Here is a 72089-nt window from a genome sequence, read left to right as displayed (position 1 = left end):
CGGTTGAACCCCTTGACCCCTGACCCCTACCTTTCTCTGGGTCGATGTCCGATCCGGGTCTGAAAACCTTGGATTAAACAATGATTTACAAGGTGTTTATATAAATAATATTGTGTCTTATTTTAAAAAATACCATAAAATATAGCTAACGCAGACTACATCAATATTACTCACATATAATCTTGTAAAAATAAATTAAATAAAATTAGGATTTAAATTTATAAAAACAAAAAGGGTTTTTGATAATTCAATTCTCACTTTTTTGGTCTCTTTTAAATAACTTATCTTTTTTTAAAAAGATAGAATTAAAATAATCACAATGAATAATTCAATTCTCACTTGAATTCCAAATTATAACTCACTTATTCCACTGGAATTAAACCCAAATATTAAAACTTAACAAAAATAACAAAACCATATGGTAATTTTTTTTTTTACCTCAATAACCGTATTATATATGCAAAAATATATTTTAATGTGGGATCAATTCAACACTTCCTTCCCAAAAAAGTGCGCCAAGCTTGAAGCAAACCGTTCTTTCTTACTCTCTATATAAACATCTTCTTTCCATACATACTTCGCCAGGTTTCTCCAAAACCCTAGAAATCTCCGGCCATGGCGCCGTCATCGCCATCCTCCTCCTCCTCCTCCTCTAGCGATTGCGATGAGTCTCTTGCCGATGATCTCAATGACCTACGCCAAGCCCTCACCCTCACCGGTGCCGACGCCAACGCTTTCTCCGGTGCACCCTTGGTTTCCGATTCCGACTCTGATTCGGCTGATGAGGATATCGATCTCCTCCGTAATCTCCAGTCTCGCTTCTCATCCGCCCCCGCTGGGGATTCTTCTTCCCCTTTGAGCGACACTCTGGACTCGGAGGACGAGTCCGATGAGGATCTTGCTACCCTGCGCGCCATCCAGCGCCGGTTCTCCCAGTACGAGGCTTCTCAAGACCGGGAGGAAGGCAAGGAGGCTTCTTGGGATTCCCCCAGGTTGGATCTTCACTCTCGGTTTCCCAAGTCTTGTGAGTGTTTCGTGGAGGCGTTGAAGAAGAATCGGGCGTGCCAGAGGTTTATTAGGGAGAAGCTGATCGAGATTGAGGCCAAGATTGAGGAAAATAAGAACTTGAAAGAGAGGGTTAAGTGTTTGATGGAGTTTCAGATGGATTTGAGGAGGAAGACCGGGCACATTTTTGGGCAGCAGAAGGATGCTCGTGCCAGGTTGGTCTCCATGAGGATGACCGCTTCGATGTCAAAGAAGGTATGCATAATAACGCATGGAACTTTCTTTTTGTTTGGCCTATTTTTTTGGTTGAAAGAAGCTAGTTTGAACTAACTTGTTTATTCATAGTGAATTCGATTATTTAGCTATGCTTATTCTTGTATGTTCTTGTACGAGTATGTAGGCAGGTGTATCTTAACATGCATCTCTTGTGTAACCTGCCAAATAGTTTAATCTGCTCCTAGTGGCTATCTACTAAAATGCATATGATCAACAACTCAGTAGAATGCATTCTGGGTGTTGAAGTATGTGAAATATGTTAATATGTGGTGAAATTTTTTATGATTCTTTTTTCCTGTGCAATAAGAAATTCTCCTGTATGGTTGAAGAAACTAGGGGATTCAATTGCAAAGAGACAATCTTGGTTAATCATTTAGGGAAATTTAAGAAACATAGGAAGTGCATTTGGACCAAACTAATGCTGTTATTGACTTCATTAGATGATCTTCCTTGTGGAAAACTATTGATATAATTGTTGATATGTTTTCTTTGGAAAATTTTAAGTTCCTGGTTGACCTTAGTCTTTGCATTTGGGTTCTAGATCAAATAATCATCCACCTTTTATACATTTTAATGACATTTTTAACAAATTTCTTGAAGGCTTGACTATTTAATTTCAAGTTCTCTGCCTCACCAAGTTGTACCTTTTCTTCATCAAAATGAGATCTCTTATATTTAAGGAAAAGCAAGCTTTAAATGCAGTATTTAATTAATTACTCCTAAAACTCATGAGCCCCACCTTAGGTTTCAAAATTTTTAATCATTCATAAACATGATAATTTTTAAAACTTAATTAGAGTAACCATCTGAAGTTTTTGTAGTGACAGAAACACACAGATGTTTTGCTCTTGATTTTTCATGCTGCTACTATAAATTGTTCCATAATGCTTAACTTGTGGGGTATTGCTCTTATTATTTATTAATGTGATTCCACTGCCTTCATCATCACATCTTTATTAAACTTTGGAGATGCCTAAATATGAGTTTGCCTTTCCTGTTTAAAATGTCATTCTTACACTTGAATAGCTAATATGGTCCAATTGAGAGCATCTGGCAAAATAATATATTGCTTTGGATTGCATTGACTAGCTCATTGTTTCTGTTCATCGCAGAAAAATAGTAGAAAGATTCCTGTCCTTTGCCTTGGACCACCTGAAAACTCCAGTGTTTCTGATTATAAGCTGATACTAAGGAGATTTCCGTTCTCTACCAATAGACAAGCATGGTCAAACGAAGAGAGGGAAAAACTTGCAAAGGGAATAAGGCAACAATATCAAGAGCTGATGGTTTTGAGTTCAATGTCCTTGGACAGGTATTGCTTATTGTGAACCTACCAATCTTTTTCCTTTTTCTCAGGGATTTGCTAGGCATAGCTTAATGACCTGAAGGTTGCAAATAGCTCTGTGATTAAAAAAATTAAACTAGTCAGCTATTTATTTTATTTTCTAAATTGCACTATCCTAACTTTTTGTGCAGTGACTTTGATGGCTCTGCATACTCAAAGTTAATGTTTGCATTGTCAAGTAAAAATCTTGAAGTCACACCTGAAAAAATTAGATCTTTTCTACCTTCAGTAATTTGGGATCGGTTGGCTTCTATGTATCTCACAGGTCGTTCTGGTGCAGAATGTGAAGCTAGGTACTTCTCATTTTTTAACTACTATAAATTATTGTGTTTAGCAAGCCTTTCTTAATTCTCAAATAATTTTCGGTCTCGGACAGGGACAGCTTTTGTGTTATTTTTAATTATTTTGTCTATCATTCATTTTATGCTAGCATAGCACTTAATCATTATGAATGATGTATCATTTTTTTATTGATGCTGCAAGCTTGCAATGGTTATAGTTCATGTGGGCACTTAGATTTGTTTGCAGTCTTTTTCTTTCTTTCTTTTTTTTTTTAAGAAAAAAAGTTTTTGCAAGAATTAGATTATATTTCTTGCTTAATTTCAAACATCATTTAGTTTCTGATGGAAAATTTTATAGTTCTTTTGTGTGTATGTGTGTGTCTGTGTCTACATATTTCCTGGCATCTCTTTAGCAAAATGGCTAACTTGAGACATTATTTTGACCTGGTACTTTATGCAACAATGTCTCAAATTGTCTGCTATGCCACAATCTCGCATTATTATGAGATTTAACACAGCCTTAGCTCTACATACTAAACTGTTTGCCAGGCCTAAAGGTACAATTACATGTTGCATTAGTGCATGATCGATCTACGGCTGTAAAACAGGTTGCTGGAAATAGTCCAAGCACTTGAAATGATTTTTAATTGTAGTTTCATTCACATGGACATTTGTAGTGTACATTTTTAATTTATAGATATAATTTGTGTGTCATTATGAACATGCCATTTCATTTCATAATTTTTCCTTTTCCCTCATTTTCTTTCTTCATGTTCCTAATGATATTGTATGCGAGCAATTTTCTGCTTTTATCTATTCTTTCAGATGGTTGAATCATGAAGATCCATTGATCAATCACAATCCTTGGACAATATTGGAAGACAAGAAGCTTTTATTCATTGTGCAAGAAAGAGGGCTTTACAATTGGATTGACATTGCGATAACATTGGGAACACATAGAACACCTTTCCAGTGCTTGGCACGCTACCAGCGAAGTCTTAACCCGCATATATTGAAAAAGGATTGGACTGAAGAAGAAGATGCTATGCTTCGTGCGGCTGTAGAAAATCTTGGTGACAACAATTGGCAAATGGTATCTTCTAGTTTGGAAGGCCGTACAGGTCCTCAATGTTCAAACAGGTTGGTCCTGTACCATATCTATTATTTATTGCCCAAACACTATCACTGCAAGCATTGATACAAAAAAAAATTACCTGCATGGCTGCATGATTGGTCATATTTATTTTCGATGCAATTTTTATTCTAGAAATTGCATGTGACATTGAATTTGAAGGTGTTAGTATGCCCAGCTTATTGACAGCCCTAATTGTGATGGATTTTAATACCTTACCACGAATAGAGTTCTTTAATCATCTGTTTCTCTAAACTTGTATAATTCAGTATGACATTTCACAATAAGATCTTTAAGCTTCTGAGTGAAATTTTTTACTTGGTATATTATCCAAATTGCATGTGCATGTTTATTGATTTGGTGCATATCTGATGGGGAAGCAACTTATATATTCTTGGGGAATTTGCATTCGTGAAACATTGAATTCATCAACAAATAAACTCTTGTTAAAATATTTTATATTGCAATAATATCAAGCATTTTAACTCTTTTGTTGATGGGTTTGCCTGTCTGTCATGCAAAATGAAGTGAGAAGTATAAATTGATAAGCAGTCTTGTGAGGGATAGTTGACAAGAGAAGTATTAACTTAGTCTTGAGTCTGTCAATAAGCCAATTTGTTTCTGCTTCTTTAGGTTTGCTGCATATCATTGTATCCATGTGTTCAACTCCGATTTATTTTATAGCAACATAAGTGTTGCTCAGATTGCATATATGAAACCTTTAGCATGAATCAGAAATTCTTTTCTCCACTTATCCCTTTCCAATACCATCCAATCTCTTATATAACTTATGCCCATTGTTTCGTTTGACCTATATTCAGGTCCATTAGCTGTTCTTTTGCATTTGAGGCCAGTGCCTTATTGGCTTCTTTAACTGCCTAACCCCTCTATATTACTCCATATGTACTTTTAAAAGGTTCTTTTTTATCTTACAATTATTCATTTATTTTTAGCTCCTTTGGATAAACTCAATTTCATAACCACGTTTATTGTAGGTGGAGAAAATCAATTCTTCCAGACCGAAGGGTGGGAAGGTGGTCTATAGATGAAGACAAGCGGTTGAAGGTAGCAGTAATGCTTTTTGGGGCCAAAAACTGGAATAAAATAGCTCGTTTTGCCCCTGGACGGACACAAGTTCAATGCAGGGAAAGGTATAACTATTACAACTAGAGCTCACCAAGTGAACCACATAGTAATTTTATTTTATATTTTATTGCTTTTCATTGCAGATGGCTCAATTGTTTGGATCCATCCCTTAACCTGGAAGCTTGGATTGCAGAAGAGGATACCAAGTTGTTGGATGCAATAAATACGTATGGATATTGTTGGTCCAAGGTTGCAACTTGTGTGCCTCCGCGTACTGACAGTCAGTGCAGGAGGTAAGAAAACCAAACTCCCAGTCAAATCATTTATTCATATACACTTAAACTACCATGGTTTATATTTTATGTCATTTAATTTCTAGTTTGTATTAACTTCTAAATTTATTTTTTCTTGAATATCTAGGAGATGGAAGATTTTGCTACCACATGAAGTGCCATTACTACAAGCAGCTCGTCAAATTAAGCGGACTGCCCTTGTATCCAATTTTGTTGATCGTGAAAGTGAGCGACCTTCAATTGGGCCTAACGATTTCTGTCCAAGTGCAAATCCACCTATAGCTGAAAAAGAGAAGAGTGGAAGAACCAGGATGAAAAGACCAAGGTATGCTTGACATTTGTAGGTTTTTATTACCTTCACTTGAGTTAAATTGTCCATGGATTTATTTACCTGATAAAAATGACTCATTTAATTGAGCAGAGAGAAAACAAAGTCAAAGAAGCAACTTGAGGCTAATCGGTGAGCTGCTTGCCTTCACATATATCACTTTCCTTCTTGTGCCTGATGATGCAAAATCACATTAATATCCGTTTCTATTAAGCTTTCTGTGCAATGTATACTCCTATGAAAGATTTCTATTTTCTTGACTAATCTCTTTTCTGTACTACTGCCACAGCAATAATTTGTCCAAAAAGCGAAGACCAAAATCCAGAGAACCTGATCAAAATGTAATAGCAGATGGTACGATAAATTCTTCTGAGGACAATGCCCTTGCCATCTTACCTCTTATTCCTCTTTCAAAAGCTTTAAATACAGATGAAATGAGGGACATCAAAAGGCCAAGGAATAAAGCACCAAGGTATCATCCATTAGATGGCTCAATCTATTCTTTTCAATGAACTTGCTTGCCTTAAACATCGATTATTCAATTTTTATGCAGTATGTTTAACATCTTTTCATCATTTGTTTGATGCTTTATTGTAGTGATGGTTTGCCCAAGAAATTAAGAGCGAAATCTGGATCCCATCATGAAAATTTTGTTGCAGTTGATAATATTGCTGACAATGTTCTGACTGACTTCTCTCATGTGCATGTCAAAGATCCAAACACGGCAGAAAGTAGGCTCAGCGGGATAACAAGGAAAAAGTCATCAAGGTATCATTCGACAAATTCCTGAATTTATGCCATTCAATGAAGTTATACTTGCAATGTAAGATCCATCACTCTTTTTTTGTAAGGAGTGTATGTTCTAGAAATGCTTTTTAAGTTCATTATGTGTTCATCTGCTTCGCAAGGTCCAATATCTGCTATGTGTGCAAGATAATTAATCTAACATCCTGTTAAAATTGGATTTTTTCAGTCAAAATGCAAAAATGAGGTGTGAGCTATATCATGTTAAAACTGGTTTTTGCTGTAACCTTTTCCCTGGTATGAATTCAACATTTTTTTTTTTTTGGTGAATATGTATTTTGCAATATGAGCTTTAAAGTTTTAAGTAAAGCTCCTGATGTTTGTTATTTGCAGGAAGGGTTGTCCCTCATATGAAATTATGTGCATTATATCATTCTAGTTTTCATTGTTTTCTCTATTGTATATTTGACTTTTCATTCTCCAATAACTAGGGATACCCAACCTAAGAAAGCTAGGACTAAACCAGAAAGATCATTGGTTGGGGGTTCATCAGCAGGTGATGCAATAATATCTTCTGAAACTGTTGCTGCCGACCCATCTGCAGTTTTTAGAGTCACTTCTAATGGTGCTGCATCTTGTGCCCACAAAAGAAGAAGGAAAACTGTCTCTCGGTAACTTTGATGTTCACATTATATTCTGCTGTTGTTCTATCTTCAGCCAACTAAATATTTTCTTCTTACTTGTCATGTTGGCAATATCTTCTAAGGCCCCAGGATGGATCAAGAGCCAAGGTATTTTAAACTGCATCTTGGTAATTTTGGAACTTATTTTCTATTATCGCCTATATGATCATCGTTATTCTTTGAATCTTTTGTTTTCGTCCCACATGGTTATTTATAATAAGAACATATCTTCCATCTTGATTTGGAAAATTTCTGTTTCTTGCAATTCTTAATTTCTTTATTTTGCAGTGATGTTGCATACAGATGTCCTCAAAAAATTCAATTTTGAAAATATTGTTGGATGACAACGAACTACTTGTTAGTAGGATGAATTGTTCAGAGGGAGAAACATTTGCTTTGTGATATTTCACATGCAGCAATACTAAATTAGAAACCGATGCTGCAAGAAGATGAGCAAGAAATGAATTTTTTCAGTGTGGCAGAAGCAGACAGGTTTTAAGCATGTGAAGTTATACTTGGATTATATTTACTTTTGCTTCTTTTTGAGTGATTTTACTGGATAGATTTATTATATGGAGACTTGTCAAAAAAAAAAAGAAGATTTCTTCACAAGAAATATTAGTAAGTCATAAGGACAGTATTGGTTCTTTTGCGAGGATAGCCTTGGGAACTATTTTTCTGTGAAGGATATATATATGACAAAAATGTAGAGGGGTATAGAGAGTAGTGGGAAGAGACTGAAATCAGAGCTGGGTATTCATCAAGCTGTTGATGATGCTACTATTTTGCCTGGAGGTAGCTCTGCTGCGCTTACTGAAAAAATAAGTATCTTTGGGTGAAAAAGGCAAGGCAGTGTCCTTTCATCAGCTCAGGTTTCAACGATGGCTTAAAGACTTAAAAGAACAGAGCACCTCACAATTGGCCTATTTTGGGCCTAAAAGAAGTGGCTCTTTGAGAACTATCGAAGAATAAAGGTCTGCAAGCAGGACTTGGTAGCTACATTCTTCAGGTGAGATGGTGACTTGTTTCAGGCAATGGGAAGGTTGTTAGTTGTAATTCTCCTTGCTGTTGTAAGTTCTGGCACCAATCTGGTTGCCAGCCGAATTTGGCTTTGTGAGTAGAAAGGCAGGCAGGTCTTCCGGAATGCACAGATGGCCAAGAATTTGTGATCTCTGTGGGAATGGCCATTGGAACGGAGCGTTTTTGCCTAGTTTTCTACCATTGCTGAAGGGTGCATTTTGTTGTTACAATTGGATTAGAAATCAGTGCAAGGGGGTTTGTCTAATGACAGTAGATGATGTGTTTAGGGTTAAATTTTGGGTCATAGGTCTGATATATTATGCATATAGATACATATATATGTTTGGGGTTTATATATTTTGGCTGCGAATTGTGTTTAATATGTACATTGAACTTATATTGAGATAGTTTTGAAAGGTTTTTTGTCTAACGTTGATTGTGATAATTATTTCCTTTGGTGCCTTGATTTGATAAACATTTGTCAAATTTACTGTTATTCATTTTTCACTAGCAGGAAATGTAATCCGTATTCTTTGAAGAGTGAAATTGGGAATTGAGTTCTATTCACGCTCTGAGACGAATGGATTTACGAATTCAATACTGTTCCTTATTACATAATATCTCAGTACAACACCTCATGTGCGTTGGCTTCTATTTATTTATAATTGAATTTTCTGATAATTTGATATTATCTATACAATAGCTTTTATTTATATTTCTGATTATATATTGATAGGTCTCTATGTTCGTAAGGAATTGAATAAGAACATTACATTTCTAAGATTTCTATGTTAAGTTCATTATTTTCTTTTATGTGCAGCATGCCATCATTTTATTTGTAAGCCAATGACGGTCATCAATGCACAGCTTTTATGTTGTCCTTCCAGAAGGTTTGGAATTCTTATTTTTTTAATTTTGCAAATCTTTTTTTGGTATTTGTAGCATTATTCTGAATTTTATTAATTTTATAAAAAATAAAAATTTGAAAACGGCTGTTGTCGCACAGCTGTTTTTGCACAACCCGCTTTACACCATTTATTAGTTGGGTTACTAATAGAATTCATTTCAAAATTTGAATAAACTACTAATTTTTTTTCATAAAATATTTAATTATTAAATTAAATGAATATATTATTAATAAATTCAAAAACCCGGTGCCTATATAGTTTGAAAAGGACTAAAAGGCCCCTTTAACATTTAAAAGTTCCTTTATTTTTTTAACATAATGTTTTTAAAGTCACCCAAAAGAGCTCCCAATTAGTGACATAAATCCCCTACAATAAGGTTAGGCAGATCCATATGTATTGAAGTGGGGTCCAAGGACCCCATTTTTTTAAAAAAAAATTGTAATAAGTATTATATATATATATATAGAGAGAGAGAGAGAGAGAGGGGGATGGATTCCATCCTCTATGGAACATGGACGCCGTTGTGAGATTCGGCCATAACTTATTAAATAAAGTGAGCCCATTTTTTTAAAATAAAATTATAATAAAAGAGTGGGATCATGAATCCGTAGCCTTTTAAATTAATTAAATATATTAATGAGAAAGTCCAATTATTTCCCCTCATCTCCAAAATTTTACATTTGCCCTGGTTTTTCATAGGCGCTCCAAGTGACGATTTCTCCCACTATTAAAAAAATTAAACTATTTTGTTCTTGTTTTGATACAAAAGTAGTAATTCAGCCAAAAGCTTTTAGGTAGGTGATTTTTCACTTATTGATAGGATGATTTGCATCTATTGACTTAGATTGGATTATATTTTATGTACTTGTTCATTATTATTATTTTTTTGTGTGTTTTGTTTAGTTATTTATCACTGGAGCATCTATGGGATTTAAATATAATTAAATTTGTACTCATGTTTCGATGATTGCAATTACTAATTTAGTGTGTTTCATTCTGAAATTGTGAAGTGAAATTAAACCTTATTTCATGTAAGGAAAATCTGAGCGTTGAATAATTCTTGTGGGTAGAGAGTAATATTTTGATTTTGATTTTAATTTTGGTTTTTTTTTGTCATTATTAAATATTCTTACTGTTTGATTTGTTAATCAACACCAAACTTGCAATGCAAATATTTTTTTTTAAATGGTAAACATATATTACATATAGACCCCACTACATAAAATTCTTATATCTGCCACTGCCAACCCTCCATCAATTTTATGAAGTATAGCATAGTTCCAAGTAATAGAATAGAAGCCACTCTTATTACTACCTCTAGATCAAAAGAATTCCCTTGCGATCTTTGAAGTCTTGTTTAGCACAGTCACAAAAATTGCACAAGAGGAATACAAGTAATTAGGATGGATATGGACCAATTTGGCATCATAAGAAATAGGGGAGTGATTCCAAACTCTATTAGGCCTATCTATCAATTGGCACTGACTGACAGTACGTTTAGCAAAATTGATAAGAGCCCCTAATTATTTGAAAGGGTAGCTGACAGCTTAAATGTTCAGAATCCTGTAAATAACTTTAGAAATCTTCCCATTGCACCAAGAGGAACATAGAAGACTTGTTGGAATTGGGATTTTGGTCAATAAGTTTTTGATAGCTAGTAAGACACCTAACACATGCCTTGGCAACTTCTCTAGAAGCCCTAGTAACTATAATCAAATCATCAACATGAAAGAAAATGTTTGAAATTATTGGCAAACCTATTATTAAAACTAGGGATGTGGTTCAAATGTAAAGCTTGATCCATAAGAATTGAAAGATTCTCATAAGCTAAAATAAACAAATATGAAGAAAGGGGATGTCTTTGCAAAGCCTGGATTTAGAGATAGGGGTTACAATACCAATATTCTTGGACCAAAGTATAGAAATGCTACCAAACATCGCACTAGCAAGAACAGCTTCCCGCTCCCACATTTTTTGCAAACATGGAATAGAATTTTAAGCTCCTATCAACATCAGCACGAGTCTCCACAAGACAAGTAAAATGGGGTTGAAGATTAGAAAGATAATTTTTGATCCTTCCAACCTTATTAGGGTCATCAGCCCTATGCAATTCCAAGAATTTTTGAAGATTTCATAGAATTAAATTAAAAAGGTAAAGATTGTAACTATATTACCAATAGATGGTGCCCTCATTTAGTAAAGCTCTTACTTCACTCTTTCTTGTAGCATGAAGCAGTTCTGAAGGGCTCTCTTCTAATGAAAGCTTCAATCTTATTGTCATTTTGGTATTGCTCCAAGGTCATGTCATCATCTATATCAATTGGATTTTTTAGTGAATCATCTTCCTCCGCTTCATAAAGCCAACCAATTATTGAGAAAAAGAAATAGTTTTTAGATGACTAAGTTCTTTATTAATAACTTCTAATGTTTTAAGAGTTACCTGCCTTGGTGTCAAGGGATAAGTAGGTATAGTGGTGCATCAATTATGATGGCTTAATGACCCCTTAGGGATTTATTAACTCAGCAAGACATCACATGGGGCGATTAGAGTTCTACTATGTGCATGCCCAAAAGTTATTTCAGGAATTAAACAGAGGTAATAAATCTCTATTGCCATGCAACCTTAGAGAGGAGGGATACGACCTCTTCTCACATGGGACCTGTGAACATTAAATGAACAGTATTACTATAGTATTCATATAGTGTTCTACAATACATACACATTATTGTAACAGTATTGTTGACCTAAGGATTCAACTTTGGGTTTGCCATTCACCATTCTCATAACATTCCACTACATCAAGTAGTGGTTGTTGTCACTAATTTCAAATACTATAAAATTCCTTGAGTTTTAAATTCCTTGATTTTTAAATTTGAAAAGATAAACAACAAATTCCAGGTCATAAATTGTTGCTCCCATTCTTGTAGTGGCGGAGCCACATTGAAGAGAAGGGGATCCCATTCGCTTCTTCAATTAAATATTTTAATAATATATATATTTTTAAATATGAAAAAATTTTGAATTTTGTATTGTAAATGTAAAAAACATGTATATATCTATATTTTATAAGGTCTAATATGAAACTAAACATAAAATTTTTTTTAAGAGCATAAAATGATAAAATAATATAATTTTGTAGGTTTAATTTGAAAATAAACCTTTAAATTTATTGTCCTATTAATATCATCTCTTTCTTGGTCTGTTTTATTTTCCATAAAATTGTGAAGACTTAATAGAATTGGAAATCAATTCTAGTTGATTGCTTAGTAATAAATATTGAGAAAAATATATTTGATTGTGTAGATAATGAAATTATTCGTTGATTTCAAAGACGAAGATTCACTGAGTTTGTTCTTGTTAATCATATGTAGTACTTGACTTAAATTTGGTATAAAATTTCTAGTATAATTTAATTTCCCTAAGAAGGATTGGATTTGTTTCAAATTTTCTAATTTATCTGGCATTTCTAAAATACTAGATGCTACATGTTTTTGGAGATATTTCAATTTTTTCCAAGAAATTCTTCTACAATATCCTTTATTGGAAGTTAACTACTAGTTCATTCAACCTTGCCTCTTGGAAAAATCAGCTTATTGAAGGAGTCCAATTCAATCAGATTGACTTAATTGAGAATGGTCATGTAGCACGGATCATCATCACCGACCCTTCCCAGGTTAAGCTTCTCATGGGTTTTTCTTTAATTCTTCTTCTGACCATGTTACTAAAGGAGTTCTATCTTTCTTAGTTACTTTAATTTTTTCCTAAGGTTTAAAATATTTTTTAATATATTTGTAATAGAATTTTGAATTATCAGGAATTTAGTATTATCACAAACGGAATTTTTGGTTATTACCAACGGAATCTGGTATTACTACCAATCGAATTTCGTATTATCACCAACTGAATTGAGCACTTTTACCAAATGAATTGTTTACTATCACTGACGGAATTCTTGGATTATCACCAATGGAATTTTTGGATTATTATCAATGAAATTTGGTACTATCACCAATGGAATTTAACACTTTAACAAACGGATTTTTGTATCATTACCAATGGAATATTTTGGATTATCACCAACGAAATTATTTATTTTATCACCAACAGAATTTCGTATATCACCAACGAAAATTTCACTTTTACTAACAGAATTGTTTACCATCACCGACAGAATTCTTGAATTTTCACCAACTGAATTTCTTATTATCACCAACTTAATTTAACTCTTTTACCAATGGAATTTTTTATTATTACCAATGGAATTTAACACTTTTACCAACAAAATTTAATATTTTTACCATCGGAATTTTTTACCATCACCAACAGAATTTTTTATTATCACCAACGGAATTTTGCACTTTTACCAACAAAATTTTTATTATCACCAATGGAATTTGTAGATTATTACCAATGGATTTTTTTTTTATTATTGCCAATGGATTTTTCGATTATCACCAAAGGAATTTACTAATTTCACCAATGGAATTGTAAAAAATATAAATTTATTATCACCAAGAAATTTTATTTTTAATAATATTTAATTATATATAAAAATATAAATTAAATGTATTCATAAAAATTATAAATATTTGCACGAATTGTAAATATCTTTTGTAAATAAATTTAATTTAAAAAATATATGACAACATAATTTGTTGCACTCATATGTATTTGTTAATATTATTTTTACAATATTTTAAAAATATATACATTTGACCCAAGTTTAAAAAAGAAAAATACTATTTGAAAGTATATATACCTTGAACACGTATATTCCATTTTGTGAAAGTATATATTTAATATGAATGTAATAGTAATATAGTAATATATTATTTGAAATTTATATTTTTATTATTCATTTTAAAAATTTATTGATTGCTTTCTTTAATAATAAAATTTTCCAAATTTTACAAATATATTATTAGTTGCTTTCAAAATAACATCAATTTTAAAACTAAAATTTATTGATTGTTTTTAAAATAAAATAAATTTAAAGAAAATAATAAATGTATGGATTCCAAAAAAAAATTGACAAAATTTTAGTTTTTCAAAAAAAAAAATTTAAAAAGAACAAAGTATGACAAAAAAAGAATAAAATTGACAAATAATATTAAATTTGAAAAATAAAAACTGTCAATTATAAACACATTATATAAATATTGTTTATTTAATTGGTTTTTTATACCAATTTTAGTGAACTAGTTAATTGAAAAACAAAAGGCCTATAATTTTTGGACTCATCTATTTATGTTAATATTTATTTTATAATATTTGATAATATATATATATATATTCAATATTTAGAAAAAATTTGAACTTAACAACAACATATTATTTCAAATATAAATTTTTTATTATCTATTCTTCCAATATATATTAAAAATAAATATCAGTCAAACCCTCATTCTTCCAAAAAAAACCAAAGTAAAAAAATAATAATAAAAAAAAATAAAAAACCCAAAGTGAAAGACTCCAAGCCCTAATTCTTTCTAAGCCCTTCCCATTTTCCTCTCTTTCTAAGTGACAATGGCACCATCTTCATCTCTACCTCCCCTCCGGCGACCCCCTCACCAACCCTCCCACGAGCCCAACCTCCTCTCTAAACGCACCTCTTTCTAAGTGTCCAATGTATTTTTTTTCTAAGTACGCTGAATGGGACGCGAGAGATCTGGATCTTACTGCCAGATCCTAGTCTTTGCCAGCCCATCCTAGTGCCAAAGCTGCATCGAATGGCGGTGACATATACTGGCATATACTAGCTGGTTATCTTGCTCGAAGTCTTCTATATTTTATGACTGTTGTATTTTGTTACTACGCTAGTCTAGAGGTTGGGAGTATTGTGTTGTTATGTGTCTTATTATCCTGGTTGGGTTTTATTCTCTTCTCTATGTTGTACTGCTTATGAATGATGGTAGTATGCTAATTAACTCTGCATATGAGACCTCTTATCTTGTTTTGGGTGAATGTCTGGGTTCTTATACTAATTGATGTTAATTAAACTGAGTTATCTCTTGAAATTTATCATGATGGATATCATAGAACTGGAGCTATTCTATTGAATTATTGAAATATCTGTCGTTCTGTGATTTCCTAGACTTGACATCTTACTTGTAATAGATCAAACCCATAAGAAATGTAATAGCTCTCATTTGAGGTGAACCACTCCTGCAACATAAAATTTATTACTCTTTTCCATTATTATGTTTTAAAAGTTGCTCTGGATTGTATATAGGCAAAACCAAAGAAAGATTATTAAAAGTTGATCATAAAAATATTATTAATAAAAATAGGTTCTTGATATTTTAATAATTGTCTATCTATTTTAATTAGTGTTCACAATACAAAATTGTCCCTATATATATATATATATATATATATATATATCTAATGTATGTATGTATTAGTGAAAAAGGTTTGACCTAAGAGTTTTTGTTAGGTGTTATTCCTAGATAATAATATCATATTAAATGGCGCATTGAATCTAGATTTTTTTTTTCTTCCTAGTGCTCTATTTGTACTTCTTATCCAATGATGTTGTGGAAGTTTGCTTTTTTTTCTTCCCAGTGGTTTATATGTACTTTTATAGTTTGAATATATTGTCCTATTCTAATGTATTGAGTGTGTTGTTGGTAACCTTTGGTTTATATATTTTATTAGGAACAATTTGTATGGCCCATAGAAAAAACAAATGTAATGAAGGTTGGATAAGAGTTGATATCTGGGATCGTTTAATTGACAATGTTTGGAAAACTGAAACATGGAAAAATCGATCTCAAAAGTCCATGCAAAATAGGCAGGCACATAGAAAAAAATGGAAGTATTACGTACCATACATACTGGTGGATCGATTCCTTTTTTGCTTCATTCAAAGAGGATGGTATATATGATTTCTATTGCTTTTTAATTGTAGTTTTCAAGATTTAATATCTTTTTGACAAGTTTTACATTTTTTTTTAATTATATGTCCATGAGTTATTTATTCTATATTTATGTGTAGCAACACAATTAAATCGGAAGCCAACATATGGAGAAGTGTTTAATTCCCACAAGCATGAAAAGGGTCGTGGTGATTATGTTGACAGCAAGTTTAAATCCGTGAGTGTAAGTAAATTGGTTTCATAAGTATATACTAATTATTAATATACAATTTTTGTTTCTAATGCATTAATAATTCTTTCATTATCTTAAATCTACCACTCATAAGGATTTTATGTTTTTATAAAATCTTATACTTCTTCAATGAGCCAAAAATATGGTGTCAATGAATCTTGCCATCCTGAATTTGACCCGCAAGCTTGGTGTGATGCAATTGGAGGAATAGAGACTACGCGTAAACATGTGTATGGATTCAGGACCACGCCACGTGGGGAAAAAAAATTAATTTCTCCTCCCATTAGCATTGCGGAAGACTCCTATTCATCGACTTGTAATCCTCTAGTTGAAGCTCCACGTTCTTCCACCAAAGTTGATAATCTACGGGAAGAAGTAGCGGCTGTGAAGAATAAACTACAAAGCTTGGAGGATTCTCATAATGAAATCAAGACATTTTTGCGTCTTATTACTAAGATGTTAAATCCTATAACACTTGCTAGGAATGCTGGATTTTCTCAAATCGGAACGAATGACAAAGATTGTGAAGAAGAAACTACCGATGGTGAAGATTGAATGTTTGAGAGACTGATTCATAAAACTTGGGTGTTTTATTGGTAATTTTACATATGACTTCTCTTATGATGTTTTGTTGTTAAGTACGAATTTATTTTCTTATATGTTTTTGAATTTGATGAAACATTGAGAGTTTTTGTTTTAAACAATGTTGGACTTGTTTTTTTTAATGAATAAATAATTGTAGACATTATAAATAGTTTGTGAAATGACATTGGTAATATATATGTGCTACATGGAAATAAAGCAGAAAAAATGAATTAATAGAAAATAGTATCAAAGATGGAATTTTATGGATAATGAAAATAATTAGTGACAGAATTCCGTTGGTAATAAGCCTTCAGTGACGGAATTTTGTGGGTGGTAAACATTTTCAATGACGGAATTGCATTGGTGATGAAGATTATAAGTGACGGAATTCCATGAGTGATAAATATTTTCACTGATGGAATTCCGTGGGTGATAGACACTTTCAGTGACGGAATTCCGTTGGTGATAAACACTTTCACTGATGGATTTTCGTGAGTATAGAATACTTTTAGTGACAGAATATTCCCTCACTAATATTTCAACATCACCGACGGAATTATTTTTACCTACGGAATAGTATTAGCCAGTTCATTATAAGCAACATAGATTTCCGTCAATGAAAGTCATCACCCATGAAATTTGATCTTTTAGTGATAGAAATTTTTGTGCCTGATGCCTCTGTTTTCTTATAGTGATTTTCAAACGATGTCTAACATATTAATTAAGTGCTCAAGCAGAGATTAATGGATATAGCCATCAACGTTTAAGACCTAGTAATGGTTGGGGCATTATCAATATCCCAAAAAAAGGCTATATATTAAGATAATTTATGCTTCCATTAATGTGCTCCCACTATTGACGATTTTGAAATGGATTTGTTGTTGAGTGCATTGCGTTATTTATATTACATAGATGTTATTCTTTTTAATTGTTTTTATGTTGCATTTTTTTTGTTTAGATCCACATTGTCATTCCCTAAATCCAATCCAATATGCATGCCCAATGCATGACAAAAGCTGCATGCCTACAAGCAAAACCCATGAGTAAGCACGTAAGGCTTAACAAATTCATATTGAATGCAACAAAAATCTCAACTATAGGCCCAAACAAGATCCACTACTCAAAGTGCTATATATCTCATGATAAATCAAATTATCATCTCACAACTAAAATCTAAACAACTAAAAATTTAGGAATTAATCGTGACCATGTTACTAGTTGCTAGGTACCACTTTTCCTCTGAAAAATAAACAACAAAATTTTGTGATCCTGATAGCTTAGTAATTAAGTAGTAAATTAAAACAAACAAAAAAAAATTACTTGACACATGCATAATTTTCATTAACAAAATATATAAGAAAATATCAAGAAAATCTTATTTGTTAAAATAATATTCCCAGAATTGAAATTAAAAATTTACAAAAAATAAATTGTAAAATAATTATACAATTCACATCAAATTAAACAATCGTAAACATTTATATGCCTCCCAAATTCTGATGGCCATAATATCAAAGTCAATTACTATTTCACCAAAAGGCAGTGCAAAATTATATTTATTTTCATATGTTCATGTTGGCATGATCAAGAACATATATTATTTGGAGAATAAATATAATCAAAATAGTTTTTCATGGGAGAAGTCAAACAATTCAACCATAATAAATTGTCGAGTCAGTCTCAGAGAACTAGAAGAGTCAGTCTCAAAGAACTAGAATTATTTTAGTTTTCACATAAGCAGATAGAGAGATAAACAAAAAGATATTTTCCAATTAGGTAATATGAACATAATTGCATTATTCGGAAAATAAATAATCATTACTTATCTGCACAAAATGAATAGATAATGAAATAAAAAGTAAATAAATAATTAACAAAGTAATTAAGTAATAAATAAATAAATAATTTTTAACTGAATTTCTTAGAAGGTCCTAATATAAAAGGCAAATACTTTTAATATTCATATACTCTATCAAATTTACAAAAATAAATAAATAAAAAATAAAAAACACTTCTAAAATATTAAAAACCTATAACCCGGCCCAAAATGTTAAAACTCAACGGACCAAAACAAACAAATAAATAAATAGAACAAATTAATATATATACACACACATGCATATACATGCTTATGTATACATAAAGAAATAGTTTCAAGATAAATTCATAAAATCGCCACCAAAGAAATACCTCAAATAGAAAGAAATCCCAACAATATATATTTTTCCCAAAATAGCTATTCAATGGTTGAAAATAACAATGCTCTCCAAATTACTAACATAAACAAATCATTGAAAAAAAAATATGCACGAGTCCCAAAAGGAACAAATCAATAATACTCTTTCAGAAGTTATCCAATGGTCAAAATTAATAACAAGTCAACAATCTATTTTAATTAAACTATACACAAATTTTAGAATAACAAATCAATAACGAATTATAGTTCTTACAATCAAACATAAAAGCTTATTAGTTATTATCAAGAGAGAAAGATCACTTTATTCGAGAGTATGTTATTCAATTTGCTAGCTGAGCATGAAGATTATGTTGGTGATGATTGGAAAGTCTACGTGGATGGAAGCTAAAGTGAACAATGACGTGGAGCATTGGATAAGTCTCATTGACTTCATCTGCAAGTCGTTGAGTAGTTCCTAGAATAATGGAATGTTAATATTGTACTTTGAAGCATGTGGTTGATTGTTATAAAAGTGGAGTTATAGCATACAGTTTCATATGAGAAATTATAATAATATCTATCTCAGTTGTGTTTTGACTTGGCTTTTGCATGATTAATATTGTTCTCTCACTAGCTTTCTCTCATATAAACTTCTCCAAGAAAGTGGTATCCGAGCATGGTTCTACAGCAGCATACATCATGGAAGTTAATGGCAATGCCGTGAGCATATCACAGCCTTTGTTGCCAATCTTCAAAGGAGACAATTATGAGTATTGGAGCTTGAAGATGAAGACGCTTTTCTGATCAAAAGATCTTTGGGATCTTGTTGAACATGGCTATGTGGATTTTGATGGAGAGCAATGGGTTAGAGAAAACAGAAAACGGGATTCAAAGGCCCTTTTCTGTATACAACAGGCTATGTATGAGAATATATTCTCAAGAATTGCAGCTGCTACAACTTCTAAGCAAGCATGGAGTATTTTGCAAGTTGAATTTCAAGGGTCTTCCCAAGGTGATGATGGTCAAGTTACAAACCTTAAAGCAAGAGTTTGAAATCTCCAACATGAAGAGTAATGAGTCTGTTTAGATTTATGTATCTTAGGTGGTTAGCATCCTCAATCAAATGCGGGTGTATGGAGATGAAATTATAGATCAAACGGTGGTGGCCAAAATTCTAAGGAGTTTGACGTCGAAGTTTGATCATGTCGTGGCAGCAATTGAAGAATCTAAAGATCTCACAACTCTCACGATTGATGAGTTGAGTGGTTCTCTATAGGCACATGAAGCAAGACTGAATAGGATGGTGGAGAAAAGTGAAGAAACAGTGCTGCAAGTGAAGGTGAAGTCATCAACTACCAAGGAAGGAGAGAAAGCTACATTTAGAGGCCGAGGCAGGGGTCATTATAAAGGACGAAGCCGAGGTTGTGGCAGAGGACAAAGTGCTGAACAAAGGCAGCTCACCAACAACAATGCTCACAGAAGATATAAATCCAATATTCAATGCCATCATTGTCGCAAATATGGCATATGAAAGAAGAATGTTGGCTAAAAGACAAAGGCATCAATATTGTTGATGAGCCTAATGTAAGTACTCTCTTTATGGTTTATTGTGACACTCATAATGTTGCAGAGAGTTTGTGGTTGGTCAATAGTGGTTGTTCGAACCGCATGATTGGCATGAAGAAGCTGTCTAGGGAGCTGGATGAAACCTACAAGATAAAGATAAAATTGGGAGATAACAAAGAAATGCAAGTTGAAGAAAAAGGGATTGTTGCTATGGAGATATCTCAAGGAAAAGTGAAGATCATTCGAGAGGTATAATATGTTCCCAGTCTTGCATATAACCTCTTGAGTGTAGGTCAGCTTCTTTTCAATGGTTACTCAATCATGTTTAAGCATGGAGTATGCATAATCTAGGAGGAGAAGATGGGAGTGCAATTGGCCAATATACAAATCACGAGTAATAGAATGTTTCCATTTGAATTCTCAAATGGTGGTAGCCTTGGACTTCTTGCAAGTGAAAATAAGGAGTCCTCTCTATGGCATCTAAGATATGGACACTTTAATATTAAAGGGTTAAGACTGTTAAGCCATAAAAATATGGTGGATGAGATTCCAAGCATAGAACAAGTTGAGTTTTGTGAAGGTTGTGTGTATAGCAAACAAGCGAGGAGGCCCTTCTCTACAGACAAAGCTAAGAGAAAGACTACACCCTTGGAGATCATCCATGCAGACATTTGCGGCCTGATGCAAACAACTTCACTTGGAGGAAGCCAATACTTCCTCCTATTTGACAGATGACCTCACTCGCATGAGATGGATCTACTTCTTAAGGTACAAGTCTCAAGCCTTTGATTGGTTCAGGAGATTCAAAGCATTGGTGGAGAAGCAGAATGGACATCATTTTAAGGTCCTACATACAGATCAAGGTGGTGAATTCCTATCAACGAAGTTCAAGGAGTTCTACGAAGATTATGGTATCCATAGACAGCTTACAACACCTTATATGCCTCAGTGGAGCGGCGTCACGTATAGGAAGAATTGTACAGTTGTGGAGATGGCAAGGAGTCTAATGAAAGGGAAGAAACTTCCAAATATCTTTTGGGCAGAAGCTATAATAACAGTAGTGTACCTGCTAAACTTCTCTCCCACTAAGGCAATGCTGAACATGACTCCTTATAAAACCTGAATAGGTATGAGGCCCTCTATTTCTCATTTAAAGGTGTTCTGTTGTATTACATATACATTTATTAATCCAATGCAATGTCAAAAACTGGATGAGAAAACAAAGAAATGTATTGTCATTTGGTATTGTAGTGAGTCAAAAGCATATAAGTTGTATAATCCAGCTACTAGTATGGTAATTATCAGTAGAAGTGTTGTTTTTGATGAAGATGCTAGTTAGCAATAGAGCAATGAAGCAGAAGCACATTCTCAAGTTCCTCTTCCACTTGTAGAAGATATACCAACAACGATTGCACCATTACATGCAGTGAGTGATTCTAATTATGTACAAGGAGTTAATGGTTCATCAAGCTTTTCAAGTGATAAAGAACCACCATGAAAAACTAGATCTTTGACAGAGATCTATGAAGTATACACTTTTGCACTCATGATTTCTGACATAATCACATTTGATGAAGCTTCAGAAAAGAAAGAATAGAGGTATGCAATGAAGGAGGAAATACAAGCCATTGAAAAGAACCAAATTTGGGACTTGGTCATTCTGCTGAAAGGGAAGAATGCCGTAGGATTGAAGTGGGTTTGCAAGATGAAGTACAATTTTGATGGAAGCATTCAAAGGTATAAGGAGTGTTTGGTTGTGAAGGGATATTCTCAAATACATGGCATTGATTTTGAAAAAACATTCTCACCGATTGCGAGGTTTGAGACAGTTCAAGTATTTCTTGCCCTTGGTGCAAAATTGAAGTGGCCCATCTATCAGTTGGACATCAAATTAGCCTTCCTCAATGGTGTTCTTCAAGAGGAGGTGTATGCTTGCTAGCCAGAAGGATTTCTTATTAAAGATAGTGAGGAGAAAGTCTACAAGCTACGAAAAGCTCTATATGAACTACGGCAAGTGCCTAGAGCTTGGTATAGTAATGTGGATTGTCATTTTATACAACACGGATTTCAGAAGAGTGAGAACGAACCAACTTTATATACAAGGAAAAAAAAAACAAGGACGAAATATTGATAATATGTGTATATGTAGACGACACCATATATATAGGTCCAACTGAGTTAGTCACAACTGAATTCAAATGGGAGATGATGGAAGCATTTGAAATGTCAGATCTGGGATTTTTTGCACTATTTCCTGGGACTAGAAGTCAAACAGGGTGAAAATGGGTTGTTCTTATGCCAAAGAAAATATGCAGAGGACTTGCTGAAAAAACACAACATGATAGGATGTAAAGGAGCTGTAACACCTATGAACATCAATGAGAAGTTACAACTAGAAGATGGTACAAGAGAAGTAGATGTACAAAAGTTTTGAAGCTTGCTTGGAGGGCTGCTTTATTTAGTACACATAAGACCAGACATCACATATTCAGTTGGCATTGTGTCAAGGTACATGAGGAATCCTAATAAACATCATTTTGGAGTGGAAATAAGGATTCTCATATATATATATATATATATATTGTAGGAACATTGGATTTTGGCTTATGGTACATAAGTGCTTCAAATCTCCAGCTACTTGGCTTCACAGACAGAGATTGGGTTGGTGCAACTGATGACAAGAAGAGCACCTCTAGAAGTATATTCATGCTTGGTTGATTGATTACCCACAAGTGTACGGGGTCACCAAGTAATACCTCGTATAAAGACACAAGAATCGTATTCTTCGGGGTTAAGGATCTACTATTACTCCTTCACCGCCTACTTTCTAGGCTAACTCTTAAGTGAGAGAGTTTACTTAACTAGATATAAGAAAAAAAAATAAAAAACCAACAATAAAGTGCAAAAGGTCATGGATGTCCTACAACTTGAAGATTTAAGCAAGAGATTACAAAGACAACAATGAAGTGCAAAAGGTCATGGATGTGGATCCCCTTAGGGGGGTCATCATGATGCATGGATGAAGAACAAAAGATACAAAGGTGATTTGGACCGAGGGATTTCTAGATTAGATCAACCCCAATCTCTCGGCGGTTGAACCCTAATCCCATACGAGTATTGATCAGAATCTCTTCCCTACTGGTACTCCTATGATTGCATTAAGAATAAGGAAATCCCAAAATAAGAGTAACCACCTTCTAGGTCTACTCTTAAGAATCGGAGGGCTACCAACATCCAATCTCTTGGCATGTAGGCACAAGCAAGCCCTTTTAATCTATTCGCGATCTAATATACATGAGTAGGTCATATTGATGTGTACAACTCATAAAAGAACCATGGATCTCTCTATATATAATTCTAGCATGAAGGCACAATTTATTAAATCACAAACCAAACCCAAGCAATAAAATTAAGTAGCAATCATCCAAAATACATGATGAATCCCCCAAGGTTCACCGACATCCGGTGGCCTTAGGGCCTAGTGTGCCATTAAACAAATGCAAACAACAATATAAATCAAAATACACGAGAAGTTCATAGATGATACTCCCAAGATAAAAAGATGATATAGATTAGGTAAATCGGGCTAAATGACACTTCCCTCTCCCAAGGATCACCGAATGGCACTTCCCCTAGCCGAAGGTCGCTTCCCGGTCCTAGGACTCCTCTCTTTCCAAGGTGGTGGATGTCGCCTTTGAAGGATGATTCTTTGAAGCCTTAAAAGCCCTTGAAATCACCTTGAAAGATCACTACAATTTCTAGCTTTTCTCCTGTTCTAATGGTGGCCAAGAACTCCTTTTCCAGCCCTAAAAGACTCCTTTTATACCCCCAAGCCATATGAGCCGTATGGAGGCCATATGAAGACTGTACAAAGTCCAAAATGATGAATTCTAACTGTATACTGGGTTAATACCGAGAGGCATACAAGTCTGATAAAGACTCGTATGAAGGCTGCATGAGTTAAGCAAAAGTTTGTCTCAAAAAATCTCTAGGTGCTATAGTAACTACTACTGTACAACCCTGGTTTCTCCTTTTTTTTTTTACCCTAAATATGTCCTCATATTCTCCATGGCTTCTCTGTGCCCTACAAGGAAAATAACACGTGATTAAGCATAAAACGGGCATCAATTCTTAACAAAATATATGCTAAGTGTATAAATACACATAAGAAAATACATACATTTAGACACTTGTCATTGGTTCCACAGCTATTACATAGAGTACAAAGAAACAAGACAACATAGCTGATACAATCCAAATTGCGTGTGTAAACCGCAAGTGCACGGGGGTCGAACTAATAAAGTACTCCGGTGAGTGGGTAGCCGAATCTACAAGGAACGGAAGTATTAGTAGTAACCAATTCTTAGTTATCTAATCAAAATCAATTGGTGTAATGAAATGGACTAATTGCAAAAATATTAATAAGCAAGAAAGCAGGCAAGATAGAAAGTAAAGGAGATCTCAATCAATAAAGGTGAGATACCCGGGCAATGCTCCCCCTAGGATCTAACATGAAGCTCAAGACTTGCTAAATGCTTCTAAACCGAGTTTAATGAGTCGAGGTAATCCAAGAAGAACCGGCTATTGCCTCTAAAACACCGGTACTAGTTCCCTACAAGGTCCCGGTGGAGAAATCGCTCAATCTCAACATCTCACACCCCATATGACCGCAATAAGCTCTAGGGATACCTAAGAGTGAAACCGATTCCTAAAAGTAGATCTAACCCTATCTCTAGGCGAAAGATTCCAAACCCCCTACAAGGTCCCGGCGGAAAAATCTATCAATCTCATGCCTCACACCAAATATGGTTGCATAGAGTCTAGGGAATACGGAGATAGGAAACACTCATCGGAAGGGAAAGGGGACACTCCACTACCTTATGACTCACCCTCTCAACCCTCTTTAACCTTGGATGTTCTAACTCTAATGGAGACCTCTCTCCCATCAAAGTAACAAATCATACATAGATAATCAATCACAAGGATCAATAAAACATGCAAGCCATGATAACACAAGATTAAAACTCAAATCAACTCGGATTTAATAGAAACATAAAGCAAATCAATACAAAAGATAAGATCCTAGGGTTTACATGCCCAAATACCTACTAGGGTTTAGCCCTCCATGGGACAAGTTACAAAACAAAGATTAATACAATGAATAGTAATGTAAACCATAGAGAAAAACACCCTTGAATTCGTGATGATGGCCTTGATGGGTCGCTCAACGTCTTGAAGAATCCTCATCCGAAGCTAGGTTGCTGAATGCCCTCTCGATGTTATGACAGAGAGAAGATCGATCAAAGTTGGTGAAGAACGGACCTCAATATCGCCAAAGACCTTTAGAACCCTAGCCGCCTTGCCCTTAGAGTGCTCGCAAAAAGTCCTGCAAAAAGTCTCCAAAGAATAGGGTAAACGGCCTATTTATAGTCACAAACCACAGTTATTACATGCCTTCACACGCCCGTATGGATTTTCCACGCGCCCTTGTGGGCTGCAGGAATTTTCACGCGGTCACGTGAACAGTAATTCTGCTACAATGCTGCTACAGTAAATGCTACAATGTTTTACTACTATACTTAGCTATAGTCTCTTCATAACCGCGGTACAAACTAGGAATGGAAGTGGGGCGGGGCGGGGAATGGGATCCCCATCCCCATCCCCGCTCTCCACAGGGCGGGGATTCCCCGGTTTAAAATTCCTCGCAGGGAAAAAAATCCCCCGCTCACTCCCCCGCAAGGATCCCCGCACCGCCCAAAACATTGATATAAAAAATTATTAAATAAATATTATATAATAATTTTATTAAAATAATTTAAGATTTTATTAAATAAATATGTTTTAATGAAATATACAAATATAAATAGTTAATAAGTTGTATGAAATAATTGTGAGTCCCATTTTATAATATAAAGATAAATTAATGAACAAGAGTTTAAATGTTTAATGGATTGAAAAAATAATATTCATCACTAAATAAATAACATATAATGTTATTTCAAATTTATTGTTACAATTATATTTAAACTCAGTTATTTTAAATTAAGTTTCTATTAAATATGAAAGTTATATTTTGATTTTTCAATGAGTTGTTAATTGTTATCATTTAATCCTTTATTAAAAATCTAATATAATTATAATAAATATAGGAGGTTTTAAATTAACAATATATATTGCATTCATATTATATTTTTTTATAATTATAGGAAATAAAATAATATTTTATAGATGAACATTAAAATATTTTATAATTCGGTTTCGATAAATTGATATATTATAAATCTAAAGTAACAATAATTAAATGTAAATTAATTGAGTAAAATGAAGAATTCTTAGGAAAATACTAATTTTTTAAATATTCTGTTGCTCATATTCCGTTTGCAACGGACGTTCCCGCCAAATTTAGCGCAGGTAAATTTTTGTAACTGAATAGCAACAGAACATATTCTGTTGCTCATATTCCATTGCTAGTCAACTTTTTCCGTTGCTATGTCTTAAAATTCCATCGGCAAAAAAAGATTTAATTTTTATTTGTTTATTAAAGATAAATTTTGCATGGCATGATAAAGTTGATATTTTAATAAATATTTAAAGATAAATTTTTTAAAGATAAAAGCTCACTAGATAAATATTTAAATAAAATTAATTATGTTATATGAGGTTGTAACCCCAGCATCGGGGTTACAACCATCGGGGTTATTTTAAAGATAAATAATTCATTTTTATGAATATTAAAAATTTGAAAATTAGAATTTTGAATTTTAATTTTGTTAATATATTATATAATAATTTTATTAAATTAATATAAGATTTTATTAAATAAATATGTTTTAATGAAATATATAAATATAAATAGTTAACGGATTGAAAAAATAATATTTATCAATAAATAAATAATATATAACGTTATTTCAAATTATTGTTACAATTATATTTAAACTCAGTTATTTTAAATTAAGTTTCCATTAAATATGAAAGTTATATTTACTAAAACTTATTAATAACTAAAAATATTAACAAATAAATATTTATTGATTATATATATAATATTATATTAATGTTGAAATAATCTTTAATAAATATACTAAAAATATATAATATATTTTTTTGTTGGGGAATCGCCGCGGGGTACGGGGATTCCCCACTTACCCGTACCCCTCGGGGAACCGGAGGGGATGTTTCAGGGAATCCCTGTCCCACTTGCATCTCTAGTCCAAACACTCTTCTCTTGAGGCCACTTGGCCGGGCACACGTCTATGTGGTAGGTTATAAGACTTTTTTTCATCGACTCATTATTGAAAGGTTTTGCATTCTTCATAAAGAGAAGGAGCATGAAGATGTGACTGCATTTGCGCCCTTCCAACTAGCAAATTGGCTTGAATCTCCTTGGAAGTTGGCACACATCTCCACGTTCATGAACTCCTCTCGTGCCTTAGTCCTTGAATTGACCAAGAACACCCAACATTATGTCTTCATAGCCTATCTTTGCTTCCTTTCGACTCTTCAAGACATTCACAACCTAATTGCACAAAAAAACACCAAATACACAATATGAGACATAAACCATGGTAAAAATGATGCTCAATGCATGTAAAACATATAGAAAAATATGTCTACTCAAGCACTTATCAATAACGTTATTGACAACAGAGGCAAACTACATCGCAGCTATATTCACAACATGTCAAGCAGTTTGGTTGTGAAGGTTACTCAATGATTTCAATCTGAAACAAGAAGGAGAAACTCAGGTCTACTGTGACAACAGATTCACAATCACCATTGCAAAGAATCCAGTGCTACACGGGAGATCTAAACACATTGATATAAGATTTCATTTCATAAGAAATCTAGTAACGAATGGGGTAATCAAGCTGGAATATTACAACACAAGAGAAGAATTGGCTGATATAATATCAAAGGCTTTGCCATCTCAAAAGCATATCTACTTTCGGAGTTTACTTGGTATCTGCACATTCCAATCAAGGAGGAGTGTTGGTGATGATTGGAAAGTCTACGTGGATGGAAGTTGAAGTGAACAATGATGTGGAGCATTGGATAAGTCTCATTGACTTAATCTGCAGGTTGTTAAATAGTTCCTAGAATAATGGAATGTTAATATTGTGCTTAGAAGCATGTGGTTGATTGTTATATAAGTGTGGTTATGGCACACAGTTTCATGTGAGAAAAATCTCTCCCTTCTATTATAATAATATCTATCTCAGTTGTGTTTTGACTAAGTTTTTGCATGATTGTTCTCTCACTAGCTTTTTCTCACTAGCTTCCTCTCATATAAACCTCTCCAATAGATTATGTATCAATTGCAATATAAAAGGAGCCTTTCAAGCATAAGTGGCATGTGGCATATTGAATAGCATGAAAATATAAAGAAGTTTCTCAAAGTTCCCAAAGTGCTTATTCCTTCTAGAGTCCTAAAAGCTAGTGGGAGACTTTGAGCTCAAAAAAAAGTCAAGAAAAATGTAAAGAGGTTGAGAGAGCCTTCTAGAATCAAGTGGCATAGAGTTTGAAACTAAGTGATGAACATAAGCAAAAAAATCTAAGAATACAAAAAAATCTAAGAATACCAAGAAGGTTAAGAATAAGAAGAAGCAATAGAAGCAACTAAAGCCTATTAAGTTCCAACATGAGAAATCAATTATAAAAGAATATATAGACCATTTAGAGGATTACTGTCACACCCACCCCTTCTACTGAGGTAAATGTGGCACCCATCAGTTAAAATTCTCTTTTAACTGGAAACTGACACCTCTCAAAAATCAAATCAGATTTGCAAATCACAATTTACAGTTTTACACCAACTACAGGTTCAAATACATAAATACAACAAATATAACTACTCAAATTTGCGGGTACAACCGCTACAAGATCACAACACCAATGACAAGAAATAAAGAAAGGGGGGACCCACTGCAGTCCTGGACTCAACCCTGACTAGCTCTATACTCGATCAGGCAATCTAGGGTCCTGCTCCTGCAGCTACAGCACATCAGTTGGTCGGTAGTGGCTTAATAATTTCAAATACTTAAATACAATGATATATAAAGTATATAAATACCAACTTCTCAAATAATTTTTCCAACTTTTTCCAAAAATACTGTAATTCTAGCAAAAATACATTTTTTTAAAGAACTTTTTGAAACATAAATTCAATATAGATCAACATCAATTTGATTTTTCTCGAAAACACAAATTTTGTGAGAGACGCCTCATCACAATTCAAAAAAATAACATAAATTTCAAATTCAAAAATAAAGCAATACCCAACACTCACCCGAAAGATAGCATGGTCTAGAAAACTCTCTAAACCTTCGCCGTGGCGCGGCTAGGGTTCGAGCCGTCAAGGAACTCATGTCCCTAACGTTGACCCATCGGTTCACCGGTCGGTGACCCCCGGCTACCCGATGAATATCCAGTCAGGGCTCTCCGCTCCCACCTGAACTGGCCCTCAAAGAAATCAATACTCAGGTCCACCACGCCACCTCTAAAGGCTGGCCCGTGGGGACCCATTACTGCAGTAGTCGGGCCTTAGCCCGCCGTCACCGTCCAAACAATCAAGTAGATACAGCAATAATACAATCGATATAAATCATATCACATGATCCTTATCCAGGACAAACATTCACATCACGGAAATAACCATTATTTTCCACAAAGCCAATGCTAAAAGTATAACAATGTATAATACCAGTAAAGCCCAGATCCACGATACCATTCCTATACCATGAATGAAAACCAATTCTACTAACAATGCCGATAAAACATCTTTAATATGCTCACATGGTTTCGCAAATCACTCCAAATCAAAGCATATATACCCATCAAAAATAAATACAAGAATTGAATAATTAAATCACATATACATGTATTTTCACTATTCACAAATACGTATAATTATACAAAACTGATGTATCAATACGGTTATCATGGCACATCGTAGGAAAATAAATATAAGTATATTTCGACCTTATACGAAGTTAAACATGATAAAATGAAATACTTAAACATTTATTTCCAAAATACTAGCCATTAAACAATTATTTCAAAATAATAATAATTAATCAATTATTTAAAATAATAGCCACTACCAACTCACCTAGTCTCCTTAGGTTTCTTGCTAGACCTGGAACTCCCTCCCAAGCCTAATCAACACCTAACAGGATAACATAATAAAATAAATAAACAATTATGACAACTAAAAACATAATTGAACTCAATAGAAAATACATGAAAGCAATAACCGACTCTCTAATTGTGCCCACTCACTCCAATCGGTTCAAACTCGACCTGCATAATCAAATTGGTCTCCAATCGCACTTAAGCTCAACTCAATTTGGGCTGCACCATTCTGAACCAACCTCGAACCAACCTCAATTCCACTCGAACCAAACTCAAATTCACTGAACCAGGGTTTAATTAAACCCACTAGCCTTGAACCAACTTAATTCTTATACAAATTCGTTGAACCAACTTGGTTCGACCCCAAAACCCTTAGCCCAACATCCAAAACCAAATCCAAATCAACTTCAACCAATTTAATTCAACCAAAACCATTCAAGTCCAACCATACTCAACTTGATTTGATCAAACCCAGACCAGATCAATTCAATTAAACACAACCAATTCAATTCTCATCCAAACCCAATTCCAATTCAATTAAATGAACTTGGTTAAACCAAATCAAACTCAACTCAATCAATTCAATTCAACTCAACCAAATCAATTTGGCTAAACCCAACCAATTCCAATCCAACCATCATCATTAACACCATAATCATCATAATCATCAACTTAATCAATCAAACCAAACCCTAATCTCGGTGCTACAGTAATTGCTACTCAAATCCATCATTTTATTCATCAAATCCACAATATATATATACATCCAAACATACACAAACATTAAACAAAAACTACACCAAAGAAACCCTTACCAAGCAAGTAACCACTCTGGCGAACTCCCTCCGGCGATCTCCAAATCTTTCTCTTTAAAAACCTCTAATTTCTCCCATTTCTTCATTTTTTTTTTTTAACTCTCGGGTTACTGTAGCAAAATGGTGGAGAAGAAGATGAACAACACAAGCTCTAGATTTTTCTCTCAATTAACTCTTCAGCCGAAATTCACTTTTAGTCCCTGAAAACATAATTCTTACAAAACAGACCCTGAAAAACTCCCAAATGGTCCTTGAATTATGAAATAGTATTCTCAAAAGGTCCTTTAAAATTACCCAACAGTCCCCAGGTTATAACACAACATTTTAAAAAGATCCCTTCCATCTTACCTTTCAGTCCTCGGTTTCCATAAACATTTCATGTCCATCCTTTTCATTTATTCTTTAACCCAAAATCTTTTAAAAACTTTTACATTTAAGTCCTTGTTCTTTCCACTTGGGTTTCTCACCAAAATTACTCTGTACAAAAATCTTACTGCAACTGTAGTAATACCCTAAATATATTTTTCCAGTAATTATCCAAAGGTTCAGGGTATTACAATTACCATAAAAAAGAGAGGGTCTTGATTGAGTTATGGATTACATTATTGATAAAGTTAAAGAACCACTCATAGATTTAGATGAGTCTCAAGATAAAAAACCTATGATTGAGAATTGCAAAGTCATCACTATCTACAAAGAAGAGATACAAGGAGAAGATGATGAAGATGAGCGTGAGCATCATTGCCTAACTGAGGATGATTTTGTGTCCAAGCAACTATATGATTAGGATAGAAGGTCTTATATTCGTTAAAAAAACAAATAAACAAAGAAAGAAAAAGACAATATTTTAAAGAAATGATTAGGAAAGCAAATGTACGATTATAAGAACCTCAATCATTAGTTCTTCAAACAACACAAATTATCCAAAACGGAAGCAAAGAGGGCATCTAAATACAAGATACTTTAAAAAGAAAAGTGATGGTGTACAAAACGATTCCATCATTAATCCAATATCTATCCATATACCTTTATAAAAATAATATTTGCATGTAAACCTATATAAAGTTTATATTTGGATATGTGAACCTTGTAAAATTGATAAGTTCTATTTTGTACGTAATTGATCTATGTTGTTTAGCACTTAATCAACTATTTTAGGCTTTGTTTGTATTGATGACTGATACTTAAGTGTTCACTTTGTACCATAGGTTGAATGAAGCACAACAAGAGCCAAGAGGAGCAATTCTGGAGTGTTTTTGTGCTTAAACAAGCAAACAGTGGGATACACAGCCCATGTACATCTCGACAGAAGCAGCCATATGAGCACCATGGGGATCACTCGCAAGCTTCTCGGTCACATCCTACCTAGAAGAATACACCCATGTAAACTAAGTACAGACCCGTATACAATTGAATGATAACAGAGCACGTCCCATGCAAGAGCACGGGCAGGAGAACGGTTGAATGGGCATGTAATTGATGAACTAAAAAAGAATAATTCCTTGTAGATACACGAACAAAGTTAGAAGATCACGACCTTGTACAATGGCCTGTGTACATCAAGTTTCAGGGTTTTTGAGATCTCTCTTGGGATTTACATAGGCAAGAACACGCTCTCCACTTTATCGACGACAGCAAGCCGATCTGAGTATTAGGAAGAATCAGTTGTTCAGTGTATCTACCTGTGTAATGGTTAGACCCAGCCAATATAAATAGAGCCTTTGAAGAGATTTTAGGGCATCCAAGTTTTGGCTGATTTTTGGGGAAAAGTTCTAGAGCTCTTTGGATGTGATTGAAGGGGCTTTGAATGATTGAAGAGGATGCTTGAAAGAGTTGTCGGAGTGATGATCTATTGGCGATAACTTTGATTCATATCATCTCTAATCGCATGGCATTGAGAAAGGCGGTTTTTATTACATGTTTAGGGATTTAGGGATTGAGTTTTATCGTGTATTGATGAACATGAACCCCATTGAGGGCTAACTCCTTTAAGTACTCGAATTGATGCAGCTTGAGATTGATTTATCTTTTAATTGCTTTATAATATAGATTTAACCTTCTATTCCAAATTTAATCTTATTTTATTTGTTGGATTTGCATATCGAGAGTGGTACTTCGATGTTATTATTGATTGTGCATTGAGAGATCCTTGCAATTAGAACACACTTGGTTACATAGGTATCACTGATGCTCACTAGAGATAGTAAGGGTGACATGTACCTTTCAATTGGAAATTCGGCGGTTAATCCCCTATTCTTGACATGAAAACCCTAGAACTCATTGCAATCATGTGAAGGTAGGGTAGGAGAAATTCACTTCAAGCCTTAGCATGCGATTAGACACTAGGGAGTCTTGAGAGAGCACTTTGTGTATCCTTTGTTTCCTTCGTTCCCTTGTTTAGGCCTTTTACTTGTTTTTATTGTTTCTTTTCCTTAATTCGGTTTAAACCTCAATCTTTGTTTGGTTAGCTGACGAAGATAGGGTTAGTATTAGTACTATCTAGTCCCTAAGGTTCGACAACCCTACCCCTCACGGGGTACCACTTTTTTACTAATTATTATCTGTACACTTGCGGAGAGTACATAAAAAATGCATACTTTTATGTAAACGCTAATAAAATAAATATTTTTTCTATACCTCAATAATTTACCAATGTACTGATATACAAGAGGATTTTGATGTACCCAATAAAAATCACTTATGTATGTATGTCTTGATAAAAATGGTTGTTTGCATATGTGATCTTCAGTGTATATCCACTATGTTGTTATTTTAAATACATGTGCAAATATGCACCTACATAGGAGAGTACATTTATGTAGGTGTATTTGTACATATAATTTTAATAGTAGTATATATGAAAATATACACCTTTATAGAGATATATTTGCTTATATCATATTTTATGTGGTATGTATATATATATATATATAGAAAAAAAAATTCAATCAGAAAAAGGAATTCAAATAATAATTCAAAAAATCAAAAAATTTGGCATCGTAAAAAAGAAGAAAAAAAAGGTCACATATAGAAACCAAGACAAATGGGGATAAGATAAAAGATAAAAAAAAAAATTGGTTTATCAATTTTTAATCTCACTTATCCCTAGATAGTAAAAAAAAAAAAGGAGAGAGGAGATCCAAGAATAAGAAGAAAGAAGACTAAAAAATGAGAAGTAGAAAGAAGATGAAGTGACAATAGCTAGAAGGAAAAGGAAAAGGAGAAAGCTATCATTAACAAAGAATGTATTATTCTCTTCATGAACAAAAGAGAAATGTGTTGTTTCTTTAGAATGATAGAATAAACAAGGATCATATACATGGCATGTCTCACTAAGAATCAAAGATACTTTTTTCCCTTATGTGTACCTTGTTGGTTCTAATTCAAGATGGTGCTATGATGAACATGCATGCATGGAGATTGACACCCCATTCTCAAAAGATATGCCGGTTATGGGAGGGTATGATGAAGATCTATTTACAATGAATGTTTGTGAAGAACCCATGCACTGTAGTTCTATACAAGTGATGGGTGTCTAGTTTTGTTTTTAATGTACACAGTACCATGCATTAATATACACATACTATGTGAAGTTTGTAATGTTTTGCTTTTATTTATTTTTTGTTTGTATCTCTACCAATCAAGCTAAATGAAGTATTAAGTTACTATTCCACTAAAAATTGTGCTTTCTTTGTGTGCTTTACTGATAGTGTGATCTTCTGCACCTATAAAAGTTCTACAGTGATATCAAAGATGGAGATAAGGTGCTCATTGTGCTAAGATGGCTTCTAACTTCAATGCAGTGAGCTTAACTCAACCATGTGTCCCTTTATTAAAAGGTGAGGGATATGCACACTGGAGTCTTAGGATGAGGACTCTGTTCAGGTCACAAGATTTGTAAGAGTTGGTTGAAAAGGGTCTGGTCATTGAAGGTGATGATGAAGCTCGACAGCGAGAGAACCGAAAGAGAGACATGAAGGCATTGTGTCTCATTCAACAAGCCCCCATCAAGCCCATCTTGGACCGAATAGCAGAAGCATCTACAGCAAAAGAAGCATGGGAGATGTTTCAGAATGAATTTCAAGGTTCATCTCGTGTTCTAGCAGTAAGACATGAATCGTTGAGGCAAAATTTTGAGATACTCCAGATAAGGGACAATGAGAACATACAATAGTACATCTCAAGAGTGGTGACAATCATGAATCAAGTTAAAGGCCTCTAAAGCAAGATCTCATAGGCAAAGTGTTAAGAAGTCTTGCACCAAGATAAATCTATATAGCTATTACTATAGAGGAATCCAAAGATATAACTAAACTATATCTGGATGAGTTGAGTGGTTCATTCCAAGCACACGAAACCAAGCTCATTGCTTTGAAAAACAAGAAGAAAGAGCCTTCTTTGTGAAGGGTGAAGCTTCTGGTTTGAGAGATGGAGATAAAGGTGGTTTCAGGGGCCGAGGAAGAGACACATATAGAGGAAGAGGGTGAAGCAGAGGTAAAGGAAGGGTTAGCAGCCCAAGAGCATACAGTAGTGAAAATCAGAAGGTGCAAAACAGTGAATAAAGGACATACAGAAGCAACATATAGTGTAAGAACAGTAAAAGGTATGGCTATCTGAGGACAAATTGTTGGCAAAGAGACAAACTAGCAGAGAAATGTGAAAATGCTATAGTTGAGAAGAGTGAAGAAACTGAGGATGAGACAATTAGCAACCTATTCCTGACCCAGATTAATGTTCAAATAGTAGATCGATTGGTGTGGCTCGTTGATAGCGGCTGCTCCAATCATATGGCAGGTATGAAGAGCTTGTTTAGCAAACTTGACACAACTGAGAATTCCACGGTTCACTTGGAAAACAGTAAAGAGATTTAGGTGACCGTAATGGCGTGGTAGCAATCCATATGCATGAGGAAAAGACCAAACTCCTTCATGGTGTACAATATGTTCCAACTCTCGCGCATAACGTGTTGAGTATGGAACAGTTGATGCTGTCTGGATACACTATCGTGTTAAAAAACGATTAATGTATCATCTTGGACAGCGAGACTGAGGTACGGTGCTAGTGGTGAGTGTTCAAAAACAAAGAATAATATGTTTCCCATGATGATCTCCAGCGTCAAGCCAGCTAATGTGGTGACGAAGAGTGAAGAAAGCTCTAAATATGGCACAAGAGATATAGCCATTTAAGTCAACAAGGATTACAAGTCTTGAATCGTGAAAGCATGGTGATTGGTCTTTCAGATTTTCTCTCATCCAATTAGTGTGAAGCCTATATCCTTGCAAAGCAGTCCCGAATTACTTTTCCATCATGAAAAGCTTGGAGGACAAATGGTAAGCTATAGTTGGTCCACGAAGATCTTTCAAGGCCTATGCAGACTAAGTTAATGGGAGGGAGTAGATATTTTCTACTCTTCATTGATGATCATGTTAGGATTATGCCCTCGAATGCCAACGATGATACTTGTATTAGGGCATTTCATTTGTATTATACATTCTTATTTAGTAGGCATTTATTTTGAAGTTCATATAAATCTTGTGATGGCATTATAATTAGTTTTGAATATCATAGTCCATGTGTATTAAGTTAAAACTTCTACTCTTTGTGGAATAAAGAGGAGAGCACTAGAAGGGTTTGGTACTTATACACTTAAATAGTTCGCAAATCGGAGAACCTTTAATTGGGCATTAAAGGTTCATAAGAATTTGTATGACATATACTTTGACAAAGAGTGCTAGTTGAACACTATGGAATAGTGGGAGCATATGCCATAAATGCATCATTGGGAATTGGTGTATTCGAATATGACTCGCAACAATCCAATCATATGGGTTTTACTCTTTGACAGTCAATGATTGAGATTGTTGGTTATGATTATATGAGTGGACCTTAGACCTGAGGTATCATGATCACAATGTACTTGTGACGTCTAGTCTGTTACTAGAGTTGTTAGGCTTAGTTCACCTTTTGGTAGGGCCGACCTCGAAGTGCGACTATGTCGGGCAGGTAGCAGTTGTGAGTGATCACGAAGAAGGAATTCATTCTCTCGGAAGTAAACGACTTAGTATCCTATGCGACTATAAGTATGTAAGATTAGAAGACCTTGGCCAAGGCAGTCAAACTAATCATGTGGGACACGAAGGGTAGTTTGGTAATCTCACCCCACTATAGTTATTTGCATATGATCGAGTTCAGTGAGTTTGACAATTACCATGGCTCTCACTCGGTTGGGATACAAGAACGAAAGGTTTATACACATATGGTAATCATAATCGGAAAGGTTCGTAATGATCTACTCATTCGTGTTCAATTGGGCTACGACGTGGGGCCATGACGTGGGGCCACGGGGCTGGCTAGGTGTTACCCACGTCCTTTGGTATCCTCCCATTGCCAATCGAAATGAACCTAGGGAGTCATGCTTAAAGGGATAAAGAATCAGTCTCGTTTTGAGTACAGGGGTAAAATTGTCAATTTACAATTTTACTTCATGGGATGAGTGAAATTGTAAATTGATCTAGGGTTTTTGTCGTAAGTTTAAATTTTGATTTAAATTCGATGGAGTCGAATAGATAATCAAAATTATGAGGACTCAAAGATAAAAGTGGTTTTAGTTAGATTAGGACTCATATTTCTAATAGAACTTCTATGGTAATGTTTATCATATTATGAAGGTTCATATTTTGAATAGGACTTCATAATTGAATGATGTTTATCATGTTATGAAGGTTCATATTTCGGATAGAACTCATAATTGAATAATGTTTATCATGTTTTATGAAGTTTCTATAAATATGACTCCTCTCCAACTATAAAATAGACTCAATTAATTCTCTAGTGAGAAAATCCCCTAGCTCTCTCTCTTTCTCTCTAACCCTAGCCGCTATTTGGAGAAGAAGAGAAGATTGTCTCTTAATTCCGGCGTGTGATCTAGAGGCGTGGAATTTTCGTTCGGCGCTAGGAGATCTACGACAATCCGAGAGATAAGTTCGGCGCATCAAAAGAAAGAAAATCATTAAGAGGTAATTTTCTAGGCCTTTTAATTAAATTGCGGTGCTCATTAAAACAATTAGAATATATATCACAAATATATTATTGCTTCCGCATGCCCTTTTAATGTTATTTGATTTTTGCGATATTACCCAACAGATCACACCTGAATGAACTGGTGTATTTCCTTAAGTGTAAGTCGATGCATTTAGGTATTTTAAAAAAATTTAGTTTTTGGTTGAAAGGCAAGAAGGGACAAAGCTTAAGATGCTTCGGACCAATTAAGGTAAAGAATTCACTTCAAACGAGTTCATGGCATACGATGAGAGTTAAGGCATACGAAGACAACACACGACTCCTCCAAAATATATATATAATGCTTTATACACAGCAGAAGTCAAAGATACTTTTGACAAAATAACTATGTTAGAAAAAACTAGTAGATTGCACAGTAATAATTAACAATAACAAATACCCTTACCCTTTATTTGGGTAAAACCAGCATTAGGAAAAAAGGTAGCTAGACTTTTAAGAGGTATGAATTTTATAAAACATAGATATGGTGGACTTATAGTCCAAGGAGAAAAAATTACTATATGTCAACATATGGATAGTATTCTTACATCACCCATGATTAGTAATGAAGAATATCTTACTAAAGAAATAATTCCAAAATAGTCAAAATATATGAAGAAATCAATTTAGAAATAGAGAATGATATAGTAAAACAAAAATTAGAACCTCTAATAGAAAATTTGAAAAAAGATGGAACTATGGTAGAAAACTCTGTCAAAAATATTAAAAGAGTAAATATTATCTATAAATTAGAAATCATAAATCCTGATTTAAGATTAACATGTCCTATAATAAAAGCAACCCTTTATGAACAAGAAAAATTTCAAAAATATATAAAGGAATTAGAAGAACTAAAATTAATTACAAAAACTCAAAGTCCAAATAGAACTAGAGCCTTTATAGTAAATAAACATAGTGAGATTACCAGAGGAAAAGTAGAATGGTATTTAATTATAAAGGATTTAATGATAATGCTGAAGATGACAAATATCCACTTCCTAATAAGGAAGCTTTGATTAATAAAATTAAAAATACTTTTACATATAGTAAATTTGAACTAAAATATGGATTCGGCAAGTCCCTTTAGCAAAAGAAAGCATGCCTCAGACTGCCTTTTATCACACATAATGGACATTATGAAGGGACTATTATGTCTTTTGGTTTAAAAAAATGCTCCACAAATATTCCAAATAAAAAAAGATTATATATTTAGAAATTTGAATAATTTTATTATAACTTATATAGATAATATTTTAGTCTTAAGCAAATTTATAAAAGAGCATGTCCAACATTTGATAATATTTTTTAAAGAATGCCAAGAGAATGGTAACAATTTTTCAAGTGCACCTATTTGAGATTGAATTAACTCGTCCGCTCTTTTCTTTTTTCTTTTTTTCTTCTCATATCCATATTTATATTTTTTGGGTAGATATTCTAACAAAACAAACAATAAAAGATAATAAAAATAATAATATTGTAAAAAATTGGAAAAGAAACACCTAATTGAAGTAACACCTTTTTTATATAAGATAATAAAAATAAAACCAATCAACTACTTGACATAGTAAAAATAATAAACAATGCATATAAATTATAAAAAATACTAAAATTAAATAAAATTGAAACCATACCACTTTTCCTTGTAGAAAATTAATATTGATTAAAACTAATAAAATTTTTTATTGAGATCGATAACACTAAGAAAATATAAGGACTTCGACACCAAGAGCAAATAAGGGAATCTTTTATGTGAAAACATTATAATGGTATGTTTAACCCTTAAATAGAAGTGTAGAGGCCATGTTTCTTTTTTTTGTTTTTTCTAATATTTTGGAATGTTAGCATGTTAAGATTGTAACATTAGAATGCCAACATTATAAAACTAATCATTAGAACCAAGTCCAAATATTAACTTCATTAATCCATTTAATAGATTATAATGCCATCATAAATATTATAAAGCCAAATTTATTGCATCTTGATGTCATCATGAATCAATTATATAAAATAAATTTTATAGTTTAAAAAAATTTAAAGTTCAAAATCATAACTATGTGGATAGGAAATAATAAATAAAAAATTTAAAATATAATTTAAAAAAATAATTGTGGGGCCTTAGGTTAACAATAAATTTATTAAATATTAATCATAAATTAATTTTTATAATTTAAAAAAGTTAAAAATTTATGAGATAAGATAGTAATAAATAAAAATTTTAAATATATATTTTTAGAAAAATAAAAATCTCAACGCAATAGAAAATCTAGTGGCCCTAGGCATAGGCCTGCTTGATCGGCTATGCCTAGGGCCGGCCTTATATAGATGGTAAAGCTTTAGACATAACGAGCAAAGGCGATGTTCGTATTGAAATTGGTAATGATTGTAAGAAGATATTTTAGTGTGTTTGTTATATTCCTAGGATGAAAAAGAATTTAAGCTCATATTGCATGGGTTTATTTTTTCAAGTAAAGGTCCGACTTGTTTGAGGTGTTTAAAAGGTGCAAGGCAGAGGTTGAGAAGAAAATCAATCTAAAGCTCAAGTGCTTAAGTTTGAACAATGATGACAAGTATGCCGAAGTCAACTGCAAGGCGTATTGATATGCCCCTTACATATACGCTGCAAGTGCACATGTCGTAAAAAGTAGTATAATGAACTCGAAGGTCAGGTAGTCAAATCCACATGGACAAGCACTCCTAGTTTAATTCACTTTGTATTAAGTAGTCAATGAATCAATTAATGGTTGCTAATCCAAATTTTTAGAAAATATATAGTTAAGAAGGAGAGATGACAAACTTGTATTAAAATCAGGAGATAGAATGGTGCCTCGTACTCAATTCCGTCAAGACATCCATGCAAAGATTTTCTATATTGGCTATAGGTAGAGCACTCTTGGACCGTTGAGATCCTTAGAGTTGTGGATCCCTTTTGTTTAGGAAATCAACTCTAATCCCATATGGTAATAGAACATTACCCTCTGATTACATGATGCTCCATGAATCCCTCTATTTGGTTTAACCATAATCCGAAGAGTTCAACACCATATACCTGAAAAACTAGTATGCCCTACAAAGCCAAATCTAGTTATTATTTATTGAGAAAATAATTTTATTTCATTTAATTATAATTATAGGTATTTTATTATTCATGTTTGATGATATATTTTGTTCTAGAATTGAATTGTATAGAAATCAAATTAGTAATAGAGATTATTAAAGTCAAATATGATTATCTATATTCCTTGCAACCAAAATATATAGTTCACAATTTATGACAAAAAAAAAATATGATTTTATATTCATTATTGTTGTCACATGTACTACTATATGTGATAGAGTAATATGTCTCGGCCATTAGAGTGGAGACTCTTAATAAGATTGCGGGTATTTATAGTAGACAAATATTAAACTACATAACTCTTAGACCCAACACTATCTTAGAGAGAAAGAGTTATTCTGTTACAGAAAGTCTTTATTCCTTGAGGTTGTTCTTAAATTTTATGTATAAATTATATTTCTTAGTCTTATATTTTTTTTTTTAGGGAGTGTAATCCAATTTACACACATAAATTCAACACTTGGCAAGCATATCTAATATGAAAATATTTACCCCTGCATAACAGCTTCAAATATTCTTCTAGCAGTCTAATTAAGATCGAATTAGCAAAGGCATTGAAAAAATGAAAAAATCTGAAACGTCAACCCATACTTTTTTATGATTCTATAAATATGTCTATAAATATTATCAATAGCATAGGTCTAATTGAATAACTAACTCACTTTCAGATATTTGATGCATCATCAATCCAATACATCGTAGCACCTATAAAGAATTTTCATAGAATACATCGGTCCATATATCAGCACATAAGAAAATAAAAGAAGTACAAGTATTTAAATACTCACAACGTTGCTCTTTACCAAATTTATATTATTTAAAAATCATTTTTTGTACCGTCCTCCTTGAAACCTTCTTATACGCTGGTTGTAATGTTTCATTTATGCATTTTTATACTTAACATCTCTAGGAAGTAAAATGGCAAATGCTATATAGAAATTGTGTTTGCAATTTTGTCCTTGTACCTTAATTGAGAAAATGTAAACAAGGAAAAGTGAGATCGAACATGTATTTTCATCCATGGCAAATAAAAAATGTGTTTTGTTGAGGATGTTCAAACTTGTCTGGATGCTTCTTCTTTATGTGTTTGGTGAATAAGTCATATTTTCCTTGCTTACTATGCTTAAACTATGAACCATAATAGTTTCATCGAGCATGACTAACAATATACCATCATCCTTATAAATTTTTATAAGATAAATTTTAAAAATATGAGATTTAGAGACCGATTCTGCAATGAAATTTGTTGCTTTGGCTTGTGAGGGTGCACAAGACAGTGCCAGTTCCTCAATTGGACTTGAAAACGTGGGCCACTAACTGCTCTCTTAACTAGTAGGCAAAGAAGCCAAACCACCAATCTTCCCTCCTCCTAAGCTTCCACTGCGTGATGATATTTATGTTAGAGCTAATAAAAAAAAACAAAAAAAAAAAAGCAATTAATGTTTGCAATAAGATAATAAAATAACACACGCTAAATGAAAATTCAACTAACTTAAACAATGTTAACAAATTATTGGGAAAATTAAATAACAAACAAAATAAACAAAATAACACCAAATGTAAAATTAATAAAATTAAACAATGCCAAGGATTAACTATGGAGAAATAAATAATAAACAAAATAAATACAATAACGCCCAATGCAAAATTAACAAAATTATAAATATGCAAAGGTGAAATGACAGGTGTGCACACAAAGGGTAATAACACCCTCACCTAGCTAATTGGCTTAGACATGGTTTGGGTTGTAAATCCTCTTCCACAATCGGGGACCTTTAGCATCATTACACGTGCTCGATGCATTTCAACCCCAAGCAATAAAAGTCTCGTAAACCAAACCAAACTTTATGTAAAAAAGCCAGTAATATTGGACCAATGTCCCCTCGGTAAAATTAAATAACCTAAACAGAAATTAACAAAATTAAACAATGTCAAGGAATTATATGAAAAATTAAATAACAAATAAAATAAATAAAATAACAGCAAACGGAGAATTATAAGGAATTATAGGTACAATTAAAATAACAAATAAAAATGCTTTAAAAAAACATTAAACATTAAAGAAAATTAAAAAAATTAAACACTGGAAGAGAATTTAGGTTAATTGCAAAATTAAAATATAAAAAAACTAATTGACTATAATTAGTAAATAAAAGTTATAAAACAATTAATAGAATAAATTAAAATAATTAGATAAATTTAACGAATTGAATAATTAACAACATGAATTAATTAACTAATGTAGGGCCAAGCTAGTGGCAGTCTAGTGGCATTGTCATAAGATAGTAATATCAAGGCACATGGTCAAAACGCTTCACCGGACTATAGCAATATTGTTCATCATTATTCTCAAGCCCAAGTAATATTGGCACTATTGTTCAAATTAGTCCAATGGGTGCCCTGTGGGAGATGTTGTAATTATCTCCTCCAAAGTCTTGTGGCAGTTGGGATTTATTAACTTGGTTTGGTTCCCAAAAATTTTTTGGGCTTCTACATAGTAAGACTTTCATCAGCTCATGTGACATCTGACTAGGTTAATAAATTCTAGAAAATCGATAAGCCATCATAACTGGTACATCACTATCATTATTTGTCCCTAGACAACTCCTGTTAAGGGTCAGAGTTGGTGTCTTTCTCCAAAAAAAAATAACCAATGTAAATTCAGAGTTTACTTTATTAATTAGAGATTGAAAAAAGCTTTGAGATCCAAAAAAAAAACATGTGAGAGTGATTACTTTCCCTACAAAGTCTTTCACTGTAAAATCTTTCCCTACAATTACTTTCCTTACAAAGTAATAACACAACGTTTGGTAAGTATAATGAAAATTGTAATTGTAATGCATGTAAAGTTAATTCCCTCATTTAGTATGGATAGGTTCTTAGGTAAAGTTATATGCATTCTCAATTTTACCCTTTATTACCCTAGTTAATAAAATTAAAAAAAAACCCCAAAAAATCATATAAAAAGTCAAAATCCCATCACCAAACCTCTATAATATCAAATGAACTCATTAAAACTATATAAAGAACCAAAATCCCGTTCCAAAAAGACAAAAGATTAACAAAACATAAGTATCACCACAAAAATGTGAAAAAAAAATATCAATAAAAGATCCGAGGAGTGATTCCTCTTGCCTTAGGTTTTGGAAAGGAAAGAAAAATGGAGAAGTTTTACTCTAGGGTTTTCAAAAACAAAATAAATAAATAAATAAATAATTATTTACATAAACAAGGGTAGTATTGGAATTTCACCTGCATAACATTTTCACACCCACTATGCAATCCTTTTCACATCCTCTCCCCTATGAATCACTTCTCTTGGTCAAAAGGAAAGTAATTGCATGAAGACCGTTATTTTGCATTGTTCATATTAAAACCAAATATGTGAAAGTCTTTCACAAGTTTTACTTTCCCACATACCAAACAGGCCTGAGAAAGCTTGAGAGAATTGGGAGAATTTAATGTGGGAGATTAGCAGGTAATTTTTATATCAAGTTATATCTGGAAATCCTACTTTTATTCAAGGATTTTTTTTTTTTGTTTTTTTTTCAGACCATAAAGGAGATCTAGCTTTCTTAGTTACTTTTAGATTTATGAATTTCTTAGCAAGTTCTTCGACACCATTGTCATTTTTAACTAATTTTTCAGGTAATTTTCTTAATAATCTAATTGTTCATTATATAGATTTTTTTCTTTTTCCTAAGGCTTTTGGCAAAAGGGAAACCAAATCTCTTAGAGTAATAAAAACCATGTCACAACGAAATTATTATGGTAGCATATTAAGAATTAGCACAGTATATCTTCCTGTGTCTTGTTCTCATCATCTCCATTTTTAACATCTTTCTAATTAGCTTCCTTTACTATACTCCAATAACTTCACAATCCCGTAATTGTAAGAGCCTAAACCCCCTCTCCAGAGGTATCAGAGATTCAATCTAAGCTGAGCCAATTGAAACTACTTGTACCCGCAGTTACCGTCCTGGAGGTAAATATGTAACTATAAATAATTATATGGGATGCACGTTTAAAATTAAACTCCAATTTAAGAAAATATGAACTTTTATAGGGGTGTGCATGTAAATATGTTTTAAAAATAAAAATAAGTAAATTTTCTCATTATCCACAATTTAAACAGTTTGTTGGGGGCCTTAGAAATAGAATAAATGAACAAAAAAAAATATATAATAATAATATATTTTAAGAAAAAAAAATTATGCAATGGCCACAGCATGTCCGTCCGCCTCCTTCAGCTCCGCGCGCATACCCTTCTCTTCTCGCCGGAGTGCTGCCATTTACCGGCCATGCCCTTCCCGGCGTCGGCGTCCTTCCCTTATGGCGTGCGCCGCTGACACCAACCTTGCCGTTCTTGAAGCCGCAAAACATGCTGTAGATTTCGCCGCCCTTTACTTAAGGTCCTATCTCCATTCTCCAATGTTTGTGGATGATTAGCTTACGCTGTTGCTTCTTTGCAGGTGGATCGCTACGTGAGGAATGGGATGGTGATTGGTTTGGGGTCTGGTTGCGCGTCCTGTCTTGCCATTCAGTACTTGGGCGGCCGGCTGCGTGATGGCGCTCTTCAAGACATCGTTGGAATCCCAATGTGAGCCTCTCTACGATTCAATCCAACTCCAAGTTCATAGTTTGGAAAAGCGCCCTTTAATTAGAATGCTATTCTAGTTCTAAAGGTCTGAACTTTGAAGAGAAAAGCTTTGTTTTCCTGTTATTTAATTTGTTTCTGAATGAGTTCTTATGTTCAATGGTTGTATTCTTGTTATATTTTCGGATTTTCTTCATCTTTCTTTCTACTTTGGAAACACTTAATGTGGATTGGTCATCTTTCTTACAACAGTGTCCGTATGTTTATTGTGTGCCTTTATCAAACACAGTGAGGATGTTATTTCCTATAATTATTTTTCTTGTTAAAAAAGAAAACATTTGGTCTAATTTTCAGGTCTGTATCTAGTGCAACTGAAGCAGCAAAAGCAGGAATTCCACTTGAGCTGTGCCAAGAAAGTCTTCAAGTGTGCAACAAGTCCTTTTCATTCAATATGTCGGTTTCCATTTTAGTCTGAGTATTGTATGTTTTAGATTGTTCTTCTTCTAAACTGTCGAGGTATTTGTCTCTTGCCTTAAATAATGCTGGACTGTTGTAAACATCTTGCTTTCTAGACATTGTTGATTGTATAAACACTGATACTGCTTGAGCTTCTTTGTAGATTGATTTTGCATTTGATGATGCTGATGTTATTGAAGAGGGATCTCTAACTGCTGTCATTGGTCGAAGAAAACTAGAGGGTGGTGACTCCATAATTCAAGAGAAGGTAATTGGATTCCATAAACATTGCTTTGTGTGAAGACGATAAGCAGTGGCAACAATAATTTATGATTAATATTCATATGTTTTGTGCTTTCAACTAAAATGGTCAAATATTTTGTGAGAATTTGTTAGTCCAACCTCCTGCATAGGTTTCGTTAAAGTAGTTTTGACCATCTCATTACGTGTTGCCATTAACTTCTGCATTCTTTCACAGTCAATTCTAAAAGCTGCTGGCCGTGTTGCATTTATCACTGATGAAAAACAGTACGGTAGAGATCGTGATGGGTCTATTCCAGTCTTAATTAGTCCAGTGAGCTGAATCCCTGATATTTTTCTATTTCTTTCTTTGTTACACACTGATGTGTTTTTTCCTCTTTCAAGGATAATTGGATGGAAACTGCTGAACTCATAGATGACTTATTTCTAGGAGATGCAGAGGTCTGTTTTCTTAAATAGCGGAAACAAATTCTTACAAAAATAAAATACTGTCTTAAGTTGCTTCTTACTTGATATGATACTTAAAAATCTCTGAGTAATAAGCTAAATATATAATGTAACTATACATGAGAGCCTTTCATGGACCTTGATGCAAAACTTGGCTTGCCAATTTTAAGGTATGGAGGAGACCGACTTCAGGACATGCTGGGCCAATGGGAGGGGATTTTCCTTTGGTCACCGAAGATGGCCACCATATTCTTGATGTTATTTTTACATCTCCAATACATAATCTAGGTACAACATGATGGCCGTAAAGATTGGTTTTTCAAGAATTCCTATACCAAAAATTTAAAATAGATTGTAATCATGTGGTAGTCACACAAGATGCTCTGTACTTTCAGCAGCGAATTACTATCCACTGCTGTGCTTCTCCAAAAATAGAACTAATTAGACCAATAATTGCATGACTATGTATGTAGATGGTGCATATTTCTGATAAATAATATAGATACATGGGTAGTTGAATGCTCTTTTAGAACACCTGACGGCAAGTCCCAGAGGATTTATAGTGAATTGGGTTGCTTAGGTCCTTAGATGATACTAAACTAGATGATTTATCATTTCAATCTTTGAGGTATGATCGGAAACTAGCATATTTAGAAAAGCCTCAAGCGGGAAAAGGGAAACCAAAGTAGAAGGGGACCTCAGGGTAATGTTGAAATTCAGCAGTTAAGTAAATTTTGTAGGTTGCCAACAGTCCTCTTGGAAGCCTTTTTTTTAAAAAAAAAACATAGAGATCCTTGTGTAACCAACATACATACTTGTTAACTCATCATTTATCATGATTGTAGGGAAAGAATCACTTACCACAATCAAATAAAATAAAAACAATTCCAAGGACCAGAAATCAAAGCAAATCATTAGAATTTGTAAGAGTATCGCATGATTAGTGAAATTTAGTCTCTTTCAGAGAATATGACACTAGATTTTCAGCTTTTAGTTTGTTTGCCTTATCAATTTGCCTATTTGATTATATGGGACTTCTCAAATTTTTCTAATGGGCTTTCATAATGGGAAGTTATAGTTTTCTTATCAAATGGCTTTAGGGTGACACTTTTCTTTTCTCCTAAATCCTCTGGCTCAGCACTCTTATTGCTTGAGTTATTTCATAAACTACAGCTGAAGTGGCAGAGAGCTTGAATCAAGTTGACGGTGTGGTGGACCATGGGGTGATATGTGGCATTAGGTCAGTTCTATCCTCACCCATCTAAGTATAGTTTTCAACAATTCAGTACAACCATCCATTGCATATCAGCCACTCAAAATCCTATAACAATAACAATTTGTACATACTCAGTAACTACATGTACCTTTTTGGATGTGCTTATGAACTGGACGCATTTTAACTTACAATTTTAGAAGTGCTTCGACGAAAATCACAAAGGTTTTTGTTTACAAAACCTTATTTTATTAAATAAATACCATTTTTTCTAGCTTCTTGTACAGTAAGGAACGCAAAATTATTGAACATGTAGCTGAATCTTATTTGGAGTTTCATGATCATGCTAAATTTGGAAAGACTTACTCAAAGGTGGAAAATGTCTAAGTGAAATAGAATACAAGATCTTTATTGTCCAAATCTGGGTCCAAAACATGAAAAGTAGGGTTTGCATTCTTTAGATAAAATGTTTTTTCAGCTTCAATGTAAAACAGTGCACTTGGTGAGCATTGAGAATTTCATCAATACCCTTTTTTTTTTTCTCCTGCAGTTGTATAGCTATAATTGCGTCAGAGAACGGAGTTTTGGTGGTTGATAATTCATCAAGATGACAAAAACAAATCATTCATCAATAGATTTTGGCATTACAAGAACTGTCTCCGGAAGTTGCGTAACAATCTGTATTATCTTCAAATCGTATTATGAGAAATCGATATTAATTTGATGCTTGTACTTTGATTCTAAGCAATATGTCAAGAACATCATTCCCTACATGCAAAATTATCAGTGTATTACGAAGTACAGATGCATTATTACATCAATTCACTGGTTTGGTTGCTTGCTGTTTCTGCAAGTTAAACTCTTTGAAAGGACCTTTTCTCATCTATAGGTAATATTCATTTGTTTAGTGTTGGGGCATTCCCTTCAGGTACCGTATTGTTTCAACCGAACTCAGTTCATTTGATTGAACACTTGCTTCCTCTTATCTGTTAAACTTCAATTTTTACGAGGAATGCTGGATGGACAAATACTGATTGAATAAACATGAACTTGGCAACAATAAAAATTCAAAAATTGTTCTTAATAATACAATGAAACGCTGAAAAATTAGCTTCTTGGCCATACAAAATGGAATAGATTATTTCTTATTTTCTGAATATTTTTATTCTGACATAGTGATTTTTATTTTTTAGAAAAAAATCACAAATATTCTTTTTTTTTTTTTGTGTTAATAAGCTTTTCTTTTATCCTTCCACGCCTTATCTTTCATGAAATTGAGGAAATTTTCAAGCACTACATTCTCAAATTACGGAAAATTTTGATTTTCAAAAATTTTCATACCCAACCCCTCTTGACAACCCTTGAAGAAATATTTTCAAAAGATTTGATTTTTGATAGTTTCCAAAAACCCCAGAAATTATTTATGGAAGCACACTCAAGTCATAGCATAATTTGTAATAGTTTCTTTTCATCAAGATCAAATAAGAAGATAATAGTTCCTAACATTCCCAGATTTTCAAGATAATTTCCCCTTGCTACTGAGATTTTCAATTAAAATACAACTCCTTTGTTGATCTAATCTCATCAGAAATTTCCACTGTTTTAAAAACTCTTCTTATAGATCAAACAGTAACACCAAACAATACAAACATCGACAAAAAATATTAAGATGAAACACTTCTTTGGAAGCCAATTCCTTGGAAGCAAGTTCTCACCTGCTAAATTCAGTGAGGAAGAAAAACCATCATAAAGAACGATGACTATCTGAGGGTTTATTGGCATGTTAGCAACCATATGTTTTTACAGACTTGTCTGCTATGAATGCCAAAGGAACTGAAAAGAATGTACATGGTCAATGAGAATGATCAATGAAAGTAAGAAAGTGATTGTGACAATAAGTTTTTCAGTTTTCACTGTCATTTACAGTGTCCATTGGACTGGTGAACCACATCTTTGCTTACAATGTTCTTCTGCTTGATGTTAACTGTGCCTAAACCCCATATACGGATCGTATGGTCATCACTAGCTGATGCCATCATATGAGGATTCACAGGGTTCCAACTTACACAATTGACTGCACCACCGTGCCCGGGTAATTTCCAGATCAGCTCCCCAGTCTCTCGATGCCAAATATAAACCTAATGTAAGGTGAAAAACAAAAAAACTTGTCACCATGAAAATGTAAGAACATGTCTGTGAAAATGGTGCATGTGGCTGGAACTACAAATTTTATTATTTTGGTGAGGTTGGCAAATAAATATGCAAGAGCAATAATCAGATCTTTTTGGTTCAGCAAAACAACACACAAATTTAGGAAAGCCCCTTCTGTTGAAATATATATATATATCTAAATACATATTGTTCACTGTTTTTGTGTGGCCAAAAAACAAAAGGGCATCACCACTGGTTCAAGAATGAATGAGTGATGACAGAAGACTAATGAATGAGGATAAACAAGTGAAAAATGCAATGGGGCATCTACATTGTTCAACAATCAATGTCAGAGAAATAATGGATGAGAATAGACAACAAAAGTGATATATAACAATAATATATATATTAAACAGTACTGAGAAAATAATGAATCTCCATTCCATTATGAGACTATTTAAATCTAAGCTCCTAAGAAAATTTGACATTCTCATTCTGAATGGAAAAGAGGATCAGGGATTGAAGACCGAAGGCAAGTTTCACTAGGTGTTCTGTACACAAGTCATCCTAGCATTTTACTATGGTTCATACAAATGGCCAATGAGCAGAAAGAACACTAAAGATCTGAATTTGTTCAAGAAAATGCCATATATATATTAAAAAGAAACAATAGTTTAAAATCATAGCATATGTCAAGGAAACACATCAACAGCCCATGCTTAAGTCATTGGCTAAAGAGCAAGAACTTGTGTAAAAGACAAATACATTCCAATTGATAATTCTAACTTACACAACCCAAAAAAAAAAAGCGTTGATAATAAGTTACCAAAACCATCAGTTAGATCATCAATGACAGATGTCTTGAAAAATATAAGAAGTTAATTACCTGTGAATCTTCGCTTCCACTGGCAATGAATGACTGCTCAGAACCCCCAAAACAAGATCTTATCAGAAAACGGCTGCGCTTGTGACCTTCGTACTTAGCAATAAGTTTTGGACCATCAATAATGCTCCACAAATGGATTTCTTGGTTAATAAGATTTACCAGCAGAAATTTGTCATCGCGTGATAGACAAAATGAAGTAATTGTCTGTTGTTCCTGAATAAACTTTTCAAGATTGGCATCCCTATCCTGTAATAGAATTGTTTTTTCTTTGCAGGTGCTTATAATCCATTTGCCATTTCTTGATATGGCCAGATCAGAGGTCTTAGTTGCCCGTAGCCCTTTCCAACAGTCAATTTCTTTCCCATCCAAATCCCACATGCAAATGCTCTTATCTGTCACACCAGAACAAATACGCTTTCCATCTGGGAACCAGCCACAAGATATTAACCCAAAACCACTTTTTTCATAAACACGCAGGCATTGTCCAGAACCAACATCCCACCGGCAGATTACTTCTTCCACTCCACATGACAAGAGCTGCTGATCATCCGGGCTCCAGGCAACCATCAGGACAGGTTTCTTGTGACCATTTAATTTGTGCTTCAATGACACTTTCCCAGCTTCACTAACCTAAAATATGTTGATGCCTTAATATGTTTAAATGTCATCTTATAATTGAATTTAGTCAAGGATGGCACAATGGATTTATGCAGGGTTGTAACACAAAGACAAGATAATCTGCCCTCAACAAATAACAAGTTAGCTATCCAAACATTTTACATGCACATTCAAGAGTCTCGCTATGGAATGACAATTTAAAAGTAACAGGGTTATCTAGACAATGAAAAATACATTACTATTTGATCCTTTCTTTACGTCAACAAGATTGAACGTATTAAAGCTTCACAAAAATATTGCAATCAGCTTATATTTATCCAAAAGAAAAGAAATTCAACATATTTAATCCAAAATAATCTTCAGGGTTCATTTTTATACTTCAGGATCCTGACTAAGTCAAATTCAACTGCCTTAATTATAACACTATTAAACAAGTACTTATATTCATAGAAGTTTTGCATGGACAAAAATGCTAAAGTCAGGTTAAGGGACAACTGGAGTGATTCAAAAAGGGGAATACAGTACATCAAAAAATAAATTTAAAGCTTTTTGAAATTTCAATGTTTATGATGTTACACAAACAAGTTATCAGTTATCCCATTATTTTTTCATAGTACATTTCTTCTCAATGCTTTTCACAAACTCCTGAAATTGCAGAGCCAAAAGTGTCTGATGCAGATCCAACTTAGACACAAATTCTTTAAGGGCTCTTATGCCATGATCAAAACTCAATAAGAACACATAAGGCTCCATGTACATGTGAATAATATCAATCTTGAAATTGCATATCCTCATGATAGTTCTAGATTGAAAGAAGTTTTTTCCTCAAACTTATTCAAGGCCATCATCCCTCATTCACCATCAAGAAGCCTAAATTATCTTAACAATATGAAGATAAAGTTAAACAAGTATAACATGCTTCTCAACTTTTTTTCTTAATAGATCCGTTGATAAGCATGTGACTGTAAGAACCTACCAATACCATAACTTATTTAGCATTAAGCAAGTATTGCACAAGCGGGGCTAATTATGTAACTCTAAGTCAAGACAATGAAAATAGAAAGTAACAGGAATTTTCAAATTAATAAATTGCTAATCACTACATCATGGTTGCAACATCAACTATGTTAGCAAGAATTATCATGAAGAATTTACTGGAACAAAATGCAATTCCCAGAACAAAATAATCACAGAAGCCAAGGTTCTGCACAAGAAGTATGCATAAATACTGAGTTCAATGATGCCATGTTGACTTCTGTAATCAAGTCCAACAAAATATTTATATACGACCCACAACAACCATATCCAATCGAAATTGCCTCATCCAATCGAAATAGCCTCCGTAAGACGCCAAGCAGAAAAAATACTTGGTTTTTCCTCTTCTACAATAGCTTTGATTTTATGTTTTGTTTGTACCCTCCACACATCATATCATTCAAACTTCTAAAATTCCAAACAATATTAGTGAAAAATCAGCAATTAGAAGAACATTACCTCCCATATAATTGCAGAATTATCACTAGATGATGATGCTAAGTATTTTCCATTATTTGAGAATTGTAAAAACCAGACTTCATCACAATGATCCTGCAATATCTGCAAGCAATACAAATGTAAGCAGGTCAGTTAACAAAGTCATTAAGTATATGAAAGACAAACATATATTGCCACCAGTGTTACTTAGACACACCATATCTAAGGAAAAACTTCTGTATCCATATGGAGGCACATATTTTTCTTTAAATACACGTTTTGATTACACATTTGGATTACATATTCCCAACATGATCCAACTTTACCTTGGTTTATTTAGAAAATAAGCTTTTGATTTCACTCTTTGTTTTCGATTCACTCTTTTTAAATTTTTTTTCTTAATTTCCAATCTCAATCTTCTGTTATTTTTAAATTGCCTTTTCTAAAACATTCTCCACCCCTCTAAAAACAATGGCATTTCCTTCTTTCTCTACATTAATATGTATACACGAGCATCCGCGCACACACACATATATAGATGTGTATATTTAAGGCCAGGATACATATCCTGTTTTCATTAAATCCAACTGCCAAATACTCTGCAATACTTGGATACTCAAAATCCGCACCCAGGTCCTAGTAACAATGGTCATCAATATTCACATTAAAGTATAAAACAAACAAATAACTCGTTTCACAAGATAACCAACTTGACAAACATGTAGAAATTGAGATCTTAAAAATAGCAAGTAATCAAAGTAACAACATTAATAATTTATCATAACATCTTTTATCAAAATATGAGCATTAATAAATCTTTGAAATTTTCTTTTGCTTTAATAAGTGGGCATCAGAAGTGCTTAACAAGTGTATCATGGTCCACAAGGCTCCTAGTGGTGCAAGATCTAAACAGGGTTAAAAGGAAATCTTATCCCATAATCAAAGAGGCCATAACATTGCCTCACTTGAAAACAATTGATCTTATAGGTAAAGATCAGAACTACCAACACCAAGAATTTACACAAGTGCCAGGCAGACTTAGCCTTGTAGGCTATGGTTGTAAGAGATTTTGCATAGGTTGTTAATTATTATTTAAATTTTTTACCCAGATTACAAAAGTGAAGGAGATTTGACACTTAATTGTCATAAAATATAAATTGTATCATTTAGAAGAATCTTATTGACAACAGTAAATGAGACTTCTTCACCAAGAAAAGGCAACTGACAACCACAAACTAAATATGTTGCATTAACACCAACAATGTTCATATATGATTCAAGTCAAAGTGATCATGACAATGCATCAAAGATTGCTACCCATTGGTGATGCCAGTCAGCCTTTCCTAAACAGCAGGCTGTTTTAATAAAGAGAAATCTAAAAATTGAAGGATTAAGTGATATTCTATCAATGTTGCCTCAATGGAATTTACTGAACCCAAGATCTCAAAGCTCACAAAGAGTGGAGAGAAGGATGTGGTTCCAAAATACAACTTGTAAAGACTGAAACCCACATAAATGCTGTCATAGATAGGAATAGCATTTTGACATCCTTAGAAATTTGTAGCACCCTATAATGGATGAAATACCAGGATACTTTTCAGAATTTTAGTTGTTAAACTAGGCAATCATAGTGCCTTAAACAATTATTTTCAACAAAAGGATTCTAAGAAGAACTGCATGGTGAACCATAACGCTAAAGCGAGGTCACGGAAGAAGACAAGTACATGGTCCTAGGAAAAAAACAAGAAGAAGAAGATAATTCTAAGGCAAGAAATTGCATACTTGTGTTGTTTGACAAGGTATCTGGTCTTTTCCACAATGATGATCAGAATACAAGGAGAAGGAATTTTCTACAGAGTTGTGGAGAGAGCAAGTTTCCTTTTGCACATTAAGAGCCTGTTCAACCAGATTCTCCAACCTCCTCTCTGGTATCAAAACTGTTGGGGGCAGTAATTTCTGCAATTCCACTAACAATGACAGCCGGGGGTTCTCAGCCTTAGTCCCAGAATTTGCAAAACTCGTTGAAGCAAATTGTGAAGGATAAACAAGACAGCCAGAAAGCTCATGAACACGCTTTTTGTTAATACCAAGTGGACTGATATCATTCCTCAATGTCTCCAATGCGTCCACAAGCTTATTATTTTCCACAAGTTCAAGGAATTTTTTCTCCAAGATCAAGAAAGAAGCTGACTTCATAAGGTTCTCATCTGCAAGGCCAATCTTATGCAATGTGGCCAGACTTCCATCCCAGTTTCCATCAAGCACCTGCTGTTTGAAGAGACTAACCACAGGTGAATGCAAACATATTCCAGATTCTTCTTCTAAAATTGCTCCACTTCTAGCATATCCAAGGGAATACAGAGCTTCTGTAATGATCCTAACAAACTCCACCCTCTTTATGATACCCTTGGAACCAACGGTGTCGTTTTTCCCATGGGATACTAATGGCTTAGCCATCAAGCCTCCCAAAGGAATTGTAGGGTCTGAAAGAAAAGAATTATTCGAGTGGTTATCCAATTCAGTTGAGGCTGGTTTAACACGTTTTAGAGGGGGTCCATTGTCATCTACACCTCCCATGAAATGCCAAGTTCATCCCGTTCAAATACAGCTGCAAGAAAAAAAAAAAGAGTCACATACAAGGAAAAAAGCTTAAATGAAATGCCTGGTCATGGTATCAACACAAATCTTTTGTGTTCATAAGTTTCAGATCACGGCTTTGGTATGTTTCCAACATGAATAAGACAAATCAGGCAATACTATTCTGTCCGATTCATGTATTCCAGTAAGTATGATCATCATTTCACTTAAAAAAAAAAATCCAAAATAAAAATTTTGTGAAACCATAGAAACATTACATTCTAATTATGATTAAAAAAAAAACTACAGTATCCTCGTCCTTGAATGACTCTATTAAGAGAGTTAATTCAGCCTATCTCATTACAAAAAACCTCAAATCAGATCACCTTTTGCAAGAAGTCAAACTAATACCCTAATTTCATGGGCCAATTCAACCTAATCATGGTATTTCTGGTATGTATTTAAACATGAAATACCCATCATTGGCTGACATCCAGATTTGCTCATTTTCAACAAAATCTAGAACCAACCAGGATTAATTTCATCTAATTGAACAAAACACAACATTTTTAGTACAAAATGTCCAACCCACATGTATCACACTTTAAATTGTTGATCAAAACTAACAATGCAGTTAAAACTGTAGCACATTTGCTGTAATGCGCAAAATTTTTTTAAAATCAAATGCGATTGGTTGGATGGATGAAATTTGGGTGAATCCATCCACAAGCTCCATTGTCAATTTGGGGTCAAATGTAGGATAACCCAATTAACTCTGTCAGAGGATCGGAATGAACTTAAGTGCCACTATGCAGGCTTGCAACTGCATACAGTAGATAAATACTATTTTATACACAATGTTGAAGCTATCCACTACCATCATCATAGGCAAACAACATTCCACAAAACATGAAAAAGAGACTCTACTCAAGCCATCATTTACATTGTTTCTATCTCTGCTTAAGGTCTCGCCATAGAGAAATATTCATAGCAAAAATTGAATTAAAAAGGAAAATGAACATAATCCTCTATATTCATAGCAATAAACCACTATTTCTTTGGGATCTCTAGAAATCCCAGACAGATATATTACAAATTTAAGTCTTCAACTAATTCAAAAGGATCAACATAACTTAAAAATTATACAACACAGATCATCAGAACAAACAGCATTTTCATTATTACAATGCTCCTTAAAAATAGTGGCATGCCTGTACTTTAAACAGATTAAGCAAAGAAACTAAATGTTTGATTTACAGAAATATTTCCAAAACCAGAATATGAGACAAGAAGACTTAAATGATTGCTAAGAAAATTAAAAATACTTAAGGTCCGTCGTTCATAAGTTCATGTTCTTAACATAAATACTCCATGGCATTCCGCAGATTAAGCAGATAAGAAAAAAATAAAGCAAGGACCACCGAAATCCAGCACAAGAATAACCAATTCAAGCCAATCCAAGAAAATCAAGAAATCCGAGAAAACATTGGCAGGCAATTAATGAGATGGCTGATGATGACTGCGCCCTCAGATCATCATCTGTTTTGTTCATTTATTGTTAAAAGAAGACAACTCACACATTATTGCAGCAAAACCATGAATACATCTTAGAAAACTCCTAACCTACTTAGCAAGCAAAGCCAATGCCTCATTTGGATCGCTGGAATTTCAAGAACAATAATGCCAAATTAGCACCTCCACAGGTAAGAGAACATAACTACCAGCACTAATCAAACTACAAAGATCAAGTTTAAACAACAATAGACTCAGCAATGCAATGCAGTGGAAGACAATGATTTCATACAATTACACAGCTTTTAAGCAAAGAAATCCATAATATCCCTCAACGCAAAGGAACTTAATCAAGCAAAAAAAATAAATAAATTTCCAGCAAAATCCAACAAGAAACAACCTACACATCAAAATCCAAAATCAATTTGAACAAATTCAAGCCTAAAATCACAACAAAACTATAGTTCCCCCAATTGAAAACCAATCCCATCAGCCAACCACGAAATTAAGCATTTCTCTTCCGATTCAAACATCAATCAAACAGAAGCCAAGAAACACAACATCAAGGTTCAAGCCAATCCAAGAAAAATCAAGAAGGCCCACCAACCAAAGATCACAGCAGAAGCAAACCCAAATCTCAACACCAAAGTCCCAAATTCATCGTATTATCAAGGTCCCCTACGATCAACAGGGAGAAGGACCGAGCAACGATGCCTGAAACGGAGAAATCCAACCAAGAACGGAGGCGATTTGGGAGCGAAAAGGGTACCTCAAAGAAGACCCAGAAGCGAGAAAAGAAGAAGAAGAGGCGTTGTCTTTAGACTAACAACAAATTTTTAACCTTTGTTGAGAAATGGGGACTCATGATATTGCCTTGGGAACAAGCATTGCATAAAATAGGGACTCAATCACTAGGCCCGGCCCTGCCTGGCCCGGATTGGCCCGTTTTCTTGCCTAGTTTTGATAAATTTTTTTTAGATATTTAATAATTTGAATAAATATTTTAATTATTAATGTTTAATAAAATTTGTTATTATTAAGTATAGGTGGTGGGATTAGAGGGTGGGTTATTTGTTTTAATGTATGTTTAGATTTTTTAAGGGTTTTTTTTTAAATTAATAAATAAGGTTAATATTAGGTAGAGGATATTTGTTTTGGAGATATAATAATATCTTTTATTTTATTTTAATTTTTTCTAAAAGATTATAAAATTTGGGATAATTAGAATTGGGGTTTTGGTTTTGTCTATTTTTAGGGATTTTCATAAGTAAATAAAATTATAATAAGTTTGTTACTAAACTTCCCCCATAGTTCATTTTGTTTTTTTTAAGGAAATTGTTGAATATTTTTTATTATTATTGTACAACCACCAACAAGACATTCAGAATTTACCAAAAAGAATATTATAATAATAATGATAACTTAAATTAAAAAATAAAATAAAATAAAACCAATTTTGTTCTGTACCACGTGGCTGTGCGATAACGTTTCAAATATCTGTTTTAGTCAACTCATCTACTTTATCATGGAGGTAATTGAAACAAATGGTTGAAATGTGTCATTTAAAATGTTAAGATAAGAAAAAAATTACAGCGTGTCATTTAAATCATTAAGATTACAAACGTGTCATTTAACCCACAACATGTCATTTAAATTGTTGCAGATTAAAAAAAAAACTGCAATGCGCAATTTAAATGGTTAATAAAAAAGAAAATTTCAAATGATGTTTGGTTGCTTGTAACTTCTAATCCACATAATCATCAAGCATAAAGAAAGAATTACATTCTTGCATTTTGTTCAACCTATAAAGGAAAAAATTGTATATATATATATATATATGTGTGTGTGTGTGTGTGATTTACGAAGTAGTTAGTTTATTCCCTTATATTACACCTAAAAAGATTTTTATTTTTTAAAAAAAAAAACTCCATCCCATACAAATCATCTATTTAAAGTTTTATAATTAAAAATACCAGGGTTGAGTGTTTGTGTCCATGCATAGGAGGCTATTTAGAATCTCAGCTCACGAGCGTACCAGGGTATATGCTAACTCCACACGCTATACACACTCATGATATGGTTTGTACATATTTTATAAAAAAAATATATTAATAATGCTATTAAAACTCCTAAAATTTTGAAGAAAGTAGCATGATAGATCCCATGTAAATAAAATTTGAATGCATTTACATGCAAACAAAAAGGTGAAATATATTAACTCTAAAATTGTTGATTAATCTTGATTATATTCAAATGAATACGATATTTATGAAAATTTTTAATCCTTTAAAAGTAAGAAATATGCAATTTATTGATTTTGAAAACTTGATGGATCTCTTATTTTGAAAGATCCACCAAAAGTAGATTGGTAGACAAAATGATAATGAAGAAAATGAAAAAATATTGCATGCAAATAAGAATAATGATGATATTTTGTGATTGAATGGATGATATTTACCTAGTTTCTTAATTGTTCAACACTACTTTAATTTTTTTTAAAAAAAAAATTGTTATTCCTAATATTTACATATTAGTGATCTGACTTTTGAGTGGCTTAATTCTATTATATATTCATATTTTAATATGTTAATATGCTTTATTTTATAGCATATGTTATACTTTTTTAGTATTATAGATGTATTTTCATCATGTACTTTTTTTTATTATAATATATAAAAAGACTCTTATAAATGGTCATCAGTATTAAAATATCTTGAATATATCAACCATTTCTTTTATTTTCTGATCATCTGGGGAAGGATAAAAGAAACATCTTATTTCTTTTATTTTCTTTTATTTTTTAAGATTCAAACTTGTAGGATTCCCAAGAAATTCTTCAATTTCTTCCTTAAGCATATGATTATCATCTGCTTCTCACATTTTGTGAATAGCTGGAATATTAAGGAAGAATATTCTATTTTATTTACCAAATTTTTATTCAAAATTTTCAACTAAAACATTTAAGCTCATTTAATTATAGTTTAATTTATATATTTTTTTATTTTACAATTAAGGAAAACGAGTCCCTTTTTTTATATTTTTACTATATAAGACAAATATCACTTGTAGGTTCCTTCCACCTCTATCGATTTTTTTTATTAAAAAAAAAAACTTCCGTATGTTTCTTAAACATTAACAAATTTAAGTTTTGCTACTGTGCAAATTAAAATAATGTCATAGTTTGGTGCACTATCTAATTTTGGACCTTTATATTCTCAATTGTGTCATAGAAATTTTGAGAATCTTTATAATTAAAAATTAACCTCTAGAATTTTCTACTGCATGTTATTATCAAGTAATTATAAAAAGTCACTTCACATTAAGAAATAAGAAACTAAAAAACAAAAAAAAAATTATGATGCCGTAAACAGGGGTTTGGCCCATGGAATTTTTTTTCAATAAACCATCATTTATAAAATCAAAAAATTTAAAAACTCAACTAAAATTGGTTATTAATTTTAGGGTTTTTTTAAAAAAAAAAAACTAATTGCGTTGAAAATGCGAAACTACTCTCCGACCCATCACTTTTCTTAAATAACTCATAATTAAAAAAAAAAGTTATTATGCTTCACACTTTTATAGCATTTTTATGTTTTAATTTGAATTACAACATATCATTTGATAATAAAATATCCTCTGGTATATTATATATATAATATGGGAATATCCTCTATTTTTAATTAAAAATGAAAAATTATTCGTTAAAACTAATCGTTTGTATGTATGTAATTAAAACCACATAATTTATTCATTAAAAATCAAATTTATCTATATTAGAAAGATATATAAGAAGTTTTTATATAAAAAATTGATCAAAAGATTGTGGGGGTGGTGGGTTTAAACTTAAATTAACATGGGGCGCATTAGAGATTTATATATATATCAGACAAATTGGTATGGAGGTACATTAATTACAGCGGCTTAACAATTTATGGGGATAAATCCCCGCCATGCCTCCTTGGAAAAAAAAGAAACATTGTCTCTCCCAAGAATAATTTTTTTTAAAAGCAACAAATACCTTTATAAAAAAATTGATATGAATGTACACTAATTAAAATAATTTAACAACCCCTATAAAATAAATCCCCCGCCGTACCTTCTCAAAGGGGAGGAAATAATGTCCGTATCAAAACACCCAAAAAAAAAATAAAGTTTAATAATCCTTTATATATATATAATTTTTTAATGGTAAAATAAAAGAAACCGAGAAAAAAAAATCCATTAGGCGAGGCTTGTATGAATAAAGCAAATGCATATACTCGATATTCTAAATATGAAAAAAAAATGTATTAAAGCCACCATAGTTTTTTATGTATATTAATTTTATAATTTTGAAATAAAAAGGACAACTCCTTGTTAAACTTGCATATTACCGCAGCAATCTTTGACATTTTCAAATGATTTTTAAGTACTTAGAGTTCAATTTAAAAAAACTATATATTATTTTTTTAATAAAATTATAATTCTATCCTCATTTTAAAGCCTTCTCCAATTTCATCTAACATGGGATCTTATTTTAGGTGGTCGCGTCTTGATGAGCTATATATATATATATATATATATATATATATATATATATATATATATATATATATATATATATATATATATATATATATATATATATAATAAGGTAAAAATTAGTAAATTCATAAAACTTTTGAGCGAGGTATTTTGTTTTTAAAAATATTTAGAAGTAAATTTTTTTTACAAAATTTAGAAGTAATTTAGAGTTGTACATTTTTTCTAAGGGGTGAGATTAAAATTTAAAGAAATGTGGGGTTTAAAATTTTGTAAAAAAAATATTTTTAAAATTTATTTAATATTTTTGTCAGTAAAAATTTTAAAATGTTTATAGACCCATAAAATCTACTATACTAAAAAGTAAAAACTCTCATTAATTATGCCTTGTGAATGTCTTTTTTTTTTAACCAATAGACGAGAACAGATAGATATGTAGATACATCAGTGTTTTATGAACCTTATATGAAAATCTTCCTACTCTACAATCATTGAAAGATGAAACCACTGTTTCTCCCACAAGAGACCTACACCCAAAGCTTTGAATAGTACTAATGAACAACATTGGATCCGAGTGTATAATGCATGAACAGTATAATACAATACTTTCGGGAAAAATATTCCAACCCTTGCCCTCCTTAATATTTTTGTATCATACCATTGAGTTGTCCAATGGTTAACAATGACCTTGTTACTGATCTATTGTTATTTAATTATTATATGGGGTGAAGAATACAGTTCTATAATCCATCCGCATGTTCTAAAACAAAATTATCAAAATAAAAAAAATACTTGTTTTTATTCGGATTTCTTTTTAATTAGTTTGATATTTTATTTTATTTTTATTATTTGTCATGAAGTAATATTTTACTATAAATTTGTTATCAGATGCCACCTTTGTTGGCCAAATTTTTTGATAAAGCATCAAACTATGATCATTTTTCATTTTTAGGCCTAAACTTCAATTTCAATCAAAATGATCATCCGAGAGAATATTGACTGTTTTTGATGATTTGATGTTGAAAATTCTTTGTTAGCAAATGAGATAGAATTGTTAGCTGGGTGCACAGTATGTCATATATGTCATGACAGAGAATTTTCGTCATCTATATCATTAAAAAAAGTCAGAATCTCTAGGGGAACTACTCGGTAAAACAAAATTGAAGTTGGATAATCATTTTGATTCAGTCTGAAGTTTGGACTCTAAAATGTAAAAAGACCATAGTTTGGTACTCTATTAAAAAAAAAAATTACCCCACCTTTGTCCCTTAGTAAAGTGTCTTTTTTTTTTTTAATATAACTGTCAATAATAGATATCTTTTTAAATAGAACCATGGCAATAATTTAAATAAAAATTAAATAAAAATCTAAAAAAATATTTATAATAACTTGTATTAAATTATAAAAATTGATCAACAGCTGGCAAGTAAAATTAAGTTGAGAGAAGAGCCACAAGTTTTTTTTTTTTAAAGAGGGGCATTGGAGATAATAATTTTGTATGAATATAATTTTTTAAAGGTAAAATATAAAGTCCATTATGCTGAGGCTATATGTATAAAGTTATTTAATTGATAAAATTATACTAATTATAAAAATGAATAAAAAAACATATAAAAAGCACTAAAAGGATATTATATGCGTACTAGTTTTTATAATTATAAAATAATTTCGTAATAATTATATATTTATCTTTATTTGAAATTCATAACTAAATAATTATTAGAAAAAAGAAAGGGAAAATTACTGTTCACCCATCGTAATTTTCAAAACTTCCCAAAAACCCCCTCAAACTTTTACACACCTCGGACAACCCTCCGTTATATTTTACATTCCCTTTAACCCCTCGCCGGTAAGTTGAAGTAGGTTTATGATATGAAATTCTATTTTTGCCCTTACAAAAGGAGGGAAAAATGATGCCCAATCATATAATGTCCAAAATTTATTCATAGCTTTGCAATTTTTTTGCCTCCTGCTTGCTTTTTCTCAAACAAAGTTTAGAAGGCTCATATCTTGTTGTTCTTGTCCTTGTTCTTGTTCTTGTTCTTCTTTTTCTTCTTCTCATTTGGTGTTTAAGCGTGCATTCTTTTCTTTCAGTGCGTGTATTGTGGGGTTCAAGAGGGCTTGCAATGCCGCTGTCGTTTGCGACTGCCTGTGACGACGGACGAAAATCGCAGACGAGAAGGCAACCTGGGCGTCCTAGACGAAAGATGATTGAGTCGTAAGCGTCCGAGGTCCGTGAGGTGCCTTGTAGCCATTGCCACGCTTCTGGTCACAATCGCAGATCGTGAAATGAATCTGTTGCCGAGTAGGCATTGTGTATTGTGTATATACTTCTTATTATTGTTTAAATATTGAACTTTATATTTAAATATATCTATTACAGTTTAAATATTTGCTTCTCTGTTTAAAGTTTTAATTTATCGTGTAAAATACATTTGAATCCGCTTAAAATATACAACGCGACCGTGCCTTTGGTCCCCCAAGCGTAATTAATACAAGCTCGGTTCCCCAAGCGTTTCCACTTCCGGCCTTCATTAAAATCGGAAGCCGAAGCGGCAGCAGGCTGTTGGATTTCGCAGTATAAATGGGAAGGAAGAACCATTTCGTTGAACATACAACCACTCTCCTTCCTCTTCTTCTTGTGTGATGGTCATCCTATCTTGTAGAAAACTTGGTGTTCACAACATTCGCTCCATTCAAACCACATTTTTTAGATCAGAGACTTTTTACAGGATGTGTCATGATTGTTTTCCTCTAGTACGTCATCCATAAACAACCTGTAGGTGAAAACTTGTTTTTTCTTGGACAAGTCGAAATGCTCTATGGGTAAGCAATGACGGAAGTGCGTTTCGACTTTGTCAAGAAAAGAAGATTTCACTTACAAGTTGATTGTGGATGATTACCAGAAGAAGGCTCATCACATATCCTTTAAAAAGGACTTGATCTAGAAGAAAATGTGGTCTGACTAGAGCGAGTGTTCTGGACACCCTATTCAAAGGTGTACTTTGACGATTCCGAGGTCCGTGATGGTTACGTCGTGCGTTCAACGGAGAGTTTGAAGCTTAAACAGAGAATTTTTGTATTGCCTAACGTGAGCATTCTATTTTTTTCAGAGATTTGTATATGCCATTATAATTACGTTGATATTTACTAAGAAAATGAATGTTGTATTGTATTGTCTTACGTGAACATTCTATTTCTATCAGAGATTTGTATTTTAAGTACATTTCATTGTAATTACACTGATATTCAATAAGACAATTTTAAACAGAGAAAATGAAATTTAAACAGAGAGAAAGAAAGTTAAAGGGAGAAAGTGATAATTATACACTGAAACTGAATGTTTAACATTAGCCGATAATGAAAATGAAAACGAAACAGAACCCTAGCCGATAATGAACTCTGCGGACTTCAATATCATCGAACAAGAACAGAACCTCAAAGCGAAACAGGATATTTACAATGAAACTGTCGCCGACTAGCCATTGTAAAACAGCTGATTTTTACAAAGAAACAAAGTTATTTGTGTGCCAACTTTTTATTTTTAAACAGAGAAAACATTATTGTTACAGTTAACACATATATTTAAGTAGAGACGTTGTTAGTTTAAACGGTCGATAGTTATTTTCGCAAGTGACTAGTTCGTCTTAAACTGTAACATGGATATTTAAACAATGACGTTGATAATTAAACAATGAAACTTATAATTAAACAATGAAAGTGCAAGTTAAACAATGAAACTGGATTGTTAAAGAAAGAGTCAAGTATATAAATATAGATACATGTAAATTTACATTGACAAAATTTGTCATGTTCTTCGGAAAAAATGAATTGAATTTAAACTGGTTTACATTTGAAACTAAAGAACGTATATAATGACTATGAACCCGCTTGCGAACATTCCCCTTTGGCAGTGATGCCGGCTGCCCTCCCCTCCTTAAGTATGCGGGAAACATACTTTAATCACAGATAAGGGACGTCCGTCTGCGGTAGCCGTAGCTTCTCATCGGCGAGTAACTGCTCGATAAACCGCATGACATAGACGCTGCAGTCTACACTTCCTTTTTTTTGTCGTGGGGTTTCAGTGTCGTGAACAAGCGGGAACTTTGCGGTCGCCGACTTGCCCAACTCCATGTCGATACAAAGGTCGAATAGGTTTCGCTGTCGTGGTATACAAGTTGATATTAGAATGACGATTATTTACCGAACACTATTACTTAAACACAAATTATTAAAGCACTTACCATTTCTAGCGCGTTTTTATCTATTCCTCGCTTTGGCATGAAGAATAATGCATGTATTCTTGTTTGTCATTCTCAAGGACGACGACATGGAAGTGGTCACTCATAATTATCGGGAGGATGACAATGTCAACTTCATGCACGTCGCGCGCGGCATCTCCGATCATAGCCATAGTGGATTCATGTGCGTCGTCGCCCTACTTTGACATGAACAGCGCCAGTGGTCGTGTGATGGAGGCGCGCTTCTTATAACGATATGGCACTACGCTCATCGACTTTTGCAATATACATATGAAAGCGTCCATCACATCGTCTGCAACCATCTCCTTCCCCTCAAGCAGGTCGAATAGACTGGACTGTGTGGTGCTGACAGAGTCATTCTTCCACACGACAGTGCTATGGTTGAACGGAACATAGATACGTAAACAATATTGTAAATATTTAACTGATACAACAAGATTTAAAATTCTATGTAAAATATTTAAATGTTAACGATATAAATTAAATGGTAACGTATAATAGTTAAAGGTTAACATCTATATATTTAAATGCTATATTAAATGTTTTGAATGTTAACTGTAATACTTAAAGGGTAACATGTAATAGTTTAAATGCTATTTGTGATGGTTAGACGTTAACGCTCTTACTTAAATGGTAACATATAATAGTTTAAACAATACCATAAAAACTTCAAACTTACTTGTCCATAGGGCAGTTGAGGAAGATCCTTATCAACTCTTGCTGGTGCTTGTTGAGGCGCGATTGGCCAACGTATTTTTTCTTCTTCGGAACGAAGACTTTCCGAATTTCTTCTAATTTTTTATTGGCATTGTTCTTCTCTCTCGTCTCCATTTCGGCGACATTCCCTTCCTTCGATGGGGGCACAACGGCAGCATCAACGGGAGACACTTCCTTACATGCTTCTTGTTGTTGTGGGATTGTGTCTGCCTTCGATGCGGCACGGTCGGCCGTTGGTTCCACCGTGACTTTGAGTTCGTTGAGGATAGAGTCAACGACCTTTTCAGCCGCGACCACGGCAACAGCATCAATGGCAGACACAACGTTGGCTGGTTGTTGTTCTTCATGGATTGTGTCCATCTTTGATGCCGCACTGTCAGACGCCGGTTCCACCGGGTTCATGTTGTCATTAACAACAAAGTCAACGATCTTATCCACCACGGCAATCTCAGCGTCATCTGCGATCTCCTCCACCGTGACGGGTATGTCGTCAACAATAACACCATCAGCCGCCGATGGTGCTGCTATTGTTTCATCATCAGTTGGCAGTGGAGACGGAGGCATTATTGTTTTCCTCTTTTTTGCAAGCCTCTTCGAATGAGGCCGCCTTCGAATGGCCACCCCGATGATGTCCTCGTCGTCGAATTCCGATGACGCGTCCGTCCTGAGTGCTTTATTTGTTTGGAGGCAAGGCGCAGTCGATTGTGAGTGTGACCGGCCTTCCAATGCCTCAACCCGAGCGACAAGCCGAGGGAACTCGGTCATCAAAATCTGGCAAGCCTGCAGAAGAGTTGCAGTGACATCCTCGCCTAGTGCCTGCGGGGGCTCTGCCACGGTCGGGGGGACTGCCACGGTCGGGCGGGGTAGGCGAGGGCTTCTCCGGCCTCGAGGAATGCGTACGTGTTTTGGGGCTGGAAGTAGGAGAACGGCGTCGAGCACGCACGGAAGAGGTTGCCGTCTCATCTTGCCTTCGAGCAAACGGTTCCGGAGCAATAGCATCCAATCGACGGTTGGCCCGAACAAATATTTCTTCATCTGCATTCGTCAGAACTAGCTCAGGAAACTAACATGCGTAAACCAAACAATCTTAGCGAAATCATTCAGTTTAAACAATAAAAACTATATTTAAACATGTAACTTATATATTTAAACGTTATAGCGTATTAGGTTAAACAGAGAACAAAATATTTAAACATTAAAGAAACGGTTTAAACGGTAGATGAACAAAGTTAAACGGTAAATAATATTTTTAAACATTAACGCTTACGGTTAGACATATTGTTTTTGAATTATTACCTCTTTTCCTTCGAGAGATGACAAACTCGTTTCTATCGTCGCTTGCTTCCGGTAAGTATTTTCACCGTAGCACAACATCCTTGGGATCTTGCAGAAATGGACTTTCTTTCTGGTTTCTGTCAGCTCGTAAAACCTGATGTTAAGCGCGACCATGCAACCCTTAACATACCCGGTGTTGGCCTTCTTCCCCACGCATCTAGATTGCACTCGAGCGGCGGCTTGTGGAATGTCCTCCATAAGCCACTTGTGCGTCGCCTGTGCCCATGCGTATTGCCCCATGGCAGGTAGATCATCGACATAATCAACGATCCAGTTAGGAACCGAGCAGGACGTATTTGGGAAGAGGATTGTACCCATGAGGTACACCATCAATAGTTTGACAAAATTTTCTTCTTCTCCCCTCTGACAAACGAGTTGCTGAAGAGTGCTCCTGATGGAGTCTCTGTGTCTCTCGTATGTTTTCGATAAATACCTCTCTTCGTAAGCTGAGCGTGTTTTCTTCTTCTGAAACACGACTGCGTCTCCATCGCAACGCAGACCAAGAACGAGGGTCACATCTTCAGGGCTGAAAGTCAGCATGCTTTCCCCGATCCTGAATTTATTGGTGCGGCTATTGTACCTTTGCAACAGAGAATCAAGAAGGGCCTGTTCTTGGAATACAGCTTCCAACTCAGTAAATGCTGCGAATGGTGGTCCTTCGGATAATCTCCCAGTGTCGAGGGATCATGTGAACTTTCAATTCAGCCACGGTCTCCACTACCGGTGTCATGTAGCATCGCCCATTAACTAGATTGACCGCTATAATCACAAGCCTGCGACAATAACAGCACATTCAGACATCAGTATTCACAAATTGATAAGCGGAATTATAAGTTGTTAAACGGTAAACTCTCAATTCTTAAACATTGATATCATTTGTTAAACAGAGAACTATATTATTAAACAGAGATACAAATAGTTAAACGGAGACGACAAAACTTAAACGGTAAAAGCTCATTATTTAAACGTAGACCTCATTTTCACAACTTCAACCATATCAACTGAAAGGGTAAACGTAGATTATAAACATTACACAAATCACAACAATCGAAAAACCATTTCGATCATGTACACAGACGGAAATGTAAAACAAAACAAAAACCCTAGCCGAGAGATCTCCCTACAGACTAACAAAACCCCAGCCGATCAATCCCCATGCAGGCTTCAATGTCTTCCAAGAAAAACAAAATCACAAAACAAAACCGAAAAATGTCTCTTCGTAACAGAATAATTAACAAAAAACCATAATCAATACTTTAGACTGCAAAGTGATGAAATGCCGAATACTTGCGAGGGACTTCTCCTTCGAGACGCCGGTGGAAAGGGAAGAGCTGGAGACGCGAGTTAAGAGAAGACAAATGGCTGGAGACGCGAGTTGAGAGAAGACAAGCAGCTGTAGCCCTAAGAAAAACCCACCTACTTCCTCTCACACCGCCGAAATGGGTGCAGCCACGACTTCCCGTGCAAGGGCATTTTCGTCCATAAAATTTAAAAAACACTCCGTTTAATGCCGTTACGTACTTTGGGGATTTGAAAATCATGGAGTATAAAAGGAAGGAGTTTTTGGGTATTACAAAACTATGCGATTTTTTTAGCAATATGACAAAGTTTGGGGTTTTTTTTGGCAATTCTACCAAAAATAAATCATAAGTTAGTTTGCAAAATGAAGTTGTCACGTCAACAACTTTTTCATTGGGTCTATGTAAGTTTATTCTTTTTTATAATTATTCTTTTTTTTGTTTCTTTGTAAAACTGCCTATTTATGATATGAACTCCAAAAAAAAAAAAATTGTTATATGATATTTTAGAAAATAATTATAGTTAAAACAAGAAGTTGTGTAAACAAATATCTAGAAGTAATTTAGAGTTGCATGGACAATTAAGATAAAAAAAATAGTTGAAATACTTTTTTAAACAAATGAGATGAAAAATATGGATTTAAAAAATTTAAAAAATATTTGAACAATTAAATGCACAAAAACAATAACAAGAATCTAATTTAAAAACCTTAACAATAAGCTCCTGATTTTCTTTTTTATTTCTTACTTTTTTTAATGACAGGGCACCCTTTTTTTTTTTTTTGTTATTTTTTTGTTATTTTTAACATAACATTTTTCTCATAATAACATATTTCTGGTTTCTTGAGAAAATATAAAAACTATTGGTATTACTAAAAATAAACTAATACATACTCACATTTTAGAGGGATCGGTGGAAAATGAAATAATAGTTTATTGTTTTTAGAAACTATGATTTATGAAATGATTTTGGGTCATAATATTTGAAATATAACCTGTTTGGCTGTAAAATAAAAAAATATGGCATAATTTTATTATGTAGGAAGTGCAAGTGATTATTACAGAAATTGTGGCATATTTTATTCTTACAGAATGAATATTTGGGTAACAAAATAAAAAAAAATTACGGAGACTGGGCGATCGACGAATGGACCGCCGGTGGATTGGTGGTCGGTCACCGGAGGTCGGTCGAACCACCGGTGGCTGGTCATCAGAGGCCAGTTGGTAAGCGGCTAGACCGCCGGAGGTCGGCTGGACCACCGGTGGATAGCCGGCATGTCACTGGAGGTCTGCCTGACCGGTCGTCGATTTCTGAAAGCCTGCCGGACCGCAGGTGGCCGGTCGTCGGAGGTCGGTCGGACCACCGGTGGACAGCCGGTGTCTCATCGGAGATCTGCTGGACCGGGGGCCGGTCGCCAGAGACTAGTTGGACCGCTGGTGGTCGGTCACCGGAGGTCGGCCGGACCGCTAGCCGGTCGCCGGAGCCTGGCAGGACCGTCGGTAGGCCCATGGTTGGTGGATGGATGGAAAGGAAGAAAGAGACTTTTTACAATAAGAAAATATTCCACTCTTAGTGGAATATTTTTTTTATGCCATAATATTTATATTACGCCATAATACCTATATTATGTCATAATTTTATACTCTAAAATAAGTACCAAAATAGCCAATATGACAATTCTTAAAAAATGTTAAATTATGCCATATTGTACGGATTATGGCATAATTTATGGCAATCCAAACAAAGGAAAAAAATCTTGTGAGATTTTAATTTTTATAGCTCAAAAATTTCTTAAATACTAGAAAAATCATAAAAGAAACATGAGAGCACCAAAAGCAATAACTTTTCCTCCATCGTGTGTAATTGGTAGATACATAAATATCTTTAACAACCTTAAATCATAAATAAAAACCATAATAGGGAAAACCTATTTATCCGTGATAAATATATATATATATATATATATATATATATATTATCTATTTTATCTCCTTAAGTAATAATAATTCCTTAACAGTGCATGTGATCTCTAATACATATAATTAGTTAAAATATTTAGGGGTTGTTTGGTTTAAACCGTCAACAACATGATTATTGAAACA

General features: G+C 33.6%; 3 protein-coding genes and 1 long non-coding RNA gene across 9 annotated transcripts; 3 read left to right on the top strand and 1 right to left on the bottom strand.

Annotated features, from left to right (window-relative positions):
* The first annotated feature begins 541 nt into the window (after positions 1-541).
* LOC120277117 (snRNA-activating protein complex subunit 4-like) lies at positions 542-12808 on the top strand. Of its 3 annotated transcripts, XR_005541467.1 has the most exons (15): positions 542-1260; positions 2394-2593; positions 2758-2919; positions 3733-4047; positions 5035-5190; positions 5269-5418; positions 5546-5743; positions 5840-5878; positions 6036-6218; positions 6344-6514; positions 6982-7161; positions 7257-7281; positions 8708-8832; positions 9014-9083; positions 12692-12808. XR_005541467.1 is itself a non-coding variant. In XM_039283862.1 (13 exons), exons 1-13 carry the CDS (start codon positions 616-618, stop codon positions 7462-7464), a joined length of 2427 nt encoding a protein of 808 aa, XP_039139796.1. In that variant the 5' UTR covers positions 542-615; the 3' UTR covers positions 7465-7833. The 3 variants fall into 3 exon arrangements, 2 of the variants coding, with proteins under 2 accessions (XP_039139796.1, XP_039139795.1); XM_039283862.1 differs by lacking the exons at positions 8708-8832; positions 9014-9083; positions 12692-12808 and adding an exon at positions 7462-7833; XM_039283861.1 differs by lacking the exons at positions 8708-8832; positions 9014-9083; positions 12692-12808 and having other exon boundaries at positions 7257-7833.
* A 1752-nt stretch (positions 12809-14560) lies between these two features.
* LOC120276830 lies at positions 14561-16469 on the top strand. The gene is made up of 3 exons (XR_005541374.1): positions 14561-14864; positions 15760-15979; positions 16100-16469. It is a non-coding gene; the product is annotated as an uncharacterized LOC120276830 (long non-coding RNA).
* Positions 16470-45870: 29401 nt separating this feature from the next.
* Positions 45871-49501, top strand: LOC120276922 (probable ribose-5-phosphate isomerase 4, chloroplastic). Of its 2 annotated transcripts, XM_039283662.1 has the most exons (9): positions 45871-46048; positions 46135-46262; positions 46614-46683; positions 46879-46983; positions 47194-47289; positions 47361-47417; positions 47594-47711; positions 48597-48663; positions 49187-49499. In XM_039283662.1, the coding sequence occupies exons 1-9, from the start codon at positions 45881-45883 to the stop codon at positions 49245-49247; spliced, it is 870 nt and encodes a 289-aa protein (XP_039139596.1). In that variant the 5' UTR covers positions 45871-45880; the 3' UTR covers positions 49248-49499. The 2 variants fall into 2 exon arrangements, with proteins under 2 accessions (XP_039139596.1, XP_039139597.1); XM_039283663.1 differs by lacking the exon at positions 48597-48663 and having other exon boundaries at positions 49187-49501.
* Positions 49502-50364: 863 nt separating this feature from the next.
* LOC120277035 (WD repeat-containing protein 26 homolog) lies at positions 50365-58710 on the bottom strand. Of its 3 annotated transcripts, none has more exons than XM_039283780.1 (5): positions 58623-58710; positions 55547-56372; positions 53786-53887; positions 51674-52303; positions 50365-50774 (listed from the first exon to the last, which is right to left on the bottom strand). In XM_039283780.1, exons 2-5 carry the CDS (start codon positions 56339-56341, stop codon positions 50553-50555), a joined length of 1749 nt encoding a protein of 582 aa, XP_039139714.1. In that variant the 5' UTR covers positions 56342-56372; positions 58623-58710; the 3' UTR covers positions 50365-50552. The 3 variants fall into 3 exon arrangements, with proteins under 3 accessions (XP_039139714.1, XP_039139713.1, XP_039139712.1); XM_039283779.1 differs by having other exon boundaries at positions 58457-58700; XM_039283778.1 differs by having other exon boundaries at positions 58461-58700.
* Between the last annotated feature and the right edge of the window lie 13379 nt (positions 58711-72089).

This window comes from Dioscorea cayenensis, chromosome 15 (genome assembly GCF_009730915.1).
Source record: "Dioscorea cayenensis subsp. rotundata cultivar TDr96_F1 chromosome 15, TDr96_F1_v2_PseudoChromosome.rev07_lg8_w22 25.fasta, whole genome shotgun sequence".
Classification (NCBI taxonomy): Eukaryota; Viridiplantae; Streptophyta; class Magnoliopsida; order Dioscoreales; family Dioscoreaceae; genus Dioscorea; species Dioscorea cayenensis.
This window is presented reverse-complemented; position numbering and strand designations above follow the sequence as displayed.

Bases quoted from the DNA above. Each gene is read 5' to 3' on its own strand.
- LOC120277117 (XM_039283861.1), top strand. From the start codon at position 616: ATGGCGCCGTCATCGCCATCCTCCTCCTCCTCCTCCTCTAGCGATTGC. The intron at 1,261-2,393 runs GTATGCATAATA...TGTTCATCGCAG, and splicing joins CCGCTTCGATGTCAAAGAAG to AAAAATAGTAGAAAGATTCC. The intron at 6,515-6,981 runs GTATCATTCGAC...TCCAATAACTAG, and splicing joins ACAAGGAAAAAGTCATCAAG to GGATACCCAACCTAAGAAAG.
- LOC120276922 (XM_039283662.1), top strand. From the start codon at position 45,881: ATGGCCACAGCATGTCCGTCCGCCTCCTTCAGCTCCGCGCGCATACCC. The intron at 46,684-46,878 runs GTGTGCAACAAG...GCTTCTTTGTAG, and splicing joins TGTGCCAAGAAAGTCTTCAA to ATTGATTTTGCATTTGATGA. The intron at 47,290-47,360 runs GTGAGCTGAATC...TCCTCTTTCAAG, and splicing joins TTCCAGTCTTAATTAGTCCA to GATAATTGGATGGAAACTGC.
- LOC120277035 (XM_039283780.1), bottom strand. From the start codon at position 56,341: ATGGGAGGTGTAGATGACAATGGACCCCCTCTAAAACGTGTTAAACCA. The intron at 53,888-55,546 runs GTATGCAATTTC...TATTGCTTGCAG, and splicing joins TACCTTGTCAAACAACACAA to ATATTGCAGGATCATTGTGA. The intron at 52,304-53,785 runs GTAATGTTCTTC...AACATATTTTAG, and splicing joins ATTCTGCAATTATATGGGAG to GTTAGTGAAGCTGGGAAAGT.